The sequence below is a fragment of the Stegodyphus dumicola genome, chromosome 8 (assembly GCF_044657685.1).
Source record: "Stegodyphus dumicola isolate Sdum_Otavi_A_Nest chromosome 8, ASM4465768v1".
In the NCBI taxonomy this organism is placed as follows: domain Eukaryota; kingdom Metazoa; phylum Arthropoda; class Arachnida; order Araneae; family Eresidae; genus Stegodyphus; species Stegodyphus dumicola.
Window position 1 is genome coordinate 154,893,195 of NC_140775.1, and position 72,089 is coordinate 154,965,283.

General features: G+C 32.3%; 3 protein-coding genes across 8 annotated transcripts in view; 1 reads left to right on the plus strand and 2 right to left on the minus strand.

Annotated features, from left to right (window-relative positions):
- Nucleotides 1-827: 827 nt before the first annotated feature.
- On the minus strand, nucleotides 828-39,821 carry LOC118187237 (ecdysone-induced protein 78C-like). Of its 5 annotated transcripts, none has more exons than XM_035357412.2 (6): nucleotides 39,694-39,821; nucleotides 36,390-36,518; nucleotides 24,469-24,616; nucleotides 22,756-23,043; nucleotides 15,745-15,850; nucleotides 828-4,507 (listed from the first exon to the last, which is right to left on the minus strand). In XM_035357412.2, exons 3-6 carry the CDS (start codon nucleotides 24,565-24,567, stop codon nucleotides 4,230-4,232), a joined length of 771 nt encoding a protein of 256 aa, XP_035213303.1. In that variant the 5' UTR covers nucleotides 24,568-24,616; nucleotides 36,390-36,518; nucleotides 39,694-39,821; the 3' UTR covers nucleotides 828-4,229. The 5 variants fall into 5 exon arrangements, with proteins under 5 accessions (XP_035213303.1, XP_035213301.1, XP_035213304.1 ...); XM_035357410.2 differs by having other exon boundaries at nucleotides 36,430-36,518; nucleotides 39,694-39,819; XM_035357415.2 differs by lacking the exon at nucleotides 828-4,507 and adding an exon at nucleotides 13,180-14,637 and having other exon boundaries at nucleotides 36,430-36,518; nucleotides 39,694-39,820.
- Nucleotides 39,822-41,429: 1,608 nt separating this feature from the next.
- On the plus strand, nucleotides 41,430-50,732 carry l(2)k09913 (transmembrane protein 53-like lethal (2) k09913). Of its 2 annotated transcripts, none has more exons than XM_035357417.2 (3): nucleotides 41,430-41,632; nucleotides 41,703-41,841; nucleotides 47,857-50,732. In XM_035357417.2, the coding sequence occupies exons 2-3, from the start codon at nucleotides 41,761-41,763 to the stop codon at nucleotides 48,685-48,687; spliced, it is 912 nt and encodes a 303-aa protein (XP_035213308.1). In that variant the 5' UTR covers nucleotides 41,430-41,632; nucleotides 41,703-41,760; the 3' UTR covers nucleotides 48,688-50,732. The 2 variants fall into 2 exon arrangements, with proteins under 2 accessions (XP_035213308.1, XP_035213307.1); XM_035357416.2 differs by having other exon boundaries at nucleotides 41,440-41,632; nucleotides 41,721-41,841.
- Nucleotides 50,733-58,797: 8,065 nt separating this feature from the next.
- Nucleotides 58,798-72,089, minus strand: part of LOC146996005 (uncharacterized) — a 17,836-nt gene continuing 4,544 nt past the window's right edge. The window contains exons 3-5 of the mRNA XM_085822619.1: nucleotides 71,302-71,381; nucleotides 70,992-71,055; nucleotides 58,798-58,953 (exon numbers count right to left, since the gene is read on the minus strand). Coding sequence (XP_085678745.1) covers nucleotides 58,950-58,953; nucleotides 70,992-71,055; nucleotides 71,302-71,381 — 148 coding nt within the window. The 3' untranslated portion in view covers nucleotides 58,798-58,949. The remainder of the gene's footprint in view (nucleotides 58,954-70,991; nucleotides 71,056-71,301; nucleotides 71,382-72,089) is intronic.

A 72,089-nucleotide genomic window follows, 5' to 3' on the forward strand; every position in this document is an offset into this window, starting at 1 on the left:
TTGTGAAGCTTTAGTAGCCAAAACAATCCCCGAACACCATTTTGAATCAAGCCGTAAAAATTGTTAACTTTATTAAAAGCCTAGCTTTAATAAAGCTTTATTAAATGTTTATTTAGTGAATTTAAGGATGGAGCATTTAGCATAATTATCTGATATTTTTGAAAAGTTAATTAAATTTAGGATTACAAGGATAAAGTGTTAATTTGTTTATCATTAGAGATAAAATAAATGCAACAATTAAAAAACTTGAGAGAATAAATTCAAAGAATTGGATAATAATATTTCAAGCTTTTTACCACTTTTAGAAAGTTTTCTAACCTAAAATAATTTGAAAATAAAAGAATTACATCAGACATTAAAAAATCATTGTTTTTCATTGATAAATAATTTCAACGTGTATTTTCCCAAGGATTATGAAAAAGAAAATTGAATTAGAAATCAATTTTTTTATGATGTACTTGATGTTTTATGTCGTGAAGAAAAGAACATTTGACAAAAATTTCCTGTGTTTCAAAATTCAAAAAATTTCAAAAACAATACAATTATTAACTTTTGGCTGAACTGAAAAATAGAATCTAAAGACATTTAAAATAAAGCTATTAAATTTTTATTGCCTTTTTGCACAACCTGTTTGTGTGAAGAAGGATTTTCTTCCATGTTATATTTGCAAAATAAATGCAGAATAAAATTAAAAGTGTATCCTAATTTACAGTTAAAACTAAGTGAAATAAAACCAGACATAAAGAAATTGACAGGCCAAAATTTCACACTAAACTTTAGAATTAAAGTATTATAGCTTAAATTTTGATAGTTAAAACAGTAGCCAATTTTTAATATAATTTTTATGTGTGCATATTTAATACAAATAGACAATACTTAGTTCAAATGACAATATATAGATTTTACTTAATATTTCTATTGAAAAATAATCATTGTTAAATGTGGTGGTACTAAAGTTTTTCATTTTTTTGTTTAGATGGTATGCATTAGCCAAAAGGTTGAGAACTGCTGATTTATGCAATAATATAATGAAACTAATATTTTAAAACTTAAGAGAATTGCTATCTTTACCATTAATGTAATAAAACAGTACACTAACTTGTAAAGCCTAAACAAATTCTTTAATATTTTCTATAGTAAATATACATTATAATTTCACACAATTTTGTAAAGTTAAGATATTTAAAATTCAGTAAAAAATTACTTGGCAGCTAATTAAGTTTAATGAGCAAAAGTTAACACATTTCATCATTTGCCTATAAATCAAACATGTTTATTCTTAGAACTTTAAAGAAATATTAAGAAAAAGGCACTTGTACACACAAGAAGCGCAAATATTAATTCTGCAATATAAATCTAGATAAGAGAAAAAAATACTACTACAATAATAAAAATAAAAATGTATAGTTTCAAATTAAATAAATTTTTTAAAATTAAAATGGAATAAAATTTATGGAATGTTTAATTTTGGATAATCACACCATTATCTATATAAGATGGGAACTTCAGAAATTCATTTATACACACGCAGGCAATCTATATTAAATGTTTCGCAGAAACTTTTTCAAAACATATTTTAGTCAGAATTATAGTTATATAAATTGCAATTATAATTTAAGCACATATGTACACTACATTTATATACAGCCTAAAAATACTTATCAAAAAACCTAGCACTGGAAAATTATATACAAATAGTTTGACATATCAGAACAGATGCATATTAAAAATATTGAAAAAAGTTACATTAAAATAAATATGTATGATTACATCATACAACAAATGTTTCACATAGGTTTTTATATTATCTGAATCAATGGCTAATAAAGTCATGTTTGTTCATATAAATATACAATTCAGAAATTAACATAATTTACAAACGATAATGTTAGGACACAGAACTGCAGTACAAAATCTGAAATCCGGATGTCCAATAGCCGGAATGGTCTACTATCCCCACCTTGAATAGAACTTTTTCTTCTTTTCAAAATTTTCTTTTTCTCACAGTGTACAAATGGAGAACTCAAGTCATACAAAATTATTACCTGAACAAGTGTAGGTAATGAAGCTTTACATTGCAAACTGCCAAATGAATGACTGTAGCTTTGTTTGCATACTGACAACTGTATATTACCAATGAAGTTTTACATCAAGAATATACTATAAAATATACAACAGCTTTCATGGGTTATCTTATGAAAAAATTCCATAAGAAAATCCCCAACAAGCAAAATAGCACAATTCCTATTCCACATTCTACTATAATGACAGAAATTTCAGAAGAAAGCCACTTGCTATATTAGGAAAACAAAATTAGCTTTAGTTTAACTCTGATTCAATGAATTTATTTTTGTCTTCCCTCCTAAATTATTAGGCCCCTCTTCTAGATTCTACTATCTACGAGAGCTTCTATTCTCCTCTTCTAAGAGAATTGAGTTTACTCTCTTTCCTTAACTCTCCAAAGTTTTACCCAATGCTTGTTTTGCTCTACTTATCCAATTATCTACTTTATTCTTTAAGCATTTCAGTATGGAAGCTGTGATCATGTGACTGGACACTGACTGAGAGTGTCATCCATTTAATTCTTCCTTCTTCAGACTCGCCTTAGAAGATCTATTACTTCGTTGGAGGTATTGTTATCCACTCACCTTACTAATATTGTTTGAATTCTCACTGCTACCTACCACTGCATACACAGCTTAACTCTACCTATCAATCTCAAAAATGCTCCAATTATTTCACTGATTGAAAATTGTAGCACTATTACTCTCTGATTGCGCATCTGCGCTGGTGGTCATTTATGAACTGTGTTTGCCAGAGTCATGTGGCTCATTGCAAGATCATGAAAGGACATGCCTGGAGATGTGCTTAAAAATGCTTGGCATAATTTATAACCAGTAATTAAATTGCATTACGATATAGATAGCTGAAAATTTGAAGGTTTCCAGATATCATAAGTAAAGAGCAAAACTTTCCTATTAATGGATTATGAGAAGAAGTCCTGAATGAAGGTGATATAACTGAAGTCTTACATTATAATAACAATGCCTCAATCAATAAACAAAACAGTTAATATATGTAGTATGGTTTTAAATCCAAAAAATATCACCATTTCAACTTTGAGTTGCATTTTAATTTCATGCAAAAATGATTCAGAAATGTCTTTATGTAGAAAATCTTTTTTCTCAAAAGTAGAATTTCTCTTTCTTTTCTTCTTAACAGAATACCTCTTTCTTAAAAAAATATAACAGCTGTTTATTCATTTCCAGGCAAATCCCAAATCATGAAAATTTAATTAAAAAAAACTGATTAGATATTAAAAACATGATTGCATCAGGAAAGTAACCAAAACAATGCCTGGCGCTAAGAAAATACAGGAATAATAAATAAATAAAAAGGGGGCAGATATTGTAGCTTTGATGTAAAACTGAAAAATTTTATAGTCAATAGAACTTAAATAAATACTAAATGAAAGTGACATAATTTGAAGTCTTTATTGTGATGATAATGCCCCAATCATCAGTCAATTAATGGATGGCAAAGTCTGTAATATGGTTTTGAATCAAGAAAACATTGCCATAGGCAGTGAATAAAGTAATAAAGAGGTTGCTGAGAAAGACAAAATTTCAAATGATTATTCAGTTAGAATTCTTGGTATGTCAGTAGCAGGACTTATAAAGTATAATTTTGTGATTCATTAGGTTAGGTTAAATTACTTGAATATGGTAAAAAAAAAAAAAAAAAAAAAAAAGGGGCTATCTGGCAAAATTAAAAATTAAGCAATTTATATTAAAAGAAATCTTTAATAAAACAAAATAAACATTGAGCTTTTTCTCCTAAATTTTGGTTCCTTTAAGGTCATTTACAAGCTTCATTGTTTCACAAACAACTACGCCACATAATTAATGATCTAAAATCTGGATATTTTCATAATTTGAAACTGCCAGATTCTTGGTCACCATTGATCTCAAACTCTGCACTGCATTTTTAAAATAAATGAACATTTATAAGTGTATAGAAAGTGTCTAATGAGCTATATTCTACTCATGTATAATATTTTCAGTAATGGTCAAAATCTTTGGTTCTATGCTACAAACAAAACATATGAAAGAGAACATTTAGTAATATTAATAATAAAACTTTCACAGTCTAATATGCAAAAGGAAAGTCACAGGGCTGGGGAAGGGAGTTCTGTTTCAATGCAGAACATAAACTTTTATTTAGAATATTTAGTTTCCTAAATAGTTGCTGAAATCTTGATCATCACTTAAAAAATCAAATACCTCAGCTAACAAAAGAGGTATATCATTCCTAGAAGAATTAGACCATATTCTTTTTAGGTACTCATCATGCTTCTGCCCCAGATTATGTAGCTCTGGCAACATAGATATCAATATCTCAAAAACTTCTGGCTGTCTGTCATGCACAATCATCTGATATTTTAAAATCTTGATATATTTTGCCTGTCTTTTTTTCAACAACACAGGTTCATGGATCCCATGTCTTTCTAAAAAGATCAAATTTTCAGCTTATCAGTGTCTAGAATACAATAGAGATCAGAAATTGTGTAACACTTAATTGGTAGATACTATTAAATGTTGAGCAAAATGCTGCGAAATTAATTAAGAAAAAGATAACATACATGAAATTAATACCAGTGAACTAATTATGAATATTAACCAGAAGTGGGGAATTTTCTAACAGGAAGGCATAAATTAAAAACAATTGAATTAAAACTTGGAAAAAAATTGAAATAAAAGTAAATTAATTTTAAAGTCCACTAAATATGAAATAATAGTTGATCATTCTTTTGTTCTTATCAAAGCAGCCGAAAGAATTATAACAACATATAGCCATGTTTCCAAATTATACGGGATGAACTGCAAAACTAACCAAAGAAATCCTCAAATATAATAATACAATATTTAAAGCATTTAAATTTTTTTTAAATTATATAATAAAAAACTGCTATTATCTGAAATCAGTCATCAAGATATACCTGTTCCAATGAACTAAATATAAATTATTATTTAATTTGTGAATTTTACTTTTTAAAATTTTTATATTAATTTACTTTTATTTCAGTTTTGTTTTCAGTTTGTTTCTTATGCCACATGCTAGACAACATTGAATGTACAGGGTCTCCATAATTAAACTTGAAATTTGCGAGGAGTCTGTAGAAAAAACTATGCAGCAGAACTGCATGAAAATTGGGTAATGGCAGAATGAAATGATGGGAATTTTACCGAGGGGGGACAACGACTTTCAAACACACCACTACATGGCGTGCAATGTATACTATTGGCATTTGCAAATATTGTAACCATACTAATCTTGTGCATGCACAGCAACCCTATAAAGTTGAGAGGCAAACTGCAGTCATACTCATTTCCAAGTCAAGAAAGATGACGTCGACTCTGTAGGAATGTGCTTTACTGGTGAAATTGTTTTACCAAAATGGAGACTGCTATCGAAGCTTGGCAGAAATTTCGGTCTTTGAAGCGGTTACGAAAAGGTCCATTCACTAGTCAAGGACTAACAAACATGATTAGGAAATTTGCAGCAACAGGAACAATGGGGATTCAGTCAGGAAGAGGACGAAAGTGTGTTGCAGCACAGGTAGTGGATGATGTAGGGAAGCAAGTGTAGGAAAACACATCCCGAATCATCAGCAGCACTAGTGTTTGGCATATTGCAGCATATATTGACCAACCTCATTCCACGGTTAATAAAATTATTCAAAAGGTCTTATGCTACTATTGCCATAAACTGTTGCTACTGCAGCAGCTTTTACCAGTTGATCTGAATAATCGGTTCTGCATTGCGATTTCTTGCGCGAGTTGAGGTCCAGGATGAATGGCCATGGAACATTTTATGGACTGAAGAGGCCCACTTTCATATGGAAGGTGCGGTTAATATGCATAACTGGCACATTTATGCTGCTACAAATACACATAAATTTCTACAAATTCAATTACACTCTTCACATGTAATGGTTTTGTGCGGCTTTACTGCAACCTTCATTGTGGGTCCATTTTTTACTCCGAAGAGCACACCGCCGCACAGCCTATGACATGCACCGTCACTGGTCAACAATATGCTTCATTATTAGAGCAATCCATTATTCTGGGTCTTCAGGCAAGGCCATGTGATACAACCACAGTTTTTATGCAGGATGGTGCTCCTTCACACATCGCCTGTTGTGTGAAACAAGTGCTCTGGCATCATTTCGATGACGACAGAATCATCAGCCGGCAATTTCCTACAACTTGGCCTCCTAGACCCCCCCTCAACTTGAATCCTTGCGACTTTTGGTTGTGGGGATACCTCAAGGCTGTGGTCTACCGTGATCCCATCACATGTCTGTCTGACCTTAAAGAAAGCATGGAATGCCATATCCATAACATTACCGAGCTTGTGGTGCTTCCAACAGCCGAACATGCAATTTTACGCTTCCAGATGGTATCAGACAGTGGTGGACATCATATCAAGCATGGTTTGTAGACTTTTGTAGATTATTTATATATTCTCAATAAAGCTATGATATGCCACCTAGGGGTGGTTTTTGAAACTCATTGTGTTTTTCCCCTAGATAAAATTCCCATAATTTCATTCTGCTATTACCCAATTTTCATGCAATTCCTTTGTATAGTTTTTGCTACAGACTGCTCTCAAATTTCAAGTTTAATTATGGACACCATGTACTTAGATCCAGATACAAAATATTTAGATTGGCAACAGTGAGATAACAAAATTTACGGAAGACAAAATTTTTGGAATTTAGAGAAGCACCAAGCAACAAAATTAAGGGATGACAAGATTGTTAGAGTTTAGAGAAAGCACAGAAACACAAAATTTAAGGGCAGCAAAACCTTTTAAGTACCTGTGGAAATTTATTCAGGACTCAGATAAGCCTCAAGCATATACAATAAATAGACATAAGTATAATAAATAACTAAACTTATACAATTCAGGCTTAACTGGCTCACTGCACAATAGAAGCAAGACAAAATTTAGCAGAACAACTTGCCATTCATCGCCAGTCTCATGATACATAGCCAATAATGTACAGCGGCTAAAATTTTTATGTAGCATTCATTATTATTATTTCAAATTTAATAAAGTAAACAAATAAATATTAAGCCTTTGTTTTTGTAAATTTTGATACCCTTTAGATCATAAATGCTTCATTATTTCATAAATCATGATTTCACATTTTTTATTTTATAATTTCTACATGTCATCTTACTAGATTTAATCTGATGATCTATTATCCGGAAAAGAAACCATATTCAGGATCGCCGAAGTCCAAACAAATCCAGATCTTGGACTTTGTACTGCACTATTAGTGATGCACCATGAGATTGGCGACTGAAGATATGTTGTTCTGCTAAATTTTGTCTTGCTTTTTTTTATCATGCCCAGTAAAAATTAGGTCTGAATTATATTATTTATTTATTATTATTATGCCTATTTCCCACATATCCTTATTCCAAATAACAAATCAACTATTTTTAACTCAAACGGTACTAAATGTTATCTCTTAGCCTGTGAATATCATTTACCAAACCTTTTTCTTTTGCATATTGAAAGAAATTCATTTCTCCTCCTCAACATAATCAACACTCTGCTAAACAATTGGATAAGTCTGTAATTGTCACCAAGTGTAATATCACCATAAAAGGTTACCATGCTGTAGCATTCAATTGCTAACATAAAGAATAAATAAAAAAATAATAATAATAATAATAAAAAAAAAAAAAAAAAAAAAAAAAAAAAAAACTGCAGACATTCTTGCATGAGTCATTTCTCAAGCTGTCATGAGTTGATAGTCACATGGTGATGAAAGCAAAAAATAAATTATTGTGAGTTTAGTGTCAGGAATGTAAGTTATTAATTAGGTATATAATCAGCAATGAAAATGTATGCCAAGAAAACAGTAACTATGGAGCCAGCAAATTATTGATCATTATAAATTTAAATGACTGTGTTTCTTCAACATGAGACGTTTTATTTAGTGCCCAGCTGAAATTAAGAATTGAGACTTTTACATATTAAATTATAAAAAATATCTATTGTTTATGCATGAAACATTAGGCGTATACTAAATCAAGATGCTATTTTCAGAATCTAATTTCTTTCTCCTCTTTTGCAAGAAAATTTCTTAAAAAAATTATTTGGAAACTGGAAGTCGAAATAACGAATGTCTAGATTTAAGCCTTTGCACTGTATCATTTTTAGTTCTTAGAGCTCCCAACATCTGATACTTTGATCTGCTACTTCAGGGAAAAATAAAAAATAAAAAAAAAAAATAAGCTTCAGGAAACTTAAATTGATGAATTGCCACTTAGTATGTGCAAGAATATTTTGGAAGTGAAATGGAGATTTTATTTTCATAATTTCCAATAATTATTTTCTGTTTCATTAAACCATGTTTCAATTTTAAACATACCAGTAAAAACAGAAAAAAGAAATTGCTTTTCATTTAGCAAACAATGACTGAAATAATTTTATGGTAATTTTTATTTTGTTCATATTTTTATTTGCAGTATATTTTAATTTTCTTTAATTCTTTTATATGTAAGATAATAAATTATAATTTATCTTTACTTCTTGTTAAATATTTAGCTTTGTCAGCTTTCAGTAATTCTTTGAAATTCAGAAATTCGTTAAATTATCTTTTTAATACCATAGATTTTAAAAATATCTATCAACTAATGAGTTCTTATTGCTTAAATATTTTAAGAGCTACTATAGTTAAGGATTATAATGTAACAAATTCATTTAAGTCCACCTAAATTTCTTTTAATATTATTTCAGAGCATGAGCTTTCAATAAATGTAAATTTTGATTTCCAGCTTAGTTAAAAATGCCTTTGCAAGGATTCAGATGTATAAATTATATAGTGAATAATTTGTAACTGTTTCTTTTAAAGAAAAAGCTTATGAATTCTAGGTAGGCTTGAAATAGTGATGTGCATCTACTTTTATGTAATATCACTTACTCATATGTGTAAATTGACTTTATTATATAGTTCATTCTAATTTTGACTTAACCATGGCAAGTCAAATAACAGTTTAAATTGCATTAGTGATTGATCTTACCAGTTTAAAAAACACTAAAACTAAGGCAATAATAGCATATATTAGTATTTCATCTCTACATATAATAAAACAAAGAGTCTGTCTGTATGTGTGTGTGTGTTTCATTCGTGCTGCGCGTAAGCTAATAGACCCACGGCTACGAAATTTGGTGCATAGGTGCATCCAGACAAAAGCCAGTGCACCTCGAAGCGATTTTTTCGAAATTCGAATTAGAAGTTTTTTATTTTATGTTTTGTGACAAAATCGTGTCATTTTGAGACATAATGGACTATAGGAAAGCAAGATTTTACTCTACGCACTCCATTTTCACATCGTCATGAAATGTCAACACTTAGCTATTTTTCGAACTTAAAATAAATTTCGTGTTTCAATAAATCGATTAAATATGAATTTATTTAACAAAGTGAGCTTAACACCTTTTCAACGGGACTTTTTCTAAAAAAGTTTATGTTTAAAAATGAACAGTTTATTTTTCTTTGATTTTTGGACACGTTAAACTTTCATCCTTGCGACTGCTTTTACAAAAAGAATTTTGGAAAAATGATAATATTTTGCATTTAAAAAAAAATTTTTAAATGAAGCTTCCGAGTACACTTTTCACATCTCACATCTTTAACAATTTGATTTTGGCAACAATTTTCCTTATTGTTGTTGATAGATTTTGATGAAATCACATTATTTTGAATAGTTTCATTCTTTTAGAAATATGAGTTTGGCAACAATTTTTCATCGTATTTATTATGTCACTGTTTTTAAGAGATTGGCATATTTCATTTTATTATTATTTTTTATTGTCATTTTTTTTTTTTGGTAGATGGTTGCACGGACTCTGCCGATTTTTCGTTTGGCGAGTAATACGACTTATGATAAACTCATTGCTGGATAAGTTATTTATGGTAACCAATACTTTGTTGTCATTTTATTAAAAAAATAATGCTTTTTATTATGCATTAATTGCATGTTTTAAATAAAGATTACAACCATGCCTTTTCCAGGATTCAAGCCCAGGCCCAAAAATATGGCAGCTAACACCATTAAATACCATACCAAACAGAGCAGCATAGAGAATGCTATAAACCTATTTTATACTAATTTATATTATTTGACACTAATTTATATTTAAATACATAAACTTCAAAGATCTGATTCGCAAGCACAATAAGAGTCTTCCTCCAGATGTAAAGGCAGTTACTTGACATGTTACCTACTTATGACCATTGCAATTCCACTTTAAATGTTCAACAAATGATATTGAAGAAATATTTTTGAAATTGTGTCTATAACTGAAAGCTAACATTTACTAAAGTATAAATTATAGTAATGGTCATAATAATGATAATAAAGAAAATGGTAACATATTCTATAGTTTTAGGACTACATACATGATGCCTAGCTAAAGGCAATAAAATAGCATTTATAAGAAAACAAATTTAAAGACATCATTTTATGCCAATTTTGGCATACTGCTGGCTTGCATTAATGAGGCATAAATTATCAGCTTGTTAATACACATTCTTTCAATTTGAAACAAATCATGGCATTTTTTTAGTCCAAACAGTGTCCCTATTTAATGAATTAAGGAGATTGATTTCAGAAAATCTTCTTTCAATCGAATATATATCCTGTCTTGTGCAACAAAAATATTTGTTTTCACTTAGCAATAAATCACATAGTCAGGTTAAAGTACAAGTCTATTTACAGCTTATTAAACTTACTATGTTTTGGCTTTAACAGGTGTGTTTTTAAATGCACTTCAGTTGACAATTTAATAGGTCTGATGCCAGACTTACTGATTGCTGCAAGAAGCGGTCAGCACACAATGGCACCTGAAAACTACTACTGAACAGTCATTATGTTTTGGTTATTATAAAATCTACATTTTTTCACTTAATGACCGGATATTTTATTAGATAAGCATTTGCCAGCAAAGACTGAACTGAAAAAAGGTCGGATCGATATTACTGGCATGAGAAGGAAGATTACAACAATGCCTTTTCCAGGATTCAAGCCCAGGCCCAAAAATATGGCAGCTAACACCATTAAATACCATACCAAACAGAGCAGCATAGAGAATGCTATAAACGTATTTTATACTAATTTATATTATTTGACACTAATTTATATTTAAAATCAGAGGGGGGATGAACTACATTCGCAAAAAAGGCAAAGCTTCTAAAGACAACATTCAAGGGAAAGAATACTGAATTTTCCTTAATCTCAACATTTTCCATAACAAATAAAAATTAGTGAACTTTACACAAATCCTACAACTGAGCAAACTAAAACAGTTGATAAAAAAATCTTATTTTTAGAATTAGATTGAGCAAACTAAAACAGTTGTAAAAAGATCTTATTTTTAGAATTAGATTAACTTTTTATGCAAATGTAATTTATAAATAAAATCCATTTTCTATTAGTATCTGGCACTGATGATATAATTTCACTTTCATAGCGATACAAAATATATACATTTAGATTTCAAACGACAAAAAGTATTATAATTATCTACATTCAAAAAATGGCTTACTGTCCTTAAAAAATAAAAGAAGGGATCTTAATTAAAATCTTAGTTATGAAGGTAAAGCTGCAACCCTAGATGGGCAGGTGGGTGTATTTCCCCCAATAAAATTATTTCTGTTTTTAAGATTTATCATTAGACATGTAAAATCAAGGATTTCAAATAAAGAAGTAATTTCAGTTTTTAACTCAAAGCAACACAAAATTTTCTTAAATGTAGCAAGAAATATAACACGAAGAACTTTTCTGCTGGTTATTGTTTATCTTCCCAATAGCAAAATGTTATAGTTGAGCTTCGTTTCACTGCATCTTTCTCATCATTCTGATACTATAAGACTTTTGTTCCATAATCAAAATGTGAACAAACCAGCCAAAGACAGAAATTGAAACTATAAAAAGTATATCAACGTCAATGCACTTTAAAACCTGAACTGTAATATCCTTGTGGAATGAGGTCACTTAAATTTTAGTTTAGTCAATCCAGGAATCATTTTGATAGGTAGACGGTAGAAGCAGACAAGTATGAGATTCTTAAATTTCATCGCTAGGAATGTTTTTGATCAAACCTGAGATCTTTAGTACACAATTCTCTTGTGCTTAGCCATATTTGAATGCTGTAGTATAATTTGAGTTCTTTCAAATTTAAGGAGATTATCATAACTTTTTCATCAAAACAGTATCCCTAATTAATAGAACTAGGAGATTAATTTCACTAAATTTTCTTCTGGAAACTATTTCCAAATTTGTTGTATAGTGGACTTACTTGTTTATGAATTTCTAAATTATGAACCATGTTTTTGAAAACTATTATTTAGGTGTGATGACAGTGCAAGTTGGAATCAATTTCATCAAACTGCATAAAATTTTGCCTTCTCAACCTTACATGCTTCTGAGAAAATCATCATATTGCATCGATCATTATTCAATACTCCTTACGTGACTATTCACGAAACTAAGACTTAACTAACAGCAATATTTAAATAAGTATGCCACTTTCATTGGCATGGGTTTTTTGATCTGCTCATGGCGATCTCTATTTAAACAGTACATATTAGATAAATTTGTATTATGTTTTACTATAGTCTCTTTTTCATAAACTTTCATTTATTAAGATGATATTTACAACATTAAAGAAAGTAAGCAAGCAAAATACTTTAAATTAGAAGCAAATATACCAAATGACAAAAAATTTCATGACTAGATAAAGCCGATTATGCCACTTAAGGGGTTAATACAGATAGTATGGAGACCAGTAACAGTAGCAGATCAGTTTTTAATGTATGCATTAAATTCAGTATAATGTTTAATATAATGAATGCTAAATAGTCTATCTTATATGTGCACATTAAGCTGCACTGATGTATGCATTAAGTTCAGTATAATGCTCAATGTAATGAATGTCAATGAGTCTTTATCTTAGAAACTTGAGAAAACATTGCTGAAAGCCGACTTATTATTTTTACTTAAAAATATACTTCTGCTTGATACGAGGCGTATTCGGAAACTAAGTACCATTTTGAAAAAAAAAAAAAAAAAAAAAAAAAAAAGAAGTAAAACAATTTTTTCAAATCCAATTTTATTTTTACATGAAAATACATGTCTTAAACTATTTTTCAACATAGTTTCCGCCAATGATCAAACACTTGTCATAGCGGGTGACCAGTTTTTGTATACCAACGTCAAAGAAACTTCAAACTAAAAACAAGTTTCGATAACCATGACTCCACAGCATTTTTCGTGTCATCGTCAGATCCAAAGCGCTTGCGTCCAAGCTTGCACTTCATGCGCAGGAACAAGTGATAGTCAGAGAGCACCAAGTCCGGGCTGTACGGCGGGTGATTGAACTGCTCCCAATGAAACTGTCGAATTAACGACTGAGTGACACCAGCAGTATGGGGCCGAGCATTGTCGTGGAGCAACACAATTCCTTTACTGAGCATTCCTCTTTGCTTGTTTTGAATGGCATGCCTTAGTTTTGTTAAAGTCTTAATGGTTTGACCTCTGGGAAGAAATTCAGTAAGCAAAACGCCTTTCCTATCCCAGAATACAGTGCACATGATTTTTTGTGATGACATTGTCACTTTGAACTTTTGTTTTTTCGGAGAATGAGTGTGTCTCCACTCCATCGATTGTTGTTTCGACTCTGGTGTGAAATGACACACCCAAGTTTCATCACCTGTCACAATTTGGTTTAAAAAGTTTTCTCCCTCATCACTGTACCGCGTGAGAAATGTCAGGGCATTTGTCAAAGTCGCTTTGTTTTGTGAACATCAGTGAGCATTTTTGAAACCCATCGGGAACACAGTTTGTGATAATTCAAGCAGTCAGACACAATTTCGAACAAAACAGTACGTGAAATTTCTGGAAATGCCTCTGAAAGAGTTGTCATTGTGAAGCGTCTGTTCTCATGAATTGTTTCATCAACTTTCCTTACCAAATCATCGGTGACAACAAAAGGCCGACCACTCCGAGTCTCGGCGTGGACATTTGTTCGACCTACATTAAACATTCTTACCCACTTTCTCACCACTCCATCACTTATCACGTATTCACCGTAAACTTCTGTTACTTGACGATAACTTTCGGCCGGTTTAACGTTCCTCGCGTTCAAAAATTTAATCACGGCACGAATCTCACAGTCAGCGGGAGAACTAATTGTCTTAAACATTTTGAATATGCACAGCAAACTGAAAACACAACATAGAGCAGCCAAAATGGTGACAATTGAAAGTCAATGAGCAAGAAAGACTAGTGCACATGCGCGGGACGCCTACCACAGCACTGCGACGGCGCTAGAATGAAACGGTACTTAGTTTCCGAATACACTACGTATATCTGCATTTCTAAAATTTTTGCCACCAGTGCCTCCCTGAATTCTAAAAATTTTCCCCTAGCACTACAGCACCTATTACACCGGCTCTAGTATCAGCCCTGACTTGAAAATGTGCTTTCTTTTTTAGTGTAAAGGAAAATGTAAACATTATATTCCACATATTTGAGTATTATAACTTCATATCTAGGAAAAATAGAAATTAAAACTGTAAACATAAAAAGCATGGTTATTGTTAACTACTTAGCTCCTAAACAGCAAATTCATGGAATATTTCTAAAGAGATTTAAAACATATATATGATGAAGTAACAGAAATTAATAATACAAAAATCAAAAGTAATAAATTTGAAATTTTACAGCTTTTCATATTTTCTTCAAATTTTGTTCAGTTATTTTTCACTAAATACTTATTTTTTGTATATACTTAAATGTAATTAGTGCTATCAAAAAAGTTATAAACTGTGCTTACTTTTGTCAGCAGTGTGACTTTTATTTAAGATACTAAGTCATTAGTATGAACGGTACCATCAGAATAAAGAAAATACATATGTTAAATGTATGTTATGTGCTTTCTTCATTCTGATGATGTTAAAAAATTTCATTATTAGTCATGCAATATAAATATGAAATTAAATAACTTTTAATTTTTCAATCAAAAAAAGGTTGAACTTTAACACATATTACTCCTTTTGAGACAAATTAAAAAATTTAAATGGAGGGGGGAATGAGGCTTTTTTCGGAGAAATTTCATCTAGTCACTCACCTTAGGAGCTGGCTATGCACCAGGGAACTGTTATCGAAATTATATAAATTTACAAATTTTTCAGGACAATTACTTCCATAATACTCTATTTTATTATCATAATTAAATTTTCTCACACTAGTATCTGATTTTATCACATTAAATGAAAGGTTCTTTGTTGTTGTTTTGAATCATTTGATTAGGTTCTGAAGGTATTTTGAAACAAAAGATGAAAATTAAATATAATTAAATATAATTAAATCAATGTTTATCTAAATTGCTAAAAATCTCAAATTAATAAAATTTATTTCGCAGAAGGAGTAATTTGTTAAAAGACAAAAGTATCAAATTACAATTTTACCATGTTGAATGAATAATTTACTGAACCACATAACAATAAATTAAAATATTATTTATAAAAATTTGCTTCTAAATCTCTATAACAAACAATTTGCAACTTTCAAAAAATGTATAAAAGCTGAAATATAGATTACAATAATTCAAATATAAACAACAATATTCAAAACAAAAAACTAACATGATGATTACCTGAAGTATGGAGAACAACCGCAGAATACAAAGCTATAACTGTATCATTAAGTTGGAAATCATTCAAACATTCCAAGAAATTAAATAACTTGGCAACAAATTCTTGCTATAAATAAATATTAGCATTTGTTAAAAATTCTCAATACAATCAGTCAATACATTCAAAAATATATCTAACATTTAGAGGATTTGATATCAAATTTCATTATATGTTAATATTACCTTTGATAATTTTAATGTACATTGCATCAGAAAACCTATATCTAAAAGATTACTGAAACCAACACACTCCCCCCCCAAAAAAAAAAAGCAAAAAGAGAGAGATAGAGAGATATGCAAGGTATCTATTAACACTATTTCAAATAAAATAAAAAAAAGTACAAATATAGTTACTAAAAAATTTAGAATGTGTTGCAGCAGTGGCCTCTAACTGATGGCTGCAAGCCACATGCAACCCCCAAAGCAATTTTATGAGGCCCACAAACACATTTTTGTTATGTTTTTGCTGTAAATATGGTAATAAAAGTTTTCAAATAAGGTTATGGAAACAACTAAAACAGTAAACTTTATCCACAGATGAACTCTGAATCATCAAACTTGTTGCATTGTTTGAAGAAATTGGAAGTGAATAAAAAAAAATATTTAGTTCAATGAGGCGAGGTAGTTATATTGAGAAGCTGCATTAAAGCAGTTTTTGAATTTGACCCTCAGCGTATGGTTCTTATGATTTGAGTGGCATTATCAAGTACTACAGTTCATGTGAAAATCGGAGGTGAAGATTTTTCGGTACTCTTCTGTTTATTGGGAGAGAATTCAGAAATGTTATGTATGTATACACAAGTGTGTATGGATGTATGTGTTCATGCATGCATGTATGTATGTATGTGTATGTGTATACATACACACATTTTTGAATCTGATCCTGATAACAGAAGAGTACTAATTACCCTCCCCTTGATTTCAATACAAATTCACTTTGGAAAACTTTCCTAGTGTTCTTTATTTCAACAACAGATAGTTCAACAGGGTCCATTTCACTGCAGAGAATTTGTATTAAAGCTCAGAATTTATTCATCAAAATATTCCAGTGATGCTTGCATGGCTTGTATTTACCATGTAGAAAGACCAGCTATACATTACCAAAACCCATAAAAAGACAACCTAGAAGACAGTGTGCAACATGTTGCTTTAGAAACAATAGGAAAAAAAAAATACATTAAAAAAGACTCATCTGGTACGAAGAGAGTTAAGTTGGATTATATTTTGTTACACACTTCAAGGTTTATCACACACAAAAAATTTGCATAGTAACAATAAGTGTGTAAAAACAGTGCTAATTTTATTTTTAGGGTCAATATAAACAGTTAGTAATATTTATACATAACCTAAAACTTTTCATCAGTTTAAATGTTTCTCTTTGGTGTGCATGTAATATAATATAAAGCAAGGTTGGTTTTTCTTTTTTATGAATTTTACATTTTCTCTTTCATTACAAAATTTCTGCAAAAATTTTTGTGACAAATTACTTAAAAATTAATAATATCATATGCATTCTTTAACTTGCAAATTATTCCTCCTGAAATCACATGCACTGTTAAATGCATAATTTGAAACTGCAAAAACAAATTAAAATTCTTGTATTATTTAAAAATTGTTTTTAAAGGTGTGAACAGTAATAAATAAAGATATTCAAAAAGACAGCCAGAGAGGACAACCATTAAAAAATCATCCCATATTTCAGAACTGGAAAGTATGAAAATTGAAGTGTATGTTGAAGGTTAATAAAAGAAATTAAAACCTTCATGACACAAACTAACTAAATAAAAAAACTATAGATGAGTTACATAATCATACATAGATTTAGCACTTTTTGTTGGCTTGACCAGATACTTATATATTCTCAATAAAAGGTTGCAAGAAAAGAATAAAATTATGAATGATAAATTGTTTCTATTAAAACATTTGGTACTATTCCGTTTTGAGGCCGTAAAAAAAATTGCATCGAAAATGTATGCTCAAAAGCGTCCATTTAACAGCGCACCAAATCTAGCGTACGCACTGATTTCAGATTGCGTAAGTTTATATAGTTCTATATTTCTTAAGATGCCATTGAAATATTAGTTTAATTTTTAAATCCTTTTTTGATATCCTATGATTTCACAATTTGGGAATTGCCCATGACGAAAAGTCTGCAATAGAATTTTGGGTAAAGTGCAGAATCACTCACCGCTTGACACATTTTTAAGAATTGCACATACTCGGTACCCATGTACACATCGATCTATTTTCACTTTAAAAAAAATCCCAGAACTGCCCTCAAAACCTCAAAAATGGCACTGCACACACCCTTGACTTTATGTACACATTAACCTATTTTCACTTTAAAAGTAAAAGAAAATTGACAAAAAACCAATTGTTTTTAACCCTTGTAAAAAGCGGCAAACAAATAAGTGGGCGATTCTGCACTTTACCGAGAATTTTTTCAAAGAAAAGGCATTATTCATTATAGAAAATTATGTTTGAACAACAAACAAGATGAAACTATGCTTTAGCAATAACTCTGTAGCGAAATAGAGATGCAGGCATCCATTCAGTTATGTTTAGCAATTTTTACATAAATTATAATAATGATCTGAAATAGTTATTTACTTTTACGCTTCCATTCAGTGATGTTTATCCTTTTTTATCTAAATTATAATAATAAAAAAGTATTATATGAAATTAACCTTTCATCTAAATTAAAACATCAATCTTAGATAGTTATTTACTATTATATTTCTCTTCTTGCGTTAGGGTTGCCGCAATTATTTTTGGCAGCACTGGCATTAACAATAGTTTGGTGCATTTTATGGCCCTCAAAACCGAATAGTACCACATACTTAAATTGCAGTTACAGGAAACTTTACTTAAATAAAAATATTTTGCACATTTCTTACATCTTAGACCCTGTTCTATTATTTCAAATGAAAATTCTTACACATATGGAAAAAAAAAAAAAAAAAAAAAAAAAAAAAAAGCATTATTATGTCTAGAACTTGAAGAAAGTGAAAAAATGGCACACTTATTTTAATTATTTGCAGTTCAATTTTACAATATAATATAAAGTAATGTGAATAATGTGCCAGCAATTTAGCAAATATAGTTAATTTACAAGTATGATACAAATCTTATTCAAGAACTGTTTGCCTGGAAGATGGTATACCCTGATATAACCATTAACATGATGGATGAGAAATCGTGATTCATCCAACGAGGAAACTGTCTTCCACTTATCCATGGTCCAGTTTCAGTGTTCCCAGCTCACTGTAGGTGTAGTTAACAACAATGCTTGGTCAACAGAGGAACACGAGTGGGATGTCTGCTGCACAGTCCCTATATCCAACAGCATCCGCTAAATTGAGTGTTCCAAAATACTTGTACTAGGACCTGGACTATATTGGGATGTCAGCTGAGCCATTGTTTGCAGCCTATTTTGCTGTACCAAGTGGGAGTCTCTGACGCCCTTTTTCTTTGATAATGCATGGACGTCCAACACCTTGATATCTACTGCTGGTTCACCATCATTTATCCACTTTGCATAAATACTAATAATGGCAGATCATGAACAACCTACCAGCTGTGCAGTTTCACAGATGCTCGTTTCAAGTCTTTGGGAAATTACCATCTGCCCTCTATTAAAATTTACTTAGATCAGCAGCCTTTCTCATCACTTGCAAAAGTAAGTGCAAAAATGATTCCTTCCCTTCTCCAGTAGCAGTTAAATACCATTCCCACTTAATCGTCAGCTCACCATGTCATGAGTTCATTGAAAAATGTGGGGATGATCATAATGTTTTGGCTCGTCAGTGTATATACAGACATATATACAGTCAAATTTCTTTGGCAAACTCGAATAGTGCAATAGCTAAATGAGGCATTCCTCTATGTGTGACAATAAACAGATGCTAAGTATTATAATAAATAATTATGGGAAGCACCATCAGACTTTTAGATTGCAATAAATTTCTATCAAGTATGTAAATTCTGTCTTTAAAATGAATTTAATTTGTCTAAAATAAGGAAAAATAACCTTGTGTTCAGCATAGATTTTAGTTAAGACTATCGATTTTGAGGGCAGACAGGCACAGGTTCCCCTTCACCAGGAGCAGAATAGCTTCTTCTACTGGTGAATTGGATTTTTTGAAGCTTTTCTCCTTCACAAAGATTGTACTCATTTAGTTAATTAATTCAACTCCAATCCAGTTCTTCCTAACACTTAATTCTATTAATATATAAAAATAAATAAAATTCTATTAATTTTTCAGTTTTTGGTACCATTTTTGTCGACAGATGGTGCTACCTTCTCGCCTGTTTTATTTCTTTTGGATATAAATACAGCCATGGTTTCTCTTCTGTTGCAGATTTCGTTGTTCCTGATGAAGAGGGACCTGTGCTTGTTTGCTCTCAGAATTGATAGCGTCTTGACTAAAACTTATGCCAAACACAAGGTTGTTGCTTTGCCTTATTTTATGCTTTGCTTTGCCTTATTTTATGCTTTGCTTTGATGCATTTCTCGTCTCTTTTTATTTTGCCTATTTTATAGTTGCACATTTATTGAAAATGACTAAATTAACTGTTGTAGCTATATTAATAATTTATTAAGAAACCGATTATATGATACAGTACAAAGTCCATAACCCAGACTCGTTGGGACTTCGGCGATTCCGGATAAGGGGTTTTTCCGGATAGTAGATCATCAATTTAAATCTGGTAAGATGACATGCAGAAATTACACAATTAAAAATATGAAACCGTAATTTATGAAATAAAGAGCAATTATGATCTAAAGGGTATCAAAGTTTACAAAAAAAAAAAAAAAAAAAAAAAAAAAAAGCTTAAGATTTACTAATTCAGAAGTCAAACAACAAAAATCAGCGTTATACCTACAAAATTTTTCACAGAACTAGTTTCGATGGTTTTACCGAACCATCATCTTCAGCTGCAAAACCGCAAATGAACAAGATAGGAAATAATGATTGGATAAGATAAGAAAGCCTGGACAAGAATAAGCAAGTGGCGCCATCTGTTGGCGAAACCAGAACTAAAACATAATTTCTCTAAAAGCCGAAGGCAAATTTGGATTGGAATTAGGATCGTTAACTAGAACGGAAAGATTTTTATGAATGTGAAATGCCTCTAGAAAATCCAGTTCTCGAATGGAAGATGTTTCTTGAATAATTTTGGCAGCAGAAAAATTGAAAGTGTGATTTTCGGACCAACAATGTTGAGCAACAGAAGACTTCTGTGTTTCCTTTTTTCTAACATATGCCTCATGTTCTTTGACGCGAAATTTTAAGGCTCTCTTAGTTTGGCCAATGTAAATTAAACCACACTGGCAAGGAATCCTATAAATACCCCAGGAATTCATATCCGGAATGGCGTCCTTGAGTATAGAAGTTGGAATTTTATTGATGGGAGAATAAACAACCTGAAAGTTAAATTTCTGCAAAATATGTGCAACTTTATAGCTAATTGATGGAAAGAAGGGAATGACAACAGAATTTTTTATAATCTCCTAAAATAAGAGTGTGGCTTTTAGTGTGTTGAGATGAGAATTTTTTAACTGCTTGATTAATAATGTTGGGTGAGAAGCCCCTGTCAATAGCTATTGCTTTTAAATAATTTAGTTCTTCATCAAGGGCTAATTTGGAGGAGCAAACTTGAAGAGCACGGAAAACATAGGAATAAAATGAAGCTAACTTTTGTTTAGTCGGATGACATGATTTAAAGTGTGGTGGAAGGCAAACCGATGAAGGTTTACGGTAAACTGTAGTACTGAAGTTGGATGTGTTACGTGTGACCAGAATGTCGAGAAACGGAAGAGAATTGCAAGTCTCAAGTTCAAAAGTGAACTGAATAGCAGGATCAATAGAATTCATTGTTGAAAGAACTTTATTTAAATCATTATTATTACCTTCAAACAGGGTAAAAGTATCATCTACGTAGCGGAACCATGCCAGGAAGTTAAAGTTTCAAACAATTTTGATTCATAATAATGCATGTAGATATCAGCCAGGATGGGACTGAGGGGGCTTCCCATGGCTAATCCCTCAGTTTGTTTGTAATATTTATTTTGGAAAACAAAATGTGTTTGTTTCAAACAGAGTGAGAGAAATTAGCTCCTCAATTTCGATGCAAGAGAAATGAAATTCGCAAAGTCTGGTTTCTAGACATCTTAATGCACCCTCCACTGGGACATTGGTGAATAATGATTTTACATCAAAAGAAACCATGAGTAAATTACTAGGAGAAATGTTTTTAACCCTTTTTACAAACTCTATTGAATTTTTTATGGTGTAAATGTTATTGTCTAATAGAGTGGAAAATCTAGAAACCAAATAAGCTTAAGATTTATTAGTTTATTTTATTAAACATTTCTTTCAATGCAAGTTGTTTAAGTTGCTTTGTTTTTTGTGCTAATACTTTCTCTTTAATTCTATAAACAGACATAATTTCTTGTTCAGTTACAAAGTTCCACTGTTCCAAGTCCTGTAATTGCTGTGTCGAGAATACCGACTAACTTGTCAATCGAAATGTTTTCGTTTTCAATAAGCTCTCTGTCAGTTTCTTCACTAGTGATGCATACATAAAGCATACCCCCCCAAAAAGTAAGTTTGTAGTTTTGAGGTCCAGATTATAGATCATTGCGGATAATGGACGTCCAGATTATGGACTTTGTACTGTGTTAAGCTAAAATTATATCACAATAGAACAGTTAAATGCCATTGAAAAAAGCGTTTAGAAGTATTTTTTATATAAAATGCTCATCTCAGATACCTTTTACTTGTCTTATTCTATGAATATTATGAACATATTATTCTAGAAAGGCACATTTTAAATCAATTCGTATAGTATACTCTTTGATTTTCTATGTTAGTAGACTTGAGATATTTTTATTGTTGTATAAGTTTTCCTAATTATTTAAATTATGCTACTAAAACTATAAAGTTTTTATATTAAAAATTTTCTTACTTCATATATTGCTTCTAACTGACGACGGGAAATATAGCTACCACTACAGAAAGTTATTGTGCCCTCTGCTGGATTTGCAAGACGGGATACATGGACAAGCCAAATTTCAAAAAGTCCATATCTAATGCACATAATTCGGTCATGCAAATTCAGATTGCAAAAGTCTGGTATATGAGATGCAAAATAAATTAAAGGTTTTATTGATGGTGCAAGATGAGCTGCCAGATGACTCCACAAAACAGTTTTCTCCAAATCTTTTGCAGAAACTATTTCACAATTCTTTAAGCTCTAGAAGAAAATAAAATACAAAGTCATTATTCAGAAATAATTAAATAACACAAATATTTTCTTTGATAGAATGATTTGCTTTGTGTCTTATATTTATTTAAAGGGAAAAAAAAAAAAAAAAACAGCATTATTGCAGATCTAATATTACCGTGACTAATGTAAATAGAAGATACCTCTAAAACATCAAACAATTTGAAAGAAAGTGGTGCTTTAAATACACATAGCTTGGTATGTAATGCAGATCTCTTTCCACCTATGACTAATATGAAGCTACTTTTGAATGAATTATTCATTGATCTCTGTAAATGAAAGTTAATTATTTATTAAATGACAAAAAGTCCAAAATATGCCCCCCCCGTTTTTTTTTTTTTTGCTTTCTCATAGCAAATACCCAATTTTAATAAAACCATAGAATAAAGTAGAACACACAAGATTTCTGTTCATGTTCTAATTTCAAAACATGAACAATAATTACCTGATTTTTGCTGAATGCAAATAAGTAGTAGATATTCAATGAAAATGAAAAGGAAGCATTACCACTAACCAATCATGCAACTGCTTTAACAGGTCATAAGTATACCACTCAAAAACTATTTGTTGGCAAGAAGTATAGGCACTGAGCTGCAGATAGGCAGATGTACACAAAATCTAAATATTTATTTAGAGAATAACCCTGCTTGTTAGGTCTAGGTTACTTACTAAATTGCTAACATACATGATAAGAACTATTTGAAAAAAAAAAAAGGGAGGGGAAAGATGAGAAAAAATAAATCTATTTCTGAAAATTCTATTTACAGAGAAGTTAATGATTTCACGAAAGATGTAATTTTTGGAAGAAGCTGGCCATGGAAATATCAGAAGTGTTTTTCAAGTATATGACAAAACACCATTCAGTTTCTTATAAAGCTAACTTTACTGTAATTACCTTAATCCTATTTTTGCAATATAATTTTTATATACAAAATAAAATTACAAAAAGTATTATTATATCCCCCAGTACTTACTAATTTTACTGTTTGAAGACTGAGAGGGGGAAAAATATGCGATGCATGCTATTTCTAAAGCGGCAGATTAAAGGATTAACACATTAAAAAGCACCCTAATATTATTACAGTTTATAAGTTAAGAAATATAAATTTTAACAAGATTCTTTTTACGTACACAAAACAACTTTCTACTTGTGCATGCATTCTACATTATTATCATAAATCAGAAATTGATAAATCACGTTGAAAGAACTGGGAGTGGGATACGTGAGGGTGAGAGATATGAAGTAAATATGGTATTCAATTATAGCTATAATAATTTATATGGATACGGAAACATGCCAGTGAAAAAGTGAATCAATGCATGTTATAACATAGAAATAAAGAAAAAAAACAACATGAATACTTTCCACTTTCTTGGGGGTATTAAAATACTTACATGTAATAGTGGTGTTCTAACTAGGTCTTGAATTTTTGATTTTATATACGGACAGTGTGCTTCATGAGCTTCAACAATCAACTGAATGATATGCTCCATGACTGCCACTAGTTATAATGCTTTGGATAATTTTAATTTAACTTTTAACCTAAAATAAAGGGAAATCATCAGATATATGAATAAACAATGGCAACAAATCAAAATATCATTTGAAATAGCTTTCAAGTCAAGACCAATAAAACATATAAATTTGAATAACACAAACACACACACAAATGAATAAATAAAAATAATGATTTTGTTTTAAATAAAACTAAAAATAACAGATATAATAAAATCACCTTTTAAAACAGAACACACATGCGCGCACACACACACACACAAAAAAAAAAAAAAAAAAAAAAAAAAAAAAAAAAAACTGCGGGAATATCTGCAGCCCCTTAAATGTCCTGAAGTCAATTGAGCCAGTGCCGTTTGGTCCTTCCTGACCTGTTTGAAACCAATAGCAGTTACCAGGACCTGTACTATGATACCATGAGTGTGTTGGTAGCTGTTTCCAAGAACTCTTAATTAAAGCCTTCTTAAGTAAGTTTAAGGTAAGTCAAAGTTTCAGCATAAACCTAAAACTCACACTACTATAATTTCCATTTTCTTGCATTAAGACTGATAGTAATTTGCTTGAAGACCAATATAAAAGTTTGCAAAGAAATAATCTTATAGAACCTAGAGTGAGGCATAAGAAAGCTGCATTTTCCTTTGATGTTCTACTTATGTATTTATTTTAGAAGAAAGAGGAATTACAAGTTGAAGGTTCAAGTAAGCCATAGGAATTTTAAATAACAATCTAATAAATAGTGAAAGATGTATTAAATAAAACCCTTGAATTTGTTATTATTATTCAACTGAGTCATTATTTTTATATTAAAGATAACAATTTTTATTTCCTTCCATAAAATATTTTTCACAAAATTTTTAACAGTATATGGCTATAAGCTGAGCACACATTTTTTAATGACAGATATGTAGTTCATACAGTTTTTTATTCATGTACATATTAATTAAAATTTTGCTGATTAATATGGATAAAACATTATAGTACTCAGTTAATATAATTTCTGTTATTTTTTATGAAAATTCTTTTTTAAGTATCGGATGGAATTAATATCAGAGCTGTGGAGTCGGAATCGGGCAGATTTTGGGTAAAAGGAGTCGTGGTCGACTCCAACTTCAGTTTTTATTGGACAGTTTAAATTTGAAATGAAATTTAAATGACTTGAAAAAATTAATGACAAGCTGAGTTATTATTTTTATTTATGGACTATATATACATTAATAAATATTAATTTTAACAAACATGTATATAGTTATTTTCTATTTTATTGACATATTAATAAATATAAGGTAGAAGGATGGATGTGATATTTGCCATTAGTGATTAAACTGATTCATTTAATTATAAATTTCACTGGTAAATTTAAGTAAGCAGCAATAGCAGCAAAAACTCCCAAAATTGATGCCATTCTTAGGAAGCGAGCAGGAAAAGGAGCAATTATTGATCAAGCAATGCAATAAGGAAGTACATAATTCAGAAGTCAAACAACAAAAATCAGTGTTATATTTACAAAATTTATAAATATAACGCTGATTTTTGTTGTTTGACTTCTGAATTAGTATTTATTCGGCATGTTATTGAGTCTTAATTAAGGAAGTACATATTTGATGATAAAGAGGTTGTTAGAAATAAAAGCTTTTTTTAGAAGATGTAGATAACCCTAATGTTTCACTAACAGAAAAACAGTGAAATGAACTTGCAGAATTGGAAACTCTTCTTTCTACATCGTATATAGTCACAAAAAAGCTGCAATCTGAAGAATTGATAGGAGACGAGAATGGAAGAATGTGTTGCTTGTTCTTGGAATGGAGGGTTTTTTGCAGAAGGAATAATTTTTTCAATGAAGAAAAGAAAAACTAGTTTGCTAGGCAATGAGATCTTGTTGGGTTCAATATATGTAGATCCAAAACACTGAATTTTCTTGGATGGCGAACAAATTAAAAAGGCAAAGAAAGCCATCTATGAACTTTCATTAAGAATGAAAATATTCTCAGAACAATTACAGAATTTGAATCAGGACAGTCAAACTACAGACGTTGCATTTAAATCTCTATCATCCTCTTCCAATGATGAATTAGATTTTGAGAAATATTTTTGGATAATATTGAAAAGGCTAAGGCAAAGTGAATGAAAATAAAGAACCAAGATCCTTTAGATGAAAAAATAAAAACAAGATTTCTACACGGCCTTTGAAGAAATAGAAAAATATGATTGCGCTTGCAAGACACCTCTGTTAGAACTTTTATAACAAATCGTATTTATGGCCCTTCAACAAAGAAGATCTTGTCGAAGCTGTACTGTTTCTTAGAAATAACTAATGGCAGTTTTTTCATTTCATAATAGAGTCAAAAGTCGTTAATCCGGACTCGTCGGGACTTTGGCGATTCCAGATTATCGATTTTTCCGGATTATAGATCATCTGTTTAAATCTCGTAAGATGGCATGCAAAAATTCTAAAATTAAAAATATGAAACCGTAATTTATGAAATAAAGAACAATTATGATCTAAAGGGTATCAAAATTTACAAAAAAAAAAAAAAAAAAAAAAAAAAAAAAGAAAAAAAAAGCTTGATATTTATTTGTTTACTTTATTAAACATTTCTTTCAACGTAAGTTGCTTTGTTTTATGTGATAATACTTTCTCTTTAATTCTATAAACAGACATAATTTCTTGTTCAGTTACAAAGTTCTGCTGTTCAAGTCCCGTTAATTGCTGTGCCGAGAATACCGACTAACTCGTCAATCGAAATTTTTTCGTTTACACTAACCTCTCTGTCACATTCTTCATGTCTTTATCCATTTTTTGGAGCAATTCCACTTTTTGTTTGTTGGACATCAAAACATACTTTCGTTTTGTAGATCCTCTGGAAGTTCCAGCATCGGAAATTCTATTTGACTTAATCGAAATTTCAAGTTTACTTTTATAAAATTGCTCTTACAGTCTGCAAAAAATAATAAGTGGGATCCAATTCGAAGATTAAGGAACAACGCCATCATCAACATTAACTGAAATAGATAATTAGATAATTTTAGCTTATACCGTCCGTTATACATAAAACGCGCACCCGAAAACGTATTCTACGCTTGCGCACACGCATATGCGCAGTCGTAAAGGTCTTACGCGCACGCGTAAATGCCTATGCACATGCGTCAACGAGGCGCGACCATAAGAGGTAAAATCCTGCACAACTACTTCAAAGCTATTATTTAATTCAGCATAGTAATAGAGAAAATAAAGGAAATTATCTCCTAGGAAATTTAGAATGCAAAAGTATGTTATTGTGGCAAAAATTGCCAATAAAGAAATCATTTTTGAAAGCTAAAGTGCACTATTGGGTTTAATCCTAGTATATGGTACACATGGGGTTTGATGACATTGTGATGATCCGTAAAGGCGGCATTTATGATGAGTAGTAAACGAGTCATTTTGGTGTTGGCGACAATTTTCAAAATCATGCCAAGGCTATACCGTATACTAGGATTTTACCCACTATTGTGGAAAAATAGTAGAAGAAAAAACAGAAGAATCATTGCTGGTTCCATAGAAAGGTCATGACTTTTCAAGGGGAATTGAAATCTCTCCATACAACCATCAAGACTTCGTGAAAAGCGCGTTTTGTCATCTCGCAAATCCGGAAAAAAAAAAAAAAAAAAACCTTTTAACTAACACTTTAACATAACTGAATTTCATTTTACAATCTATCAATGCCTCCAGAAAATCAAATTTGCTAGTGGAAGATGTTTTTTGAATAATTTTGGCAGGAAAATCCGATTTTCTGACCAAAAGAGCATTTACGTGTTTCTTTTTTTCCTAACATATGCCTCATATTCCTTAGCATGAAATTTTATTAAATTTAATTGTCATTTGCACTTTTGTAGCTGAAGAAGAAAGTTCTATATTTAAACTTTTGAAACTAGTCCTTCACATTTATGAATAGTATGATGATTTTTTTTTTTTTTGGCTTTAACTCCTTCAATGGGCATTGAAAGGTTTATTTTAAAATCTTGATTTCCATTCTGCTCAGTTTTTGATAATATGAGTGTTGTTTTCCTTCTCTCCCCACTTATTTACACCGCTTGACAATTGCTAAGGAACAGTTTTTTTCATCCACCTAATGAAAGACATCATTTAAAGAAATAAGATCTGCCACATATTTGACAGAGGTCCTGAATTACTGTGCAAAATGATATAGATATCATCACATGGTAAAATAAAATAAAATAAAAAAAGATACTCGTTAGAAGTATTTGAAATAGTTATGAAAATGCTCTTACTGCTGGAAATGAGATCTAATAAGAGTCTGAGGTTCTGATGTGTATTTGGCACCTTATACATATGCAGTTTACTACACTATTAAGGGAAACTTAGAGGATTCTATTCCATCTGCTTCTTAGGACAATTTTGAATTCCTGTATGATTCAAGAAGGATTCTATTTTGAGCAATATGTCTACCTAGTCCATCCCTAACATGCTCAATGGAATTTAGGGCCAAGGAAGCAGGCAATGTCATGTGCTTAAAATCTGCTTCTACTAGTGTTAAAAACTTAAGTTATTCCTATGCGGGTAGGAATTCCATATATGAATGGACCAATTTCACCATAGAAAAGACAGACTTATCCAGGGAAGGTTTGGTATAAAACTGCCGTGATGTCATTATACCACTGTGCTGCCTACACAATCAGTTCTTAGTCAGTAATCAGCTTACCACATTTTCTCACGATGGCAATGAAATTTCCCTATTTCTATAATAGCTGGTCAGAATCACTGTTGATAATGAAGAGGAATTTGTCAGTGAACATGATTCTGGACCAGTACTACTGAATTCAATGAATAGGTTCCTTACATCAGTGTAATCATTCCTAACAATGGTATAGCAAAATGCATGGAACAGGCTTTCATACATATTAGTGAACATTATTTAGTCACTGAAAAATAATTCTCACAGATACACGAGTGCTGGTAACACTGAAAAGATATGGCCAGGAGTAGCATTTCTGTTCCCCCTCTTTTTTTTTTTTTTTTTTTTTTTTAACTAAGATAATACATAATATATTTACTCACATATTTTTCTCTTTTTCCTACTAATTTTCTTACCATATATTCCAGTGTATAAAACACATCTTTAATTTCAAACTACATTAAAATTTCTTTTTGTCATATTCACTGTATAACGTACGCCTTTTTCTTTTCAAGAAATCTAAAAGACACAAGTGCCATTCTTACCATTTGAAGACTTTTCCCAGGCTTTCAAACAATGGTATACTGAACTGATAAGCAATAGCAGGAACAATGTGTGTGTGTGGAGGGGGGGAGTGTTGTGTGGTTTCCCAAGGTGATTACTTTGAAGGAGATAACATGAGATTGTAATGGTTACTGAGTTATAATTTATAAAAAAATCAATCTCACTGCATTACATACCTTGTATTTTGTTTAAATATAAACATGCAGTTTTGAAAATGGTCAGATATTGTTCAAAAGTTCTGAGATGTTATTTAAATGAAGCGCAAATATGGCAAGTTTTCAATAAACTCAAAGTGAGTTAAACATAATGGAATGTTCCCAAACAGCTGAATATCAGTGCAAAATAGCTCTGGATGGCCATCCAAAATGCTAGGTTTAGATGGCATTAATTATATAAAAAATTAATATAAATAACCTGATTGCCTGCTGCTAATACTATATTAAAGGATGCCTGGAATGTTTAATTGATGGAGAGCTAAAACAGCATCGGAAGGCACTGCTGAATGTGAGCCAAAGTGTGATCTAGATTCTGGAACTGCTTTCTAAGCTTGGAAATAGTTAATCATCTTCATCTTGCCAGTCAAGGTCATCCAAGGCTAAATGTGTATGTTTCACAGTACTCTAACAGAGTTAACTTTGTTAATTAGCATAAAACGCTACAACTGACAATGTCTGAAATCTGTTACATATAATTTTTGACACCATGATTTTGACTTTGCAGCACCCCATCACTGTATTTGAATCAATAGGGCTACTGACAAAATATTTTATGAGCCTGATCTTGTAGGATTCCCCTTAGTTCACTAACCAATTATTTTAATTTCAGTATCTTTCCTGAATTCTCTATTTCTCTTCTCATTTCCTCATGATGACACAAATTAAGTAGGTGAAAGAGAGTATTAAAACGAGTGAAACAAAAAGATTTAACACAGCATCATTTAGCTAGTGTAGCACACGCTCTTTTGAATTTATTGTTAGATTATCTTTAAGTTCTCACCACAAGCAGTCAATGCTTTTGTAAGCACAAAATCCATGCCTTTCTGTTAACCCTTTGCAGCTCAGTGTTCCACTACATGGAACACCCAAATTGAATCGCTTCTGAAACCTTTAAATTCAACCGTAAATAGATAAAAATGCCTTTATAATATACTTTGAACTTTTCTTTTTAAACAGTAGACAGCAGCATATCACAAGGAGACACAGAATTTTCATTTATTATGTCTTATTAAAATCCACTTTTTTTCAAGTAATTTTCTCTATTTTTTTAATGATATAAAAAATTTTATTTGGAAAAAAAATTAGGCATAATTTTGCTGGCTGTACTCCAAATTATCTGTTCTATATTTTTTTTAATCTTTCAGACAAAAACCATACGCAGAATCATTGAATAAACCCGGGTGTTCCATTAGAGGGAACACTGCACCTTTAGCGATCTCATGTTGTTACGAATCAGAACATCTGTGCTTAGGAGAGAACATCCGTTGTTTACGTTTCCTGTTTCCTTTGCTTTGGGGGGGGATGAATTCAAACAAAGCAGTATTGAGGGGTGAGTTGTGTTTTGTGTTATGAAAGCTCTAATATTGGCATTTCGAATTTTTTGGGACTAGTTTTTAGGCGGGAATTTTATTAGTAGCTTGACTCATCTGTACTTACACCTGCGCGAATTTTTTGCTGTCGCTTTTTAGTCTCATTCCCGCTTATTTTCAATAATTGTGTATATACTTTTTGTGTACGTATATATCATAGGCTTATTTTTCTTTATTGTCAATATGAATCGTAGTTAATTTTTTTATTACAGTCAAAAAGTCTTTTAATTCGGACTCGTCGGGACTTCGATTCCGGATTATCGATTTTTCCGGATTATAGATCATCAGTTTAAATCTGGTAAGATGGCACGCAGAAATTATAAAATTAAAAATATGAAACCGTAATTTATAAAATAATGAGTAATTATGATATAAAGGGTATCAAAATTTACAAAAAAAGAAGCTTAATATTTATTTGTTTTTTTTATTAAACATTTCTTTCAACGCGCACATGCATACCTTATGCATAGCCGAAATTACAAAATTGCAACCAGAAAACTATTTGATTTGTATTCGTGATATTTATAATGATGAGGAATTTGATTTAAATCATATCAAAGACGGAGTCCATTGAGATTAAATACTACATTTAGTAAGGAATTATAAGCCGAATAAAATAAAAACATCTGCCCTGAAGATAACGATAGTGCTGACAGATCAACTTCCAGTTTATTGCGAGCCACGATGTCCCCCCCCCCCGTGCAGAGCAGCGTGAAATTGATAAACAGATTTCGGAACGGTTAGATAAACAAAGGATATACCTTTATCCATTTTTTGTAGCAATTCGTTTTTTGTTTGATGGACATCGAAACATACTTTCGTTTTCTAGATCCTTTGGGAGCTCCAGCATCGGAAATTCTATTTGACATAATCGAAAGTTCAAGCTTACTTTTATAAAATTGCTCTTACTGCAAAAAATAATAAGCCAGATCCAACTCGAAGATTAAGGAACAACGCAATAATCAACATAAACTGAAATAGATAATTTTAGCTTATACCATTCGTTATACATTAAACGCGCGCACGAAAACGTATTCTGCGCTTGCGCAGACGCATATGCGCAGTCGTAAATGTCTTGCGCGCACACGTAAAATGCCTATGAGCATACGTCAACGTGGCGCATGCACAAAAAGATTTTAGCTTTGAGGTCCAGATTATAGATCATTCCGGATTATGGGTGTCCGAATTAACGACTTTTGACTGTATTAATTTTCCATAAATGGCGCGAAGAGGTCTAACTCTTTCTGAAAATTTGTAAATATTTTTGTATATAGATTTTTATCTCATTTATCCGTATATATTCAAGAATATTGTGTATATCCAGGAAACCATGTATACAGCTATAATACAGAGTTTTTTCATTCTTATACAAACGCTCCTACTCATTTTCGTACTTCACTGCAATGTTCGCTTAGTCGCACTTTTAAAAGCTCTGGCTGCGCAGTGTTCCACCTCATGGAACACCTACAGAATTAAAATGGTAAGTGCATCTTTTACAAAATTTTACCTGTATACTCCATTAGGACTAAATAGACTGCATACAACTTTTTTTTGTTGAAATTCCAACGCTAACGTATAGTGCGCCGCAAAGGGTTAAAGAAATGTGATAAATAAAAAGGGATTTTTGCACCTTTTCCCTGTTGTATTCATCTTCAGGCCTGTGTGAAAATTCACCAGGTTAAACTTTGAGATCTAGACACAGGGCATGATAACTAAATAAGATCTTATAGCCTTACGAGAAAAACCACCGCGTTAGCCACTTTTACCCATCTTGCATAAGACAGAATCTAAGATGACGGCATCTTTATGAAGTCAAAATTGGCTTTAAATTCCAGTTATGGCCTTTAATACTATATTAAAGGATGCCCGGAATGCTTAATTGATGGAGAGCAAAAGTGGGATCAGCAAGCACTGCTGAATGTGGGCCAAAGTGCTATCTAGATTCTGGAACAGCTTTCTAAGCTTGGAAATAGTTAATTATCTTCATCTTGCCAGTGAAGGTCATCCAAGGCTAAATGTGTATGTTTCACACTACTCTAATAGAGTTATCTTTGTTAATTAACATAAGACCCTACAACTGAAAACTCAACCCAGTGCCCGAGGCGACCTTGCATACTCAGGTTGACTAATGTACTCGACCTGAAGCAACCTTGCATAGTGTCCGTCAAGCTTCGGTAACTTTTTTTTTTTCTTTCTGCAACAGTCTTTCTTGGGATTGCATGTAGACGGGTTTCAGCAGAGGAAGGGTCAGAAACAGTTGGTCTTGTATTGGGTTTCAGAAACATCGAGGGGGATGGCGTGTCATAATTTATTCCTTCTTATTGCTTCTGTCCGGTTTAAAACGACGGTGCTAACTAAATGACAACGCAAATGCATGCCTTTGCCCAGGCAGGCCCGGGTATAAAATTTCTGAAAAATGAAAAAAAAAGAGAGAGAGTTAAATTCCGGAAATGCCTGTGAATGACACGTACATGACCTTGAACACAGCTACTGAGAAAGTCGGAAAATTTAACCGAAAGGATTAATTTCTGTATTATGTTTTTGTAACGACTGGGCCTAGCAGCCCCGACACATGTTCTTGCAGGTTAACAGGACAACAAAGTTTTAAGATTGGGGGCACGATATTACAATGCTCACCACACCAAATAGGGCTGACAAAGAGTGACAAAAGTGGAGGGGACTGCAGGTCAGAGTTGAACCTTGACTTGACTGTATGACACAATTATATTAGGTATTTTAACAAGATGCAAAGGGCAACTTTTGAGCCGCATTCTTCACCATGCTTCTTTGAGCATGGTGAAAAAATGCGGCAATGCCAGTGTTAGTGGTGCATCAAGGCTTGCTCAACATCCTCAAGTATTGTGGAACGTCTCTTTCAGATGAATCATAGAACATTTGCAACAAACTACACAGAGGATTTAGAAATTTGGAAGAAGAAAGTATATGAGCTGAAATTGAAGCTTTTTGTGCAGCAACCAGTAATTGTTAGGCCAGTTTCAAAGTCCAAAAATGCAACAATGGCTTCGTTTAAAATTGCTCACTTTCTGGTGAAGAAGAAAAAACCATTTCAAAATGGTGAGTTGCTGAAGGAAGCATTTCTTGCAGGTGCCGAAAGCCTCTTCGACAAATTCTCTAACCAAGTGTGAAATCATCAATGCGATTCGGGACCTTCAATTATCAGACAGAACTGTTTTAAGGAGAATAGAAGCAATTTCTGATAACATTCAATCTCAGTTGAAGAGAGACTTGGAAACATATGAATGGTTTTCTTTCCAATTTGATAAGCTCATGGATATTTCCAACATTTCGCAGCTTGCTGTTATGATAAGAATGGTATTTAATGACTTTTCTGTTACAGAAGAATTATTAAAAACTCTGCCTTTTAAGATGAGAACGCAAAGAGAGGACATTTACAACATTTTTAAGATGTTTTCGGCAGAAATTGGCTTGCCGTTTAAAAAGCTATTGGGATTACCCCATACACAGCACCTGCCATGACAGGAAGAGCCAACGGCTTTGTCGCTTTGTGCAAGGAAGATGAGGGTTTTCCAAACTTCATCTCTTATCACTGAAATATTCATCAAGAAGCATTGTATGCAAAGATACTTCCATTTAAACATGTTATGAATTTTTCCACGTCGATTATCAATTCTATTCGTGCAGCTCCTTTGCAACACTGGCTTTTTAAAGCACTGCTGGAAGACTCTGAAGATTAAACAGTCAACCTCATCTTGCATGCAAAATTTCGATGGCTCACCTGAGGCAAAGTTCTATCAAGGTTTTTATCTCTAATCGAGCAGATAAAAGAGTTCATGCAATCTAACCCTGACAAATTCAGTAAAGACATTGAAAAACTAAGTGACTCTTTGTGGCTACTTGATCTGGCTTTGCTCACCAATACCACTGAGAAACTCAACATTTTAAATCTGGATCTTCAGGGTAAAGACAAGGAGCTAGTTCAAATGATGGGATCTGTGAAAGCTTTCAAAACCAAATTGACATTAAAAATGTCTCAAATGAGATCGAAGTCACTGGTTCATTTTCCAAACATGTAAAAAATGGCGAATGACAACAATTTTGGCTCCTTGCATTTTTCCAGCCATCTCGAGACACTTCTGGACCAATTTGCAATTTCAGGATTTCAGTTGCCTGAAGCCAGTGGCTGTTTTGTCCAACTAAAACCACAACAGCAACTGTAAGAATTATTACCGTAGTAGTGGAAAACCTCGAGCTGGAAATAGTTGAACTGAAGAATCCTGCAAGCACATGCCACAGATGTAGACTTCTGGAAACTTGTGGAAAAGAACAGGTTTCCATTAATAAGAAGTGCTGCATATAAAATAAAATCTTGTTTTGGGTCTACCTACCTGTGCGAATATCTATTTTCAATTTTTGCCCTGCCTCAAGATGTTTCACCACAATCATACACATTCAACTGATATCTTATATATGTTCTGCAATTAATACTTGCTCTCAAAAATCTTTAAAATTTTCAGAAACGGACAACGTTATTCTTTTCTCAAACATTATTGCTTGCAATTATAAATAAGGAAACAATGTGAATGCACTGCCAGGAATGAAAATATGCATAAATCAGTAACATTATATCAACTATTAAGCAGTGTATTTTTGTTTTGCCAATTTAAATGACATAGTTCCAGCCCACGTTGCAAAAAATTCTAGCTGCTTTAAGAACAAGGTTTTCTTAAAATATACAGTTTTCTATAAAACCTTCGTCAAGTTAAGGATAAATTCTGCCAATATTTTAAAAAACTTCTACATCTTCAAAAGATTTCTAATTATAAATAAATATCAATATTGTTATAAATAAATATCAAATTATGGAAAATAAAATAATGTTACTGAAGCCTATTAAAAATACATTTAACTGCAAACTAATATAAATCTTACAATAGCAATTTGAGATTTAAAATGCAATAAATCTTTGAATCTTTCAAACAAAAAATATGAAATAAATAACCATATAAATATATGAAGGTTTCTCGCTTTGAATACTGTACTTTTAGAATATTTTCTTGCACTCTCATCCTGAAAGCTTCTGTGTTGTTTAGCCACACAGCTACATTCATTATATCTGTGATAGTTACCCCTATAACAGAGATTTAAATTAGCTCCATAACCAAAACTTTTTATGGTACTCTTCTCTCATGGGGATCGGATTCCAAAATGTATGTATGTATGTATGTGCATATGCATGCATACATACGTACCTACATATATACATGTATACAAGAACACATACATTCATACATGCATACATATATACATTTCTGAATCAATACCAGATAATAGAATACCTTTTTTATTTTCCAATACTAAGAATTATTTACATGAGAAATTCAATAATTTCAGTTGAATAAATGATATTAAAAATTAATTTTCAGGTTACAATATATTACCACCTCCCATGAAGTGTTTCATTACATTTTCATAAAAATACAGTACTAAGTCTTTAATCTGGACTCGGGATTTCGACGATTCCAGATTAGGGGTGTTTCCGGATTATAGATCATCAATTTAAATCTGGTAAGATGGCATGCAGAAATATAAAATTAAAAATATGAAACCGTGATTTACGAAATAAAGAGCAATTATAACCTAAAGGGTATCAAAATTAAAAAAAAAAAAAGCTTAATATTTATTTGTTCACTTTATTAAACATTTCTTTCAATGTAAGTTGTTTAAGTTGCTTCGTTTTTTGTGCTAATACTTTCTCTTTAATTCTATAAACAGACATAATTTCTTGCTCAGTTCCACTGTTCAAGACCTGTAATTGCTGTGTCGAGAATACCGACTAACTTGTCAATCGAAATTTTTTCGTTTTCAATAAACTCTCTGTCACTTTCTTCACTATCGGAAGCAGTACATCGAAACATGCTTTCGTTTTGTAGATCCTTCGGCAGCTCCAGAATCAGAAACTCTTTTTGACATAATCAAAAGTTCAAGCTTACGTTTTATAAAATTGCTCTAACAGTTTGCAAAATATAATAAGCCGGATCCAATTAGAAGACTAAGGAACAACGCAATCTGCAACATTAACTGAAATAGATAATTAGATAATTTTAGCCTAGCTTATACCGTCTGTTATACATTAAATGCACATGCATAAATGTATTATGCGCATGCATAAAGGTCTTATATCTTTATGTATGTACATATGCGTTTGTAGTTTTGAGGTCAGGATTATAGATCATTCCGTATTATGGACATCCGGATTAAAGACTTTGTACTGTATAACCAAAGGAAGATATGCTAACAAATAGCACAAGCTATGCAATAAGATAATCAACATGACTTAAAAGTTGTTTAATGGTTTATAACCATTCACTATTAAATCGGTCAGCCTTCATGGTAGTGTCTCAAGAAATTTTCTCCTATATTTATTGCAGATATTATTATGACATTTATTATAAAAAACAAAGAACAATAACATTTTAAAATGATCAACTAATTATAAAAAGATAAAATTCCCTTAAACCTGTAATTTTTGTAATATTTCCCTTTATTTTTTGAATGATTAAAAACACATACAGACAGGAAACGATTTTTAAAGCTAAACATAAAAAGCATTTTCATACTCACAGACTATTTTTTAAGGATAAATAGTTAAGTACTGAAATCAACTACTATACAAATTTATTGAAAGATATTATTTTAAAAACTGATCATATGTTAGAAAATCAAGAAATTAAATTTTTTCCAAGGCTAAGTTAAATACATCACATCTTGATCGAACTCATGTTCAGTTCATTTTCATTTAAACTAAAATTTTGCATTTGCACTTAATATTTCATTTTATTGTTTTCCTGAATACAGTTTCTAAGCAATTTTTAAAGCTGCAAGAAATAAAGCATACCAATGTTTAAAGAGTTTCTTAACAACATGAGAAAAGATATCTTACCATACCAAACCGGTAATTTAAACTCCTATTACAGGCAAATCTTTCTTATTAACATTGTGCCCATTAAGAAAAAATGGTTTGAGTAAGACTTTAAGGTACCCCTTGTATTATGGCGAAGTTGTTGTTTCATTTATCGCCAAGTTTTTATGGTAGCCTAAGTAGTTTTAAGTTATGGAAACCCTATTGTGATGTAATCGGGTGCATGATTCTGGGAAATTTTGAATAATGGGATGTTTTGTAAGCACTTTTGTGGTGTGGGTTAATTTTATTGTTTAGACAGTAGAATGGCTGAATGTAGTAAGATTAATTTGAAGTTTCTGTATGATTTGGAATGAAAGGGGAAAAGAGCATTATTTGACTAGTGTGTAAATGAAGGTTTACTTAGTAGCCATTATAAGTGTCCTGTATGTAGGAAGGATATGCGTTTAATCAAACGTAAAAACCGTTTAGATGGATTTGAATGGGTTTGTAGGAAGAAAGGTTCAGACGTGGCGGCACTGATATACAGATTCGAGTTCAGATAATTTTAGAAAGTTTTTGGATGCTGTTAAGGAATTTTGTGTGCCACAGACTAAAGACAATGGAACTTAGAGTAAGTGGATATTTGCATTTTGTAGAGCTTAAATGTATAACTTGTTTTTCCCTTTTTTATGTTATTTTATTTTTTGGTTTAAAATTTAGTTTATTGAGATTATGTATTTTTTGTTTGCCTGTATTGTAGAAATGGGTGCTCCTTTGACTTTTTAAGTAAAAATATATCGATGTGTACATGGACAATGTCAAGGGAGTGCGCAATGCCATTTTTGTGCAATTCGAGGATTTTTTTTAAAGTGAAAATAGGTCGATGTGTACATGGATAGCGAGTTTGTGCAATTCTTTGTCTTGTCCAAAAATCGCCGTTATGCAAGCCAAAATAATAAGAATTGCACAAACTCGGTATCCATGTACCGCCAAAAATCGCCAAGGGGTAACCTAAAATATACTTTTACCGAAAAAATAAATACTGTAAAATAATTAAAGAAAAATAACACGCAGGAGAAATTACAAAATCCATTGGAATATTCGTTAACTAATCGATCAGAACCTGCACGGAATACTTTTTTTTAGATTACAAAATATTGATAATAAAAAGCTACATTTAATTAATTGCAAAAGATGTGCTTTTATGAAACACTTAAAATGTTAAGTTTCGTAGCTACACACCCGTACAGTAATCCGACTACGTAAACATTAAATGATAACGTAATAACGAATGAATAATTTGGCAAAGCAACCGAATTTAAAAACATGGTCTCTAAAAACATACGTGTTATTCATCGAAACATACTATACAAACCGGATAAGAACAGTTAAACGAAATTACCTCTTATCATTTGCTAAGTGTCACATACTTCAATCGAATCAAACCAAAACCGCCTGTCCAAACGTAAATCTGTTGCCAAATCGTCATTTGGCAAAATCGACCTAACAGAAAGCGTTCTTTTTTTCTTGAAATAAATTCTACAATGCACAAAGTGAAAAGATCCCAAAATGTTTCAATGAAGATAAAAAAAAAAAAAAAAATCTGAAATGTTTCAGATTTTAAATTACGTCCAAAGGGGCGTTTTTTTAACGTTTTGAGTGTTACCTTTATTTATTAAATATCATGTTCTTTGCACTTAAACCATAAAATTCAGTTCAAGAGCAATATCGCAAAATAATGTTAAATTAAGAATATCTTTAGAATTTCCGATATACACAGTCTCGCGAGCTGGAAATAAAAGTATTTTTTTTTTTCTATATAACGTTGCCATTTCTCGCTTTTAAAGCATTGAGTTTGTAAATCAAAAATTCGTTAAAGTTTTACAAAATATAAAATCTATAATAAAACAAATTCCAAATTTGGGATTTCAGATGCCCATATTCGCAGTAGGATTTCGTCATTCAAAATTCGATGGCTCTATGTACCATTGTTTTATCACAATGCGAGAAATAGACAATCATTTATGCAGATTTTTCATTATTTAATTTCTTCAAATATAATGCAGGACTCTAACATTTTGTGGCAACAGTTTGAAAAGTGAACCGACGTTTATGAGTCCGACGCAAAATCGCAAAACGAAAACAATAGTCCTTCAGGGACAAAGCCCCTTTGGACTAATAATAGTTTTGAACATCATCAAGCTGTCGCTTTGCTGACCAATTTCTCGGAAATATGTTTCACTAAAATTTTAAGCAGCTACTTTTAAAAAGAGTCTTAAAGTCAAAAGCTTCGTAAGCCCAAGGAGGTTAGAACCTCCTTGCGTAAGCCGGACTAATCTGGTTTTCCAAAGATCTTAGCATCAAACTCCAAAAAGGGTGAGCAGCACCTTACAGTAGACGCTAAAAAAGTTTGAATGATAGTATACAAATTCGTATAAGAAAAATCAAATATTAATTCATCCTGGCAAAATAGGTTTATATTAATGAAAATATGAACTCAAGAAACATGCTCGGCTTCGCTTGAAGACTTTCTAATAGAACATTATCATGTGCTGAGGAAATATTTCTCTCTGATAATTTGAATAATATTATCGCTTAATCTGTTTATTTGTTTTATTCTATCTAATGCAAATGGGCTTTTATTGATTCTCACAAAAAAGCTCATACGGAAAAAAAAAAAAAAAAAAAAAAAAAAAAAAAATGAGGAAAACGTCCACACAAATGAGAACTTACATCGACAATAGATAGTCCCATAGATATATGATTTCACATAAAATACACAATTCTGTTCTTTTTCTAACCTTTATTTCCAATCCTTTCTTTTCTTTTCTTTTTTTTTTTTTTAGAAAAGATAAATTCTCTTTTCATCAGACATTCTTCATGTTCTTCTGTACAGGCGTTGATACTTAAGATTGAGTACCCCCAAGATTGAATGGCTAATTAGTCGAGATATCTCGCCGAAATCTCGCCACACGTTCTAATATCTCGCCGAAATCTCGCCACACGTTCTAATATCTCGTTGCATGTTACATCTTGGTTGAATTAGCGATTGTGGGGGCCACCACAATAAGGAAGTTCTACCCTTTTTCATGCGAGCTTTTGTCATGATGCTGAAATTTATTGCATGTGGCTCTGTTGCCAGTATTTTCTGTCGAATTCTTCCCCTTCATCCCCTCCCCTCCGATGCAAGGCTAAAAGACGTTACCATAACACACAGATTTAAATGTCTACAAACCTATAGTTATTGAACTGGGGATTGATTTTTATTGGAGAATTGAAAGTGTGTGCTTGTACGGGTGCCGGCTGTAATTAAATTTCCCTTTAATAGGGTTTCTTTTGTGGTAATACTTGTACCGATTTACGATTGTATTGAATTACCTTTTTTATTTTGTACGCTAACCCATATTCAAGATTGATATTTTCTTCCAGACATCCTCAACTTGTGTGCGGTTAATTTATTCTAGAAGAAATGTCTCATTTCCTACGACAGTACCACATTGTGTCTACCCTGAAATCAAATACAGATAAAGATGTCTATCCATTTTATAAGGTTTTTATGCATATCTATTTTAAAACAAATTATTATTATTATTTTGTATCACCGGATTTGTAATTAAATTCCAGTATTTTATCTTAGAAAACTAATGTCTTGTGGCGAAATCTTTATTCTTTTGATAAACAAATAAGTTGAACATTTTGCAGTGTGAGAGTTTGATATGTTTTTTTATTTAATTACTAAAAGCTGTTAATATCAGGATTAAGATTCAAACATCTTAATTATTTATGCATAATATTATTTTTAACCTTTCTGATTAAGATTTCTGTTTGACTGATTATTTTTCTATAACCATCTCAAATATTTAATACAAAACGAAACTGAAACTATTGCTGTAAACTGCTGGAATTCTGAAAATTTCAGAATTGGCATTTTGTGATTTTCATGAATAATTAAAATATAGTTTTTTAACAAATAGTTTTTATTAATTCATTTATATTTTTCTGCTTATATAGTTGTTTAAATAAGAAAGAAACATCAAAGAGTGTGGAAGTATTTCTGTAATTTGATATTTAATTATAAATTGCTGACATGAATTAAAAACTTAAGGAACAAGAAGTATCTGGTAAAATCAATCTCTTTAAGTACTCATAGTTTTGTTGCTAAAGTAAATTTTCATTATCACATTTAATCAAAATGTACATCTGTTCTATAAAAATTACAGTATTATTTTTTATCTTGTAACTCGGCAATGCTACAATATAGTTTCATTTGTACATTTTACTATTATTCCTGAAAGTAAAATGAAAATTTGGTTTTGCAGAGACATCGTGAACAATGTGAGGTGTTTTGTTGATTCTATTAAAAAGTTCTTTCACAAATGTTTTAAACCAAAAGGATTTCTGACATTTATTTTTGCTGCTGTATATTGTATAATTTCTACTAGAAGCAGACTACACATATTATCAGGCCTTAGTTAAAATTCCCAACACTGTAGGGAATAAAAATGTTTTATTTCCTACAGTGTTGAACATCAGATCAAAATGCCTCTTGGAATGCACTGAATGTTTTAATTCAAAATTAAGACCAAGCTAAGGCTGAAATTCAGCACTTTAAAAAAGGAATATTTACCAATTAAACAAAAATCATCTGTATATAAAACTAGGGTAAGGTTGTGTAAGTTGTGTCCTCCAATAAAAATAGATATAGAGTATAGGATCTATGTGAAAAAAATAAAAATTATGTGTGGTAATAAATATCTTCTTTTGTTGTTGTTGCTGACATTTATTACAATAAAGCTCCATGCTCTACTCTCATAGATAAAATTTATGAAACAAATGTAATATGACTTAGACATTCAGTATTCTAAGTCGTACCACCTATAGGTCAAATTGTACAGTTATAATAAAACTTTCTGTCAATTTATTTATATAATTAATTACAACAATTATCACAAAGATATTTTTTCATTTTCTTATCAATTCCAGCACATAAGTTGTGTATCCATTCTTTGCATTTTAAGGACTGAATCATATTCTCTTTGTGGTCTTCCTCATAAATATTACAGGGTGATGACCATGATGTGAAACAGTATGGTTGACTAGTGGGTAACTAGAGTTTTGCTGGAAGAGGCGCAATTATGCCTAATATTTAAAAGGTATGATTGCACGACCTTATCAACCACTATTAACATATTTTGTTTTGGAGCTAATGAGAAATGACTTTACATTATCCAAAAATTGTTTCAAGGCTTTTATTTTTTAGTAAAACTCCCTTGCATGTTGTGTGTAATTATGCATTTTATTTGATTTAAGTGATTATGCATTAGAAGGCTATGTAAGACACGTGTTATGATTTCTAACAAAAAAAATACATTATGGAATTTCAAATGTGAATTTATCACTGCTTTTTCTTAAAGTAATATATATTTATATATATGTAAGATACAAGAAAATACAATAGCTGCTTCAAAAATAATTGGCAACCTCAAAATTGACGATTCTAGATTTAGTGCTTTCCCCTAAATTCATCTGTTCTCCCAAATTCGAGATCTTTCTATGTTATGTAACAACCTCAAATTAACCAATCATAGCTTGTCTCTTCAATTACATCAGACTTAGTATAAATACCGCTGGTGAATTATTTACAGCTAACATATTTTCACTGCTTCACTTTTCAAAAGCCTGTGTCATTTCTTTTAAAAAATCCAATGTACATCAAAATTTAGGTATTTACGTACTATGACGACTACCTAGATATCTCGCCAATACTGGCGACTCTTGTAGGTTATACAGGTTAATTCTAACATAGGTTATAGAGGGTGCTAAAATAAAGAGTGCTACCCCCCACTAGTCCCACACTTACTATTACCACACCTTTTTTTGCTACATTTACGCTAATTATTACGTTTAGATTAAACATGTAAAACTTTTTGTGATTATTTTTTTTTCCTAATGGATATCAACATTTTCGAACTTCCTTCAAACAAAGAAGAAGTGATAGAATTTTTCAGAGTGGCTGTAATTTTACCCAATAAAAATGTTTGTAAAAACAGCCATGGTATCAAGTTTTATAATTCAGGACTTTATTGGAAATGCAATGTCAAAAATTGTCAACAAAAGTTTGGTGTCCAAACTGGTACGTGGTTTGAAAACAATCATATTGAATTTTTAAAAGCTTTAAGATTTATTTACTTTTGGGCATATGAACAGTGTCCGTTAAATGGTGCAAACATCAGTTGGATTTATGCGATAAGACACTTATTGATTGGGTTTATAATATGTATATATATATTTGGAATTTTTGGTTTTTAAGTTTTTGTTCCTTTATAATTATAGCTTTTATTTTTAAAAGAATTTATAAACATAAACCAAAAAACGGCAATGAAAATTTTTATCGCAGATGTTGCCAAGTACCGAAATTTATCGTATTTAATTATGATTGAATTAGTATCTACCAAACTAATTGTATATGTGTGAGAATAAAAACTGGTGATTTAGGAAAAACCAGTTTCGTCATCTTCATCTGTGTGCCTTGACCATAAGCCATGACGGCATTCCAGTGTTTTCTTTTCTATGCATTAAAAATATGACATATATATACTTCAAAAATCACTTTTATTTTGTGATTAAGTAAGTATTTTATGTGTGTGTTAAATAAAAGTAATAATAAATATAAAATTTTCTTGAATATATTATTGTGTTATATCTATGGTACCATAGAAAAATTTACCGTAGAAAAACAGTAAAATAATGAATTTTTATCATTATTAAATAATAAAGTAAGTCATAAATAAATAGTAAGTAAAGTAATAAAGTTTAAGTCATTGTCATCAATAAATTTCTACCATATTTATGCCTTACTTTGTGCAGTTTTTTTTTAAAGACAGCTGAAACATCTTTAGAAGTTTCTCAGATCCTTCTTCCATTGTACATAATATGGGCTGAGGTTAAATTGTTTAGCATTATTATTCTTTTATTGGGTAAAAGCTATATTAGAAAGATCATTAAGAACTAAGACTTTATAGTCGTTCATGATCTAAGTAAAGCATTCACAGCAAATCATAGAATGTTTTCATTAGAATAACCCTTTTACACTGATCAAACTTTTTTCAATAATCTGAGAATATACTCATTTCTTTCACCAACAGAATGATATTTATCTTTGAGATCAAAATTTAGTATCTTTATCTTATGTGAGTGTATAAAGGTGTAATCAAAATTACACACTTACACATTCATATAAGGCAGGGGTACATTAAATCACAGCTTGAGAAATTTAATGCTCTTCTCCATTTTGCTTTATGTTTATTTTATTTATTTATTTTTAATTACCAAAGGCATAGAGTTTATCTATAAAAATAAAAGCAAATCAAAAAATAAATTTCTGGAAGATCATTGTCTAAAATCTATCTTTAAGGGTTTTTCTTTGTTGTCAGGTAAAGGTATATCAGAGTCATTTGAAACTGTAAAATGTTTTGTGTCAAATAATGTATGAAAAATATATTATTAGGTTAGATATTTAATTTTGTGGCCAATATTGTATTAAAAAGATTCTTTCAATTGTGATTTTTACTTATTGAGCCTCTGTAGAAGTTGTTTTTCCCAAAGATTCTTCAAAATATAGTTTGAAGGCCGCTTTTAAAATAGTTATGTTCCTTCAATCAACAGTTCATATTTTAAGAAATGCCCATGCTAAGGAAGTTGTATGTGCACAAAAGTTTGAATTTGTATTAAAAAATCATCTTTTCTAAATTTTACTATTAATCTATCATCAGTTTCATGCCAAAGTCTCATATCTGCAGCTTCCCCTCCCCTAGTAAACCAGTTTTATTGAAGTACTACATAACTTAAAGATAAATGAATGAACTAAAAACAGCTTTTATCGGCCACAAGCAGTATACTCCGGATGTGAATAATCAGACTTTCAGCAGTTTTATAAAAGGTGGTTTTTCTGTTGATTAGTATATATTCATTATGCCTACTAGAAATTTGAATGCAATAAGCTGCTGAGTTTTATTAACAAGTGAATTTAATAAGCGGTGGGCACTTTTTTTTTTTTTTTTTTTTAAGTCTGAACGTAATAAGCAGCCGATTTTATTAACCAGTGAGTATAATAACCTGCAGGTGCTATGCTAAGTCTTATACAGATTTTAAGATTTAAATTTTTAAAAAAATTTGTTTGTTTTAGCTTAGTTTCATTTGTTTCAATTTAGATTACTTATTGCTTTATTTTAGTTTTTGAAATTGCTTGCAGCGGTTACATAAATTTGTTATTACAGAGAAAGTTATAGCTTAGAGCCTAAATGACTCTCCCCTAGTTTATCTGTTTGATGATCTTGAAACTATAATGAAATCCTTTATCAGGCAGCAGTTGAATTAATATTCAATGGAAGTCTGGTTTATGGCTTTAAAGTATTTTTGTTGAAATGACAATAATCACTGATACTGACAAAACAAGAATAAATGAACTTTTTTTTACACATTATAGATTACCATTGTTAGTGCCCCAATATTATTTTTTCATTTAATAGTGCAGAGTATTTAGTATGGCAAGAATTTCAGCTGAAGTTTTCATTATCAGTGTCCAATAAAAATAATTGAATAAGTAACTAAAATTTGAGTGTGTGACCATATTTTAGTGCTGTTGAAATTTATTTTATTTTATTTATGCTATAAGTTATTTGTGTAAGCTTCGTGGTATACTTTATGGAATACAAGGAGTTGAATTTAGAGTTTAAAAAAAAAAAAATTAAATAAATTTTCATAACTTTTTGAGAAAATGTTTGACTACTTTAAATACAATGTGCATTATTTTGTGTATTTTAAATTAAAAATCTTGGTAACATTAAGTGTAAAGAAAATAATATAAAATATTAAATATTTCCTTTGGCTTGGCTAATGTTAAAGAATTATGTGTATTAAAAATATAGAATTTTTATTTACTAATCTCCCCCCCTCCGCTGAGTAAGTATTCAGATTTTTTCTCATTCTTTTATAGAAGCAATAAAAAATGTCTTTCTTGGTAGAATTATATAGTGCAGAAATATTGGGGAGCTTTTTAAAATATCAAGTATGAAAGGATATTGTGAAATTTTTTGCAAAATTCTTTTATATTTTATTTTCAAAATTTTATTTATAATAAAATATTAATTTAATGTATAATAAATTGTACTTTATAATAAGGTTGCAATTAAATAAATTACTTGAAATAATTAACAAAGTGCTAGTGAATATAAGATCAGTGCTAAACTAATATTTTTTTTATTATGAATTACTGAATATAGGACTTTGTTCAGATAATATTTTTAGAAAAGAAGATTTTTTCTTATGTTAGTTAAATGCATTCTATTTTTTAACTAAAGGGAAATAAGTTTAACTAAGAATTTTTCTTAATTATTAATATTCTGAATGTATTATTCATGTAAAATATGTACTAAAAGTATAAATGTTTTTTACAAAAATGAATATTGTTGCATTTATTTTCTTTCTTGAAAATTTCTTGCCTTTGTTTTTATTGTGTTTCAGACCCAGATTATACTCAAAGAGTAATATTTTAATTTTATTATAGATCATATCGCCACTTATGACTTTACAACCAGCTGTACGGAAGTTGCATACTCAAAATGTAGGCAAAAACCTCCATTTGAATACAGTTGAAGAGGATGATAAATCTAAGAAGCCATTAGCAGTAATTCTTGCATGGATGTTAGCTAAAGAAAGTCACATTGCTAAATACCGTTCCATTTACTTGAAACGAGGCTTTGATGTACTGACAGTCGACATAAATCCAAAGGATATGCTCTTTCCAGTTTCTGGTTGTCAAGTAACTGCAGCCAACATTTTGGATTATCTTGTCTCACATGAAAAATATAACAAAGTCATCATGCATGCATTTTCTGTGGGTGGCTATTTAATGGGAGAAATGTTTGTGAAAATGCGAGACAATGCTGAAAAATATAAAGGTCTGAGTTCACGAATAGCGGGCGTCATTCTTGATAGTGCTGTGGATGTGGAAGGAATACCGACTGGTTTTCCTAGAGCAATATCTAAAAATCCCATAACTATTAAAGCACTCGAATGGTATGTTTCATGTCATTTAGCTCTCGTGTATAATGTAGCAACAAAGCATTATCTCAGATCATCTAAAAATTTTCATAATACTCCTTTAAGATGTCCTGCTTTATTCTTTGTTTCGGAAGCTGATAAAGTTGGCAGCCCTCTTGCAAATCAGTTAGTTATTGAAAACTGGCAGGTGAGGGGAATTGATACAAAAATGAAATGCTGGAAAGATTCAAAACATGTCAGTCATTTTTACAAGCATGAAGATGAATATCTTGCTGAAATTGATCAGTTTCTAGGTAAAATTGGTCTAGGTTTTAAAGAATCTAGCAAAATGTAATTTATTTTTAACCTCTGAATTGGTTTACTATATAACCTATATAAGAGGATTAAAACTATTCTATATAACCTATATAAGAGGATTAAAATTATTCTGCTGTTTTTCATTGAAAGTCTATACAGTGCCTTTAAGAATGCTGAGTAAAATTTCCTTTCCTTTTCGAATTAAGAACTTTAATCTGTGTCTTAAAAAGTGAAAACTTACTTTTAATCATTATCCTAAATATTATATGGTTGAGCTACAGAATACTGTTGTTTTCTTTATTGCTATCACATGAGCTAATAATACTTAATGACTCTGTGATCTGTGGTATTTTGCCATCCAAATCCTGGTTGCAGTAGTAAGAGAGTAAATTTCTTGTATTGGGTACTGAAGTTCTTGTAAAATGTAAATTTGTTACAAGGTATAATGCTTGTAATAAATTTGCATTCGTGAATCATGCGTTTGCTGTGACACCTTCACCTGAAAAATTACACAAATTGGAATTTGTCTGAAAATTATGTGAATTTAAAACTGACTTTTTTTAAGTTAAAATATTCTGGTTGATAATTTAGGACATTGAGCATAAAAATCAAACATCCTGCCCCCCCAGGAAAAAAAGAAAAAAAAAGGGGGAGCAATTTAGATGAAAATTTGAATTATGATCTTTTAAAAATAAATTCATTTTAAATGTATATGAACAAAAAGTAGTGACACCTCTCGCTTCACCCCCAAAAGAAACCTGATTAATGCTTAGTGCTGAATCTGCAATTTTTTATTTGGTCATCAAGATTGTCAAAAAATTAGTGGCTTATTATACTGCTTGATATTCAAGAATTCCCTACTATTATCCTTGCATCTGTTGCTAGCATAGCCAAGAGTAAAAAAAGTTGTGATAAAATTTCAGATATTGAAAATGGTGCGTAATAATTATCTAATAGATCACAAATGGAATAGCTTTTATATAATGCAGACAGACATCTAGGATGTGAATCTGCTAAAAATATTTTGTATTCGTATCCAACTTTTGTTTAGTAAGATATCTTATATTAATTTTAAATTAATATATTTTTCATATCAAACTTCAGAGCACTTCAAAATAGAAATAATTCAGTAGTTGCAAATTCTATTAAAATGCGTGGCACTTTTTCCTGATATTGCATTATATATTATTCTGTTGATCATTATTTAGTACCTTTTTAGTTTATTTTTTATCTTTTTTTACGTGTATTAGATAAGTTACATAAGTTACATATCTGTAGTCATACAAATATGTAACTTATGTTAAACCTATAATTTACATGGTATATCGTAGTTTTAAAGTTCTTCCTTTTGCATTATAATGAAATTAGCAATGTAGATTTTTACGTGTATTGAATTTTTATAATCAACCACAGTCTGTTATATTAAACAAATTGAGAAAAATTTACCAAATGCAATGAAAATCTTAATTGTACAATTAATGAATTATTTAATGAAAGTTATCTTAATACAATGAAGATAGTCTGTTTTTTTAATTAATGAAAATCATTTATTATATTTAATAATTAATTCTTCAGAATGTATTTGGGTTAAACATCATTTATAAATAAAAAATTTTTGTTCATCTTTGCTAGTCTTCTTTTAAATGTAATTGTGTAAATGTATAAATTACATTATATTTGAGGGAAAAAAGGTGAAATAATAAATAAAAATTTTTAGCTTAGTTATGTAAAATTACATAAATTTTTAGGCGATATGTTTATTAAATACATTAAATGCCAGATGGATACAGTTGTAGACTTTGTCTTAATGTTTTCTAAAGTGCTATTTGAGCAGTTTCCCTTTTCAATAAGTTTTGAACATAAAGTATCTGATATTAAAAATAAGCTTCTAACAGTAGAAAATGCAAATACTGTTGTGCCTCCTACGTGTGCCGTGTATTTTAGATGATCTGAGAATAATTATTTTTATTAATTGATATGTTAAATATTTTGATACATTTGTAGTTTTGGATTTTTTTTTTAAATTTGAAGTTTATGTTGTTATTTATTGGTGGTAATTATTAAAAAACATTCTAATATCTTGTTGTGTGATATTTTATTTCTAAAATTTGCATTGTTTTCAAGAAGGCTAATGAATGTAAAATGCATGAAAACATAATTACAGGTAAAAAGGCCTGCCAGTTTTGAATTAGAATATTCAATCTTAGATTGGCATTAAGTTTTGCACTTCCCTAGAATTCATCAGGAAAAAGTAAGAAAGAAGGCATTTGAACTTCTTTTAAAATACAGTGCATTGTTTTCAAGAAGGCTAATGAATGTAAAATGCATGAAAACATAATTACAGGTAAAAAGGCCTGCCAGTTTTGAATTAGAATATTCAATCTTAGATTGGCATTAAGTTTTGCACTTCCCTAGAATTCATCGCTGCTCTCTTTTCTTTATGGAGGAAAAAGTAAGAAAGAAGGCATTTGAACTTCTTTTAAAATACAGAATAGGATTTAAGTACATCATTGGAGGTTTTCAGATTTGATGAATGTGGAAAGCTTTGAAGTAGTCTTAATTCTCAATTAAGAAAGTTCTGTGCATTTTTTTTTTTTTTTTTTTTAAGAGAAAAGAGTGGCAAGTGATTTTTAGTGATTAAGAATGAAAATATTGTTGCGTGCGTATGGGTTCGTAAAACTTATTACAAGAAATATAACAAAAACGCTGGATTTTTCCTCAAAGATATTCCTACGAAATCACAATATCACGCAATATAATCAGTAGCTTTATTTTAAACTACTAAAACGTTAAATAGTATGCAATCCACAGCGCAGAGAAAGCTAATCCGATCTTACCGCGAATTCGCGACAATCAACAATTAAGTAAGCAATTGAACTAAGACGTTTCTCTGCGGCTTTTTAAAGCTTTTTAGTCAGTCACGAGAAGGTTCTGGTAATTTCTGTGGTTTCTGGAAAGCAAAAGAGTAGAATTACGGTCACAGCTAACACAGTAGTCAATTTCATTTTATTCAATTTAAATACGCATTACGAGATATCTATTTATTAAATGTTAAATGCGCGTGCTGTTATATTTTTTTTTCACTTTTCCGGCATAGTTTTCTTTTAAAATATGTCATGTACTGCATTGCACGGAAATATAAAACTATTTTAATTATAATTCTAGTAGAAATAGCTAACTAAATACAAAATCCGTAACACTGCTCAATTCTCAAGGACTGCGCGTCCTGTGCAGTACAATCCCGGGACAGGAAGCCAAACTACAACTAAGGCATCAATGCAATAATAAACATTACGATAACTATACTAAGTACAGATAAAATCAAATGCAAATTTAGAAATGAAAAGGACCACAGTCCATTTGAAAACAAAAAGGCCTATTTACAATTATATACACTACGTACTATGGCCATATTAAGGAGCTAACCTGTCGTAATGAACGAACTTTGGGCTTAGAGTTCTATGACTTACGAAGCCGAACTAAGACGTCGTTCAGCCTGTTTAGAACTGTTATATACGAGTGTGCTGTAACCCTTCTGGCCGATAATAATCGGCCTCATGGTTAAAAATACTTCCGTCATCCCAAGGTGACTTTAACGTCACTGTGAGAGCTCCCTATCTAAGGGTTAACCTAACGGGATTGTAGCTCCCACAGCGGAAAAGGATGCACTACTCTAGCTGCCGCCACAGGCCAACGGCATTCTTTAAAATCATAATCAAAGAAAAAAAGTATACAAATACATTGGAAGATTCAGTTTAGACGAACTTTGCACTATGTGAAGCATACACATTCATATTGAAATGGGTAGATGCAATTATAAGATCAGTGGCAGTTAAGACATTATCTCTGGTTTAAGAGCGTTTAATACCCCTTTCTCATGTCCATTTTTATTAACAGATGGCGCTACGAACGTTGAGCGATAAAGACTCAAATCTGTAAGACTACCTACAGCCTGGTTACTATGGCAACGAGGCTTCCTTCCTCTGTACTCGTTTGGCGGGAAAGTGAGTAAGCCATAAAACACATCCCCTCAGTTGAACAAAAGACCTGCTGTCATTTCTTCCGTCTGTGACTCAGACTGCAGGGTATGTTTTGAACAGGAATAGAACTTTTCCACCTTTGTGTTGAATGAAAGATATCTGTGAGATACGTGCAGCAGTCGCTATTTCTTTTCGCAAAATTTGTTCATCACGCTTTTCAATGTTGCGTAATGTTTCATAATTTGCCGTTATTTTGCGGAAGAAAACAAATTTCATCGCGACATAAAAATTATATATAAATGATTTTATACTTGATGATATGTGTATACATATATAGCACGCACATAATATTCCATTTACTCATCCATCCATAACATTTCATAAATTACCATCCATAATATTCCATAAATATGTGTTAGCACTTTCCAGAGCTTTATATATATTTTTTACTTGTATTATAAAATCGTATAACACTCCTAACTATTATTTTTTTACTTCAAAAGTGGATAAATCATTATCAAATTTTTCTAGTACACGGAGAAATGGTCTATGTATCCACACACATAAACGTAGTAAAAGATACTATTGTTGATTGAATATCTTTTGGCAGCAATATCAAGATGCAACGAAAATTCGAAATCAATTAATAACATGCATTTTATTACAAAAACACTAGCAGGACGTATTATTTGCACAAAAAACTTAGTGTGGAAATAATTTGCGGCACATTATCTGAGATCCGCTTTGAATGAATACATAAAGTGTTCATTCAAAGTGTAATGAACAATCAGTTTTAATATTTCACTTGATACTGAAATGCATAAAATCAAATTGCGTTTCTATGTTTCAGGTTTATAAAATATAGCTGATAATTGAAGGGGTATCAGGTTTATAAAGTACAAGCTGATAATACATGATAAGGGAGAAGAAATTCCTAAATTACAAAATTGAATATTATATTTTAATAAAGTAAAATGATACATATTATAGATACATCCTAAAAAACGATAATATATATATATATATATTGTATATCGTTGTATACCGTATATATATATTATGTATTTATATGTATATCTACTCTTTTCCGGATGTAACTGTAATTACGTACTGTGCTGGTTTATCATCTTCCTGTAGCGATGCATTTGGATTTGCTGTGTATGAATCTGTTTCATTGAACAGGAACAAATAGGAAACAGAATATTGAAAATTGAATTTTTTTTACAGCATTAGTAATTTATATATATTAGATTGACTAAAAAGAGTATATTCATGCATAACGTATAAATATGCGAAGTGAATACTTTTTGGCAATCACCTTTCTAGGATGATCATTTTTAAAAATAACCAGTACTGTAGAAACACCGGTACGATCTATCTGCCTAAGGGAAAGGATGCCTTCGTGGAAGACTTTCTAAGGGAAATTGGCTCCTAGACACGTTACACAGGGTAAAACCACGAAAGCGCAACCAGTCCCTTCGCGGGATTCGAAACTCGGACCGAAATACTGGTGTTCAGCTACTTTACCGCTTCGTGCCTCATTTCAGAGCGGATTCGCTATATATGAAACAGAGTAATGTGCTGTTACCGTATTTAGCAGCCTGCCTTTTTCCTTGACCTACCATAAAAAAATAAAATATCAAAATTATAACAGCGTCTCTAAAAAGATGCTTTGCTATATTCTCATTAAATCTTTATCATTCTGCGCTACTAAAAACGAAGTACGATTGTTTCAAATTCAAAATTTTATAACATTACTTTACAGAAAGCGATCTCATGTCTTCTAAAAATAAAACCCAACATCTGTTTCTACTCAAGCGCTTACTTTCTAGACAAAGTAATTTCAGTGTAACGTACGTTCAGTTTTATCTAACTTTGAACGGAAAAAAAAAAAAAAAAAAAAAACTATGTACATAACAGGCAAAGATATTAACAGCACATAAATTTACTCAATTATATTGGATTACCAGAGGAGAAAAAAATAATTCGATGAGATAATTCTCTGAGAATTCATAAACGCTAAATTAAGAATAAATTTTATAAAATGTTTACTAATGAATACATGTATTTGCATAGTAAGTTTCCTTTTTTAAAAAATTTTTCATCTTTATCACGTTTATCGGAGTGTCGTATTTGACTTCACAATTATGCTCCGAAATTTCATTGCTGTAGATTGGATTATTACCAATATATAATTCTACTAGTAACCAGAGCCAGTATTAGAGGTTTTTGCTGCTCACTACAATATCTGTGGCTCTTACTTCTGCCACGCGCCGCCAGTGGCTGAGTGGTTAAGAATATTGATTACTGGAAGTTCGACTTGGTTTCGGTTCGATCCCAGGCGAACCAGCTGGCTGCATGGTTTGTTTTCTTGTTGTGCAACATGAATACGACCCAGTTTCCTTCAGCAATTAGGCTCACCCGCGGCCGAGCGGTTAAATCGCTGAACACTGGTAGTTCCGACCTGGGTTCGAATCAAGGCGAACGGGCTGGCTACATGGGCGTTTTCATAATCTTCTCCGTGTGTAACGTGTATGGGGAGCTTTGCTATAAACTAAACTAAGCCTTCAGAAACTTCCTCCACGAAAGCATCTGCTATCTGCCACCTCTGGCTTTGCTATATTCAAAGAGCCTAACCCAATTCTAGCACTCAGTTCCTCTCTAAATTCTAGCGGGCGAGCGCTAAAGTCGCCTATTACTGGTAGTTCAACCTCGGCACATTATCTGAGTTCAGCTTTGAATGAAAACAACATAAAGTGTTATAATGAACGATTAGTTTAAAGATTTCACTTGATACTGAAATGCATAAAATCAAATTGCGTTTCTACATATCAGATTTATAAAGTACAGCTGATAATTGTAGGAATATCAGCTTCATAAAGAACAGTTGATAAATACATGAGAAGTGGGAAGGAATTCATAAATTACAGAATTTAATGGTTGTAACGAAAATTTTAAGCACGAACGTTCTTCATAAAGTTATGAAAAAAAAAGCAGTCAGTATCTTTAGTGCGGATAGTAATCACTACCAAAAATCTATGCTTTTCTGCCAATTTTTTGGTAGTTTTTCAAAACCTTCGGCACGGAAACTTGGTGGCCCGAGTCCAAACACAGGTCAACCTCATTTCGGACGTCTTGTGCAGAAGTGAAGATAGGACCAGCAAGTCCGAACGTGCGATGTCGGGGTTATATGGTGGATGTGGTGAAAGATCCCTTTCGAGTCCGTACAGAGGCCAGCCGGTGAAGGCAGACACGTATGGTATTATCTTGATGGAACGTTACCTTTCTGCGCCGGAACTCAATTCGACTCTTTTCCTTGATAGCAGCGTCAACATGCACTAGCATCTCGTTGTATCCTTTACTGTCAAGGGTTTTACCTTTTTCCATATACTATTTGTGATTAATACCACGGCAATCCCACCAAATACAAAAGAATGATCTTTTTGTTAGTCAAATTACGCTTTACGATGCTGCCGACGGACTCACGGGCGCGGATCAACTAAATTTTTGGCCTATGTTGTTGAAATAAATTTATTTTTCAACACAAGTGACTATCCAGATCACCAGATCCAAAGCATGATCTTTTCGTTAGTCAAATTACGCTTTGCGACGCTGCCGACAGGCTCACCGGGCGCAGACCAGCTCCCTTTTCGACCTATATTGTTTGTGTAAACTTGTCTAACTTTGAAAGAAAAAAAAAAAAAAAACTATGTATATAACACGCAAAGATATTACAGAACATAAATTTACTCAATTTTATTGGATTACCAAAGGAGGAAAAAATACTCAGATAACTCTCTTAGAATTCTTAAACGCTAAATTAAGAATAAATTTTATAAAATGTTTACTAATAAATACAAGTATTTTAAATAATAAATTTTTCCATCTCTACATATACCACGTTTATCGGAGTGTCGCATTTGACTTTACAATTAAGCTCCGAAATTTCCTTGCTGTAGATTGGATGATTACCAATATACTTACAATCCTACTAGTAACCAGGGCCACTATTAGGGATTTTTGCTACTCAGTACATTATCTATGGCTCCTACCACACGCCACCAGTGGCCGAGTGGTTAAAACTACTGAATACTGGAAGTTCGAACTGGTTTGGGTTCGATGCCAGACGAATCAGCTGGTTGCATTGTTTGTTTTCACCGTGTGTAACATGAATACAAGCCAGTTCCCTTCAGCAATTAGGCCCTCCCGCGGTAGAGGAATTAAATCGCTGAACACTGGTAGTTTCGACCTGGATTCGAATCAAGGCTAACGGGCCGGCTGCATGGACGTTTTCATAATTTTCTGTATGTGTAACGTGTATGGGTTGTCAATTTCTCTAAGAAAGTTCAACATGAAGGCATCCTACTGTGCTTTGCCATAATAACCTAATCTAAGCCTTCAGAAAATGACTCCACGAAGGCCTGCCATCTTAAGAAGGTAACCCTCGTGGCTTTGCTACATTCAAAGAGCCTAACGCAATTCTAGCAAGCGAGCCGCCGAACACTGGTAGTTCATCCGGAGTTCAAGCCTCGATAACGAGTTGGATGCATGACCGATTTTGGTGTTTTCCAAATTCACCTGCTTTGGCGTAATCAAACTCTATAATTCTAAACAAACTGACGTTCGGTTCGGCTCCACGTTCCAAATTATAACTACAGTTCAACAAATAAATGTCTGGCGTATACATTCGAATAACCTAAGTAAAAAAAAAAAAAGGGCTTTTTAATTTCTTCCACAACCAAGCATGCATGCACATAAAGCGAATAAAGAAAAACTTATGGAGTGCAATAGGGTTCTAATCCATAACATATTTAGTTAGTGATCGCCATCATTGGGAGCTATAAATATGCTATATTGACGGGAAGGAGAAAATTTTACTTCCTGAGTAAGCCAATTCAGAACTAGTCATTATTTCATCTGTCATCTTAAATTTAGGATGTCAAATTACGTGACTAACAAAAACCTAGTATTTATATGAAGCTTGATAAAAATCAAAGTTTTGAAGACGGTATATGTGATCATGTTCGGTTGATTACCATTATGATCAGCAAATAACAACAGCAATTTACTGATGTCTTTCTTATCTTTATATTCAGATGTAGTTTTCAGGGCAACTGGAGAAAATTTATTAATTACTTTTATTATTTTTGATACTTTATACGTACGAAGATACATACTTGTAGGAAGAGAGATATAAATATCATATTCGAACAAATAAAAATAAATCGTGACGTGAAGACCCTAGAGATACGGCTTCTGATTGCTTTTCAAATTTTTACCATATTAGTAACGATATAATCGAATAATCTTTCAAAGATTATTGTTTACCGATTTTAGGTAACAACTAGAAAACATTTTTTCGAACTTATCCTCAAACAAGTTTGCTATTGGTAATGAATACTGCTGTATCATGAATCAGGTACGGCGCTATGCATTTTGCTGACTTTGTACGCAATAAATTCTGTTGTCAAGTGCGCTTCCCACAAAATTCTAAAATTTTATTGCTTGATGCTTCGCTGAATTTTACAATTTTGCTGTACCTAAATTCTGCCGTACCGGCAGTGATCATGATTTCAAATTCCCCCTCCCCGAGATTTACTGTGTTATCTGAAAAACAGCTCACAAGTTGCTAAAAATAGCTATAAAACTAGTTCCACAGCTTTTAGCAACGGCCTCCCGTTGTGCGTTTGGAAACTCAGCTTTTGAAAGAAAAGGAAGGGGAATAATTTCTCTCTGACTACAGTATAGATGAGGTCCGTGACTTTGTTTGAGCTACTGCAGAATGTTCTGAAGTACACTTTTTTCTGTTTCGGCAACATTCATCTTGAGAATTCAACACTTGTTCATTAGCCCTTAGTAATTGACAGAAATGCTTTTAGAAAGTAGTGGGTTCATTGATACCAACAAAATGGTTGGTATCAATAAACTGGGGATACATTAGTTTCAGTTGTTGGGTTCAAATGAACCTTTCAAATACTAAAAAAGTCCTTTTGCATAATCGAAAGAATTTCATCTGAGAATAATTTTTCTACTTAAAAATGAGTTTTGCAGTACTTTTTAAATACTACTTGTATTTTTATTTTCGAAAATTTTCATAAATATTGTAATTAATTATTTCCAATTTTAATAACTCGCAGAAAAAACACAATTTTCAAGAAATTTTTTTATTATGGTTATTCACACTTATACTAATATACAGCATCTTTTATATTCCTTATACATTTGACACTGCATGCTTCAACCTGCATGTAAGTTTCTCTTCCTTAGTAACTCCTGACCCAGAGACGTCTCAATGAAAGCCAAATCATGCACAAAATTTTCACCTGAAAGAAAAAAAAAAAAAAAAGAAAATGATAAAATATTTTTAACACCATATTCTCGACCCCCCCCCAAAAAAAAGAAATTGCAAGAAATACAAATTTCTAACAGAAAAATGCATTTTCAAACAGCTGAAATTGTTTCACAAATTAATAATGCAGATAGCAAATGTAACATATGGCACTATTGCCACTCAGTGCAATCTCTGCATATCCTAAATTCTGCTGGCTGATGTCTTCGTAAGTTCTGAACATTTTTTTGCCTCTAAATTCTGCTGCTCAGTGCCCTCTGCTAAATTATAAAATTTTGCTATGCACTATTCTCTAAATTCTAAAAATTTTGACTACCACTGGTTGCACAGGCCCTGATCAAAGCAAAGAGGCAAGATGCTACCTGCTATTGATAAACTGCCTTATAAATACCACAAATCTAAATAAATATCAGTTTTATTTCCAAAACAGAATTATCTCACAGCTAAAGCATTACCTTTGCAGAAAATCTTCTAAATGGAAATAGAATTGCATCCACATTACATGTGCAGAATCCCAATAATTCATTATAAACAGTTCCAAACCATAGTTAGGCTTAGAACTCACAACAGTATTCTTCTTGGAAGTCTTCCTAAGGAAATGGTAGTATATTCAGGGAACATGTGGGCAAAATCATGACAGTATATCACAAGCCTAATTCTTGATACATGCTAGAAAGATCACAGAAATTCCTCACAGGAAGCTAGATTCATATAACAAAATTTCATGCAACATATGGCATATGGGAAAAAGCAAGGACATTATAATCACTAGCATAGTGCTCACAGCTGATTATCACTAATGCAGATATATATTTACTAATATTTAGAAGATGATGTCAGAGGAATGATGAAGTATAGCAAAATATACAAAACATTAGTCCTTAAATCCAACACATTTTCTGATTTTCATACCATCTAGAATAATAGATTTGACGTTAGGTACAGTATCAGAATTTTGGGTACATGAAATGTGAAATGGTTTTTTATTTTCAGTCACTGTTTCTAGTAATTTGTTCGAAAGTAACAAATAAGCTGGTTTCAGTCTGTCAATGAAATGTTAACTTGTCTGTCCTTAATTAAGACTCGGAAATATTTATCATATTTTTTCACCACAAAAAAATGGTCCCTCAATAAGCAAATTCAAGTGCCTTTTTCACACGATCATTTCTCACAAACACATGAGAACATGATCTCAAGTCTTTATGCATAAATATTTTATGTTTGTTAGCAGTTGATAAACTGGTGCTGATCCATAAAAGACAGTAAATTTGTTACAAATGGTTCAGGTTTAGTTTTAGTGGTAGGTAGTCGAAAAACTCACATGGTAACCTTATTTGCATAAAATATACCATTTGAGCTACAGAGTGATTAGTATCAGGACATATTGCAACTCTGAATCCTAGAAGAATTTCTGTCCATCTGATGTTGCCGTGAGCCTTTATTGCATTTTTTTAAGTTCTGAGAAACTGCTCAATTTTCCCACTGCAATGTGGGTGGTATGGAGTGGAACGTAAAACTTTAGCACCACATACTTTTGCAAGGCTCTTGAAAGGCTGCGACTCAAACTGTCTTCCTTGATCTGAGATTATGGAACTAGGCACAACAAATCTGCTAATCCAATGATTGTAAAATGCTTTGACAACCATTTCTCTTGTGATATCTGGTTCTCTTGTGATATCTGGTACTTCTCCCTAACAGGAAAAATGGTCAATAACTGTCAGATAATACGTCCTACCAGCAGATGGTGGTAATGGCCCAATCAGGTCAACTTGCACAATACTTAATCTAGCATGAGGTGCTTGGAACTCGGCTATTTTAGATTTTGTATGCCTGTTGACTTTGCTCCTTTGACAATTAACAGGACTTTAAGTCTATTCGTGAATTTCTTTCTTTATATTTAGAAAGATAAATTTTTCAGTCATCTCGTTGACAGTTGTCCTGATACCAGAGGAGCAAAATTATGAATTTGATGAAACATTTGTTGTCTAAATTTGAAATAAAAGGCCTGATACTGGTTGTTGAGCTGTCACATCTTAATGTTTTCCAAATGCTAATGTAGATGATTTAAATTTCAGTGAAGCACTACCTGTCATTAAATGTTGCAATTCTTCATTATATTCTTGAGCATCTGCTACTGCTTCATAGCCAGTAACTGAGACTACTTCAACTGCAACTAAATTTTCTTTGGCATCAATATGCTGAATATCAGTTGAAAATTCCGATATATACTGAAGTTGGTGTTGTTGTCTGGGTTATGCCTTCCCATTCTTTTGCTTCTATGCATATGACAGTGGCTTGTGATCAGTAAGTATGATGAATTTGCGTCCTTCCGATACATGTTTAAAATGCTTGACAGAAAGATATATTCCTAAGAATTCTCTGTCATAGGTACTATAAACCTTCTGTGCATTATTTAATGTTTTAGAGTAGAACACAATAGGTTTTCAGTCTTGTTCTTGTTCTTCCAATTGCTGCAATACTGATCCTATAGGAAAGTCTGATGCATCTGCACACAAAGGGTAATCCATTGGGAAACACAAAAGGGCACCATTGACTAAATCAGATTTGCACTTCTCAAACTGGTGAATTCCTTCATCTGTGCAGGCCTACCAGCGGCAGAGCGGTAAAATCGCTGAACACTGGTAGTTCGGTCCGAGGTTCGAATCCCGCGAACGGACTGGCTGCATGGGCGTTTTCGTGGTTTTCCCCATGTGTAACGTGTATATGAGCCAGTTTCCCTTAGAAAGTCCTCCACGAAGGCATCCCTTCTCTTAGGCAGATAGCCCTAGTGTGCTTTGCCATAATTAAATACACTAAACACCTTCATCTGTGCATAGAACTTTACAATGATCTTTTTTTATCACCCTTTAACATTTCGTGTATGACTCCTTGAGTTTCTGCAGCATTTTTCAAAAAGCATCGATAAAATTTTATCATGCCCATAAATGAACAAAGCTCATGTATTGTCGGTAATTTACATTGCAGATTACTTCAACCTTTTCTGGCAGCGAACAGGAACCTTCTGTAGTTATGAGGTAACCCATAACTTATGTTTAATATGTAATACATGTAATACATAATGTAATATCCCACCACATTACCCATTTCCAATTCTCAGATGTCCAGTGTCTTCTCAGATGACACCACTGAAAATGAAGTCTTGCATGTCGGCAGAACTGAGTGATTTTCTTACAGGCACCAAAACTATGCATTCCTATCCCTCTGCAATTCGCTGCGCATAGTTCTAGCTGAAATTTGTTGGAAAGAGCCTTGGTTGACGATTTGTGATAGTTGAATCCGTGTTCTGCCGTACAATTCATCGGAGATACCGCCGATCACTGTCTTTGAAAACTATGCTCGAACTGCAGTTACATTTTTTAGAGAAGGATTCGAAATCGATGCCCCCACTAAATGTGCACCAACAATAAGCCCCTTTTTCAAATGGTGAACGATCTGCCGCCTTTTTTTCCCCATTTTACTTCATTCATCATGAAAAGCACTCTTACACCTTACTTATACCGGAATTTTAACCAAGTATAATCCACATCATAGAAAAAATTTGGATATTTCATCCCTAGCATGCATTCAGATGAAAATCTGAAAGGTTTCTTATTGATTGGCCAGTGTGTGTATTATTATATTATGCAACATGAGGCAGCATTAACATGTGGAGCTGGGAAGGCTTCTAATGATCACCTTTCTCTCTTGTGAGAGCAGGATGCACTGAAATTTGATGTCCTTATTTTTTAGCATGGTTATGAGTTTTGTAGACAAGTGGATCATCCACGTTCAAGATATAAGCAATCATCTTTCCACGATACTCAATTTTGTATGTCTTCTTCTCAAATATCATTGTATGGATGTCCTTCCAGCTGAATCAGGAGTCCTGAATTGTGATAGGATTAATGCAAGCCACTTGTTTGGTGTAGCAGAATCTATCTTGATTCTCCTGGGTTGCATCGTTGTCAGTGTACATGTCAGGCTGGGTAAGTAAGTAAGTAAGTTTTAGGTTTCCCTGCTCCGTGAACTAAATCACACTGCAGGCCTACTCCCCCTTTGGGCACGTCGTGGAGGTTCAACCTCCACTATTATCCTCCAAGGGAGCAGCGCACCACCTGGATAAGACACCAGGCAGCACCGGTCGTCTAATGCTCCTACCAGTCGCTTGGGCGAGCCCGTCACAGTGGGACATTACCCAGCGAACCTGGGGGAAAACCTCCGGGCTACTAGTACCACGCCGCGCTAGGACGTGCCAGACTCCGAGGCCGGCCAATAAGTGACCTTTCCCAGAGCCTTCAGAACCACTAAGTTCATAAATTTTATACCCCCGTGGCCGAGACTGCCTAGGTACAGATCCTAGCCAGTAGCTTCGCAGAGTTCTCTACATCAACCCCCGGGGGGGAATGTCAGGCTGGGTACTGGCATTTCTATTTCCATCAGCTTTTTTGCAGCATCAAAAACCTTCATTCTCATGTTAGCAGACACTTTCCTTACTCTTTCTGGCTGGTGACAAATAGTTTTATTTCTTCTTGGCTCATTGCCGGAATCTGAACTTCCGCCGATCGGCTTATAGCAGCTATCATCATTTAAATTTTCTTGCCTGCGGGGTCACCAGATTTTATGACTTTCATCATCCCCAGGTTGCTGTTCAATGCTATCCGCTTGCTTTGAAGAGTTTGGAAACTTTCATCTCTGGATGCTCATTTTTGCTTCTGCAGGAAATCGTTATGAGCAAGCATTTTAAGGTGTTTGAAGAAATCAAGGTCACATTCTTCAGCAGCAGTGAGAGGAACCACTACTTTCGAATATATATTCCAAGTTTGTGATCTCAGAAACAATAAACTGGAAAAAATTGCTCATTAATAATGCAGAAATCAGTAAAAAATTCAATAAAACCATATGGCACGCTAGGCCTTCCTACAGTGCTCCTAACTGAAGTTGGCGCACCAAACTACTATAGCAGTATCAGGCGAAACACGAAGCGAGGGGAACTAGCAACTTAACGCTCACTGTCTCGGAGTCCTCTCCGCAAACGATATCTATACCCTCTTAAGCAATGTCCTTGCCTTATAAAGCACATGTTGTAGCATACAGGAAAGTCCCTCATGTCCAATAGAATTCCTGTAAATCCAACGTATCTTTTTGCTTTATAAAGCACATGTTGTAGCATACAGGAAATACCCAATGTCCAATAGAATTCCTGTAAATAAAACGTGTCTTTTTACTCAGTACAATTGTAATTTCACTTTCGATGCCAAGTTATTAATTTCCAATACTTTCAAAAATTTCTAAAGCCTATCAGAATACACAATGTAAATAATTGTATTGGAGATCTTTCTTTGTGGAGCTTTTCCTTGGAGAATTGGAGTTATACTGAAATTACTGATGAATGAAACCAAAATATTTCATTGCAGACAATGTTTACATTGAAAAGTATAACACTTGGTGCAGAAAATGCTCACAACAAGTTAGCAGCTATAAATGAAAGCACACAGGAATATTTGGAAGCATAACTGGATGAGGAAACATTCGGAAAGAAATATCTCCTGCAATGGGAATGAGCACAGGATATGTAATCTTCAAAAGTTGATTACTGAAATAAGGCAGAGTTCATCAGATACATTTTTTTACAGAAACAGTGACTTTGTGGAGGTCATTACAGAAATGTGGTTATACTTAAATTACTGATGAATAGAACCAAAATACTTCATTGTAAGCACTGTTTACTCTGAGAAAAACATGGTGCAGAAAATGTTCAAGTTAGCAGCTACGGGAAAAGCACACAGGAATATTTAGAAGCAGAAGTGGATGACAAAACATTTGGAAATGAGATCAATTTAATTTTCTGCAATGGCAGTGCAGCACTGGAGATGCTCTCTTCAAACATTAATTACTGAATTATGGTACAGTTATCAGACACATTTTTCTACAGAAGCAGTGACTTTGTGGAGGTCTTCCTTGGAGAAATGGAGTTATACTGGAATTACAGAAGAATGAAACCAAAATACTTCACTGCAGGCATTGTTTTACATTGTGAAGTATAACACGTAGTGCAAAAAATGTTCAAATGTTAGCAGCTATGGAGAAAGCACACAGGAATATTTAGAAGCAGAAGTGGACGTGGAAACATTCGGAAACGAGATCAGTTTAATTTTCAGCAATCGCACTGCAGCGCAGGAGATGCTATCTTCAAAAATTGATTACTGAATTAAGGCAGAGTTCATCAGACATATATTTATTTCTTGTATTCAAATTAAGTATATGTAGATGTACATCACTTAATGGCTATCACTGTTTACAAGCAGGTGTATACAGTATGGTGGAGAAAATGTTCACGAAAAGTTAGCAGCTGCACAGAAAATATACAGGAATGTTTAGAGAACAAGCATATCAGGCCAAATGAGTACTAGAACAAATTCAGAAAAGAAAGGATTTTCATTTTCTGCAACGGTAGGGCAAAAGAAACGATGCTATCTTTAATAATTAGTGGCAGTGCAGCACAGGAGACTATCTTCAAAAAATGACTGCTGAATTATGGCAGAGTTTATCAGACTTGTTTTGCTTTCTACAGAGGCAGTGACTTTATGGAGGTTTTCTTTACAGACATGTGGTTATTCAGAAGTTACTGATGATTGAATCCGAAAAACATCATTGCAGGTATTGTTTACATAGCGAAGTATAACATGTGGCGCAGAAAATGTTCACAAGTTAGCAGCTATGGATCAAAGCACACAAGAATACTTAGAAACAGAAGTGGATTCGGAAACGAGATGACTTTAATTTGCTGCAATAGCAGTGCAGCACAGAAGATGTAATCTTCAAAAATTGATTACTGAATTGTCAGAATTCATCAGGCTTATTTTTCTACAGAAGCAGTGACTTTGTGGAGGTTTTCCTTGGAAAAATGGACTTATATTGGAGTTACACATGATTCAAACCAAAATACTTCTTTATCGCAATTATTTAAGTTCAGAGGTATAACATGTTGTGCAGAAAATATTCTCAACAAGTTATCAGCTATGGATCAAAGCACACAAGAATACTTAGAAACAGAAGTGCATGAGGAAACATTCAGAAAAGAGATGACTTTAATTTTTTCCAATGTTAGTGCAGCACAGGTGATGCTATTTTAAAAAATTATTTATTGAATTATGACAGAGGTCATCAAACTTATTTTCTTTTTCACAGAAACTGTGACTTTATGGAAGTCTTCTTTGCATAAATGTAGTTTTACCAAAGTTACTGATGATTAAAACCAAAATATATGATTGCACGCATTATTTACATTGCAAAATATAACATGTGGTGCAGAAAATGTTCACAACAAGTTAGCAGCTATAAATGAAAGCACACAGGAATATTTAGAATGAGAAGTGGATGATGAAACATTCAGAAAAGAGATGCAATGGCAGTGCAGCACAGGAGATTCTAGCTTCAAGTATTGATTACAGAATTATGGCAGAATTGATCAGACGTATCTATTACTGAAAGCAGAGACTTTTTGAACATATTTTTTTAGAGAAATGGGGTAATATTCTAATTAGGTATGGATTTAATCATAATGCTTTGTTGCAGGCATAGTTTTTATTCAGACGTAGAAAATGTTACGGTGTGCTGGCTTGGCTTGTTACTGATTACAAATCAAAAATAATTTTTGGTTTCCTGATTCTTTTCTCTCCTGCATTCTTTCTAGGAGATGAAATAATTTTATCTGCTTCTGAAATTTCAATTTCTCTTTTTTCTTGTGTTTGTTTTACAGAAGCAGTGGCCTGTTTTTGTTTCTCATTCTGTGCTCTAGCATCAACAATATACTTCGGTTCTCTAAGAGACATTTTTCTTGGTGCTCTTGGATCAACAAGCTCAGGAAGAATACAATTCACGTAAAATTTTTCGAGTTTTGGAACTAAACTGATCCAGAAAGTTTTGTCTTCGGGTATTCTTAATGTGATTGCATCTTCTCTGCACCATATATATAAATCACACCAATTCCTCTCTGTTATGGCTAACTACCCTTGAATTTGAAAATAATATTTGTGGCTTTTCGGTAAATAAAGATTATTATCAGCATCCATCCGAAGACCAACAGAATTAGGCTTGCTGAAAAAGTCTGACAAGTCTGCTGAGAATCTGGCTGTATAAGGACATTTTATTTCAAGTAATCCATCTTCGTCTATCAATCCATCTGGCGAAGTACAAAGAAAGGGATATTTAGGATCAATAAAAAGGCCACAACGTCTGATGTTTTTTCCCATGTGCTTTTCCTTGTATTGATTTAAGGCTACTGCTTCGTTAGCCAAGCCATACTTTAATGCTTATTTTGTAATCTACTTATGCCCTACACCATTATTTTTAATAAATACTGGATGCGGGGCGTACTGTGGAATTGCACGATGTACCATAATAGGCAAACTTTAGACCTTTTGAAAAGCTTCAGTTTATGCAAATTCTTATAAAACTTGCAATTACCCCCCTTTTTTTTTCCTTAAAGAGTTAGTATGGGAAGGCATTACCAGTTGACCTATGGTACATCGCTGGTGTCCCCCATACTTTTACCTTTACCTTTAGTTGAAACGTTATCATTATATATGATACGTTTCACTAAAGCAGCACTGAGTGTTGTTGGACGCCTATCAGCAACATCTTTGAAAAAGAATGATGATATTCTTCTTGATCTTTCGTGACGCCATCTTTCAGATGATGACTGTCCACGTGTTACGGCCTCAAGAGAATCTTTTTTTGGAACTTCAATTGATATAAAAACATTTTTAGCTGCCAATTCATATGCTTCGTCTGATAGGTCTGGTTTCTCAGGAAAATCACCATAAGAAATATCCCCACCTTGCTGAATATGTCCTGCTTTCCTCATATTTCTCTTTTTCTTCTCAGTGTCAAAAAGTCTACGTCTCTCAAGACGTTTTACATGGCGCTTATTTCTGGAAGCTACGAATTTCAAAGTTGGAGTCCTGGGGCTACTTCCTGTTACAGCTTTTTGTGCATTTTTTTGCCACTGCTGTGCTGGATTTTGATAGGCCATGACAGCAATACTCGCACGCCTGTTCATGCCACCAGCTTTGGAAAAATCAACTCTTTTTCCACCAGATGTTTTACACAGTTGACTCATGAAGCTTTCAGCAGGATTATTTGTGGCATTCCAAATAAGAGTACTGCTACACGATATCAGTACTCTTCCCACTTCTGCTTCAATAGCTTGCAATATACCCGAGGAAAAAATTTCATTGTATGTGCTGTCCAACTCTGCACCTTTCTTTGCACAAAAAGCACTACAAGCATCATGCTTGCCAAATACATGATGTGGCCCATTTCTCAAGTCAGATACTAATGCATCAATAGCTTCTTGTGTGTGCTGATAATGGCTAGGTAAAGCATGAGCTTTTATAGCTACTCTAGCACCTCTGACTAACAGTGGCATTTTAATTTTCAGCAATTTACGGGCAGCAATTCCTTTAGCCCCGGGGAAGCGCGCAGTATTTTGCTGAAGTTTCTCAAGAGCTCTGCGATATCTTCGAACAGCATGGTTAGCACATTCTACTTTGATCACCCGTCCTCCATATGAAACGCTTTCTTTCACTTTGGCCATTGTGTTAGCATCTCCATCTCCAACAAGTCGAGTACAACGTATTTTGTGAACACACTGGAGATAATTCAGACCTTCCACAATGGCACTGCTTTCCATACCTGTAGAAAGCCCATTCCAATTTCGCCAACAAAGGTGCACTTTATTTGGCATCTTGCCATCTTCAATAGCACTGCATATAAGGCACACTTTATTGCGAATTCCAACAAACAAAATTTTCTGGGTGACCATGCCTATAATAACAGATATGCCACTTGAAGCATTGTAACCATGCCCATAGCTTCTTTTACACCAACCTCCATCAACAATGACAGTTATACAGTGATAACCATCATTATCTTTATTATTGCGAAGTTCTGCCTGCCTTTTCTCCTCTTCTATAGCAGCACACATAGTTTCCTGTGCACATCCCTGTATTATTTTGCCAGTAGTTCGCTCACAAGAAGCAAAGGTCGAGTTGCTCATATACGGAATTTCCATGATGCTAAACTTTTCCTCCTCTTGTGAAAATCCATTGCCAGTAGATAACGCACCTAATACTGCAAGCTGATTTAGGCTGCTTTTCTCCATATCAGAACAAATTGTTGCCATTTCCCCACATAAAATTTTATCACATACATAGTTATATGTAGTGACAAGACCACGTCGAATCACTTTGTTAAAAATAAATGATCCTCCAAATTTTACAATTTAGGGAATGTTGCTCTAATGTCCTAGCCTGCACTATTACAAAAGACATATTGCAAATTGTTCTGCCAGATGGTAATGGATTTGCCTTTCGTCGATCTTCCCTTTCGATAATTAAAGGTGAATCAGGACACAGAAATTCATCATTAAGGTTCTCCTGAAGAGGCTCAGACTCCAAGCTAAAATATATATATATATATATATACATATATATATACACACAATATATATACATATATATAATTAATATATATAAATATTACAAATTAGGTTTAAATTTGGCTTATTTGATGACAGCAAAGCACTTGATCTTCCTAAGAGGAGGGATGCTTTCATGGAGGACTTTCTAAGGGAAATGGCTCATATACACGGGGAAAACCATGAAAACGCCCATGCAGGCAGCCCATTCGCAATTAGGTTTAGGAAATTTAGGCAACAGATAGCAAATAAGTTAACAATAATAATACACTGGATTACCAGTATATTACTACAAGAAGATGAGTCATCTTCACTACTGCTGCTTCCATGCTCGCAGTGTCATTTGCTCGTGCAATATTAGTCAGTACTTTGTGTGCCGGAGGTTTCACATGAAGGGCCTCTACACCTGAGTATAAAATGTTCGTGTTCCAGTAAACACTGAATTCAGAGGGGCAAGAATAACTCTTTCATGGTGGATAACTCAGTTACCAAATGGCTTTCTAAGGCTCTATTCAAGCCGTTGTATAAATGTCATAATTCCCAACTAACAACGCTTTGTAGTCAGACCTTGCTATGTCACAAAAACTAGTTTGGGCATTAAGCTTGAAGTTTTCAACTTTGTGCCGACTTGATATAAGAGTCGGCCAATCAGAGCATATACATAAAACCTATTGAGAGAGAAAGCTGTAGACACATATATGCATGCACAAATTTAGCTTCTCTAATTGGCTATGGCTTAGACCCTCTCTCGCAGGTGTGAATGGAACTCCCACATTTTGTGCCTTATGATTATGCGTCTATGACATTTATACCATCATGTGAACGGAGCCTTAGGATGGCATACTAAGAAGATGCACTGTCTTGTGGGGATAAGCAATTTATACTCCTAAGCCTAAAAAAAAAACTTGGAAAAAAAGATCACGACTTAAATTTGTTGTCTAATTGCTCTAATTTGAGGCACATTACGAGAGGAAAGCAAAGGTAGTAATCAGAATTATTTAAAAAATTTTATCCTTATATTTTTCTTAAAAATTCTGTAAAATAATAAAATTTTTGGTTTTCCTCAAATAAATATATATGGAAAAAATAATAGCCACATAATCACAGATTTCATTTTGTTATATTTTATTAACAAAATTTAAATTATTAAAAATTTCTTTCATGAAGGGAACATAAAACATCATGAAAACAATGAAAAAGAAGCAATATTTAAAAAAGATAGTAGGCTTATTGATGAGGCTCCCATCAAAAGAATCAAACCCCAAAATATTTTCATTTGCTTCAGTGTCCCGTCTGAAAATTTCACCGATTTCAATGAATATATTTTTAAAAAAATCTTTTATTTTCAAGTTCTTTCATGCAAAACGTCCAAATTTGGTACAAATCAAATTCATCCCCCTCTTTTTGATAGCTACAATATTATATTTAACAGTTTTAATAGCTATCAGTATGTAAACAACATAATGTAACACCATAAAAGAAAAACATAAATAATGACATTTTAATTTTGGCATAGAGAAATACATATTTACCCCAAAAGAGAGCTTGTATTTCTACCTTCTACGTCAGAGTCAATAACTGAAATGTCCAGATCAGAACTGAGAAGAAAAGAACCATAATTAGTTTAATTAAGATACAATAACACACCGACCAAGTATTAATTTGAGAGTCAAGCAACAAAAATCAGCATCATATTTTGAAATATTCACTATTTGAAAATATAACGCTGATTTTGGTTGCTTGACTTCTAAATTAATACATAATTAGTTAACCATAATTAAGTAACTGTAAGAGTTTCAATATCATGCACAGCTAATATCTATTTTAAAAATAAACCAACTTAACTCAGGAAAGCCTGGTTTGTCTTAGGAACATTAGCTGTAACTTCTGGCGTAGAAAAGTCAAAATTTTCACTTCCGGACCTAAGAATGAAAGAAATAAACTGCTATAACATAATTAAAAAAAAAAAAAAAAAAAAAAAAAAAAAAAAAAAAAACATGAATAAATAAATAACACATAACAAATTTAAGCATTAAGCTACGTATGACTACCACCCATCTCAGACAGTGCGACAGATATTGCTGTATACTGTTTCGCCATACCCTGTGTAGCTATTATATCATGCTGTATAACCACAGGTTAGAAAAATTACAAAATGTGTTATTTATATCTAGCTAAAATGGTACATTACTACATGATTTGTAAGAATAAATTAGAGGGCTCTGCGAATGAAATTCCTTCCAATTAAAAAATGTAGGAAAAAAGAAAATGCAGGAATTGCAAATGCAGAAATGAAAAAGGGATTATATTTTTTGCACAGAATCCAGATGACATATTTTTCAACATTTTAGAAATTTCAATATTAATTTTAGGGGCATAAAATATTAGGCCCCTAAAAGCAGAATATAGTTTTTAAATGTTCAGATAATCTTCCTATGAGAAGAATTCCTTTGAGAAGTACACATCTGAACCACAATTAAAAAACATGTACAAGAACAGAGCTGAGGACTTCTGTTTGCAGAAAGTCTGTCACATAACATATTGTTGCGTGCGTACGGGTTCGTTATGAAATGAATGCACAAGTCCGATGAAAAATGAACAAAAATTTATTATTATCACAACAAAAATGC

What these genes read in the sequence shown, in the direction of transcription:
- LOC118187237 (XM_035357412.2), bottom strand. Translation starts at nt 24,567, where the DNA reads ATGGAGCATATCATTCAGTTGATTGTTGAAGCTCATGAAGCACACTGT. An exon ending in TTAGAACACCACTATTACAT is followed by an intron (nt 23,044 to 24,468) that starts GTAAGTATTTTA and finishes ATTTTCTTCTAG; the next exon opens with AGCTTAAAGAATTGTGAAAT. An exon ending in GGTTGTTCTCCATACTTCAG is followed by an intron (nt 4,508 to 15,744) that starts GTAATCATCATG and finishes TGATCTTTTTAG; the next exon opens with AAAGACATGGGATCCATGAA.